Source organism: Diaphorina citri, unplaced genomic scaffold (assembly GCF_000475195.1).
Source record: "Diaphorina citri unplaced genomic scaffold, Diaci psyllid genome assembly version 1.1 scaffold478, whole genome shotgun sequence".
In the NCBI taxonomy this organism is placed as follows: domain Eukaryota; kingdom Metazoa; phylum Arthropoda; class Insecta; order Hemiptera; family Psyllidae; genus Diaphorina; species Diaphorina citri.
In genome coordinates this window covers 7,991-80,079 of record NW_007377913.1, presented here as the reverse complement: position 1 = coordinate 80,079, position 72,089 = coordinate 7,991, and the positions used below count along the sequence as shown (strand labels likewise).

The 72,089-nt window shown below is 36.5% G+C and overlaps 1 protein-coding gene, 1 long non-coding RNA gene and 4 other non-coding genes across 9 annotated transcripts; 1 reads left to right on the top strand and 5 right to left on the bottom strand.

Moving 5' to 3' along the window:
- Positions 1 to 38,870: 38,870 nt before the first annotated feature.
- Positions 38,871 to 40,207, top strand: LOC103509254. The gene is made up of 2 exons (XR_541362.3): positions 38,871 to 39,140; positions 39,966 to 40,207. It is a non-coding gene; the product is annotated as an uncharacterized LOC103509254 (long non-coding RNA).
- Positions 40,208 to 46,106: 5,899 nt separating this feature from the next.
- On the bottom strand, positions 46,107 to 51,905 carry LOC103509255 (translationally-controlled tumor protein homolog). 4 transcript variants are annotated; one of them, XM_026823642.1, is made up of 4 exons: positions 51,788 to 51,905; positions 49,173 to 49,238; positions 47,194 to 47,381; positions 46,107 to 46,275 (listed from the first exon to the last, which is right to left on the bottom strand). In XM_026823642.1, exons 2-4 carry the CDS (start codon positions 49,182 to 49,184, stop codon positions 46,122 to 46,124), a joined length of 354 nt encoding a protein of 117 aa, XP_026679443.1. In that variant the 5' UTR covers positions 49,185 to 49,238; positions 51,788 to 51,905; the 3' UTR covers positions 46,107 to 46,121. The 4 variants fall into 4 exon arrangements, with proteins under 4 accessions (XP_026679443.1, XP_026679442.1, XP_008472073.1 ...); XM_026823641.1 differs by lacking the exon at positions 49,173 to 49,238 and adding an exon at positions 50,287 to 50,352 and having other exon boundaries at positions 51,788 to 51,903; XM_008473851.2 differs by lacking the exon at positions 49,173 to 49,238 and adding an exon at positions 50,282 to 50,352 and having other exon boundaries at positions 51,788 to 51,900.
- On the bottom strand, positions 46,834 to 46,922 carry LOC113467452. The gene has a single exon (XR_003391523.1). It is a non-coding gene; the product is annotated as a small nucleolar RNA R38 (small nucleolar RNA).
- Positions 50,754 to 50,843, bottom strand: LOC113467451. Its single transcript, XR_003391522.1, has one exon. It is a non-coding gene; the product is annotated as a small nucleolar RNA R38 (small nucleolar RNA).
- LOC113467454 lies at positions 50,963 to 51,053 on the bottom strand. Its single transcript, XR_003391525.1, has one exon. It is a non-coding gene; the product is annotated as a small nucleolar RNA R38 (small nucleolar RNA).
- LOC113467453 lies at positions 51,170 to 51,265 on the bottom strand. Its single transcript, XR_003391524.1, has one exon. It is a non-coding gene; the product is annotated as a small nucleolar RNA R38 (small nucleolar RNA).
- Positions 51,906 to 72,089: the final 20,184 nt, after the last annotated feature.

The window sequence follows — 72,089 nt, the reverse complement described above, 5'->3', positions numbered from 1 at the left end:
TTCTTCTTCTTCTTCTTCTTCTTCTTCAACTCATTCTTCTTTCTACTATAAACCTTACGTAGTAAACCAACTATTAGGTAACCAACGGTTTTTAATATTTTAACCCATATTTTTATGTTTCAATTCTCAGCGAGGCAGGACCTCTGTTTCCTTTAAATCTCATCTATGGACCTAGTACTCTGTTGTAAAGTGGTCATAAGGAGATAAGAGATTTGAACAGAATGATAAAAGCTTCAGTCAATCCAGTGCAGGATTTATCGACATATTCGATTAGTGTAGCTGTAGACAATTTGAGCAAATTGTGAAGCTGTGTTCACACATAGTCGACGGCCGTCGCTTGATAAGTGATCCATGTGGATCAAAGTCGATCGATAGGTCGACGGTCGTCCACTATGTGTGAACACCAGCTTGAGAATGTTTAATCCACATACCTAGTTAAATACTTCCAAGCCGGCTCTGGTCCGCGGTCCATGCTTGTTGATTTTTGTAGTTAGGACACCCAAGATGTCTGTAGCGGAATATGGGATCACATTGCTTAGTGACTATTATTTTATGTGCGCTTTTTTTTGTAAATTATAATCGTAGTCAGTAATTATCAGTGTTATCTCACGTTGCTTATCAAATTGCTTGTAGAAAGCATTTAAAAATTACTTTTTTAATGGCCTTTATGACCAAGCGAACGTTACTGGAAACTGATTACTGTTTGGGCTACAAAAAAAGGTAATGTGCAAAAAATAAAACGACAGGAGGAATCGCCTTATGACCAAGCGAACGTTACTGGAAACTGATTACTGTTTGGGCTACAAAAAAAGGTAATGTGCAAAAAATAAAACGACAGGAGGAATATCTCGAGCACTAAATCTCGCTCTCAAGGATAATAAAATCCGATGTTTAATTTAGAATAAATAGTGCCTTATCAGAATAATGCTCAATATTAATTAAAGAAGACTTTTTGTAGATTTTTTTCGTCCGACAGTGTTTTATTTTATTTTATTGGTTCTTTACTTTTATTCTATCAATATCTAATATCTATACTTATAACAAGGAGGTACCTGTATTTATGTTTATCCTATTTTCGGTCTAACTTATAGGTGAGTCTACACCATAAAGAGTTAACTACGTGTTTTCTTTGAGAGCAGATGATTCCTCACATTGACATGACTGATGATTATTTTCCACAGAAGCTTTCATTTTCAAGTCACCGCGGAAGTTCTGAGAACATGAGTAAGTTCTATTCCTACGATACATTGCATGCAATAGTAGTGACAAGTCTTTGTTGGAATTACATGTGAAGAACAAGTGCCTTATCAGAATAATGCTCAATATTAATTAAAGAAGACTTTTTGTAGATTTTTTTCGTCCGACAGTGTTTTATTTTATTTTATTTTATTGGTTCTATCTTCTATACTTATATTCTACCAATATCTAATATCTATACTTATAACAAGGAGGTACCTGTATTCATGTTTATCCTATTTTCGGTCTAACTTATAGGCGAGTCTACACCATAAAGAGTTAACTACGTGTGTTCTTTGAGAGCGGATGATTCCTCACATTGACATGACTGATGATTATTTTCCACAGGAGCTTTCATTTTCAAGTCACCGCGGAAGTTCTGAGAACATGAGTAGGTTCTATTCCTACGATACATTGCATGCAATAGTAGTGACAAGTCTTTGTTGGAATTACATGTGAAGAACCATTTCACTCGGGCGAGAGGAGGTATGGGAGAATCATTGGCATAACATAGTTGTTAATGGTTTTCACTCTACGGAGCACGGAGCGAAGAGATGATTGCACAATATCGAGATCATGTCGACCACGACCTGGGACCTGGCTATGATACACATTACACATGATATTGATGCTCCATGTAGTTTTCTCACAACAGAATTAACTCTTAAAAAAAGAGAAGAAGAAAAAGAAAGAAAGAAACATGACATGCTTGCACTTTGACTTTGTTCTCTAACCCCAGCCGTGTATCTGTTACAGTGTCTACTATATCGGAGAAGCACAGAGTATTACACAAAGCACATGTCAAGTCTTCCGATATGTGGAACTCTTGCGACAATTGCAGGAATTTGCTGATTTGAACTCGACACCTTCAGACCTAGACCTAGGCCGCATTGTATGAACAATGGACACCGAGGCATTTACTTCATTAGTGAGACTCGTTGGCAGAGCTATAACCGTATATACCTATTATACGTAACATTACAAATATTTGATTTGCACCTACTAATTGCCCTAAGGAATGTAGGGTGTTTCAACTGGCATAAAAGGTGAGAACTCAAAACAACAATCAGTCAGACCTTATCAGACAATGAGAGTTTGTCAGAAACTGGCTCAATAGAAAAATAGTTCCACTTTTGTTGTGCCTTTGTTTTTATACCCTCAATACCGCACATATCCTGAGTGACGTGACGAACTGATGATGTCCTCATAATGTTCTGTAATGTAATAATTTAATTGTTTGTTTGTTATGGGTAATGTACGATTATTTTCTCTATGATTACCTCTTTGCTGAGACATTCCTTGTTAACCTCATTATCACAGCAACCCTCGTATCAAACAGCTTAGGTGTTAGCACGAGGTGGACGACTCTTGGTTAAAGGACATACCTCAAATTTCTCAGGAACATATTAGACATCATTAACATTAATTATTATTGATCTCGTCTTTGTCAACTACCAATAATTTTATTATAATAATCCTCTGGTTTTTGATTTCTGAAGAGTTACCTATTCTTTATTATCTTTGAAGCGCAACATGTTCCAAGAGCCAAGATGTCATGTTCGTATTATGCTCACCCTGTAGACGGGTAGTTTATTTTGTGTTTACATAGTAATTATGTTCAATCATGTCATAATTCAAAGCAGCTCGGGATCCTGGCCAGGAACAGAGAGTCATAGAACCATATTATAGTCATGAGTGCAAGATAGATTTGATGAGCATGACCATTTCATAAAACATATTGGTGTGAGGTCGGCCATTATATCTTCATGCTGCACTCTATGGAAACTTTGTAGTCCCCACCAGTGTACACCAATTTGTGACAAAATGAGAATCGTGCCAAGAACAAGGGCTTACAAGAGTTGCAAAGTATTACCCACATAACACATAACGACATAACTATAATAATATGATCATGCTTGGCGGTTCACAGTGATATCTTGATGACGTCATTTCCCTCCAAACATCATGCTATTAGTAGTTATACACTGACGAAAAAAACAACTGCGTAAAGTCTGACGTCACACATATTTGAACTCTTTCATTACATCGGAAAATAAAAATTCAATTTTCGAACTTTTACAGTTATTTTTTCGGAGTTTCGACCTCAGATTTGGATTTTTCCTAACTTTTTACATAAGAATCGACCATTTATTTATAATTTTTACCCATTTGCAACTGCTCCATTCTTTGTTATTATCTTCTTGTCTAGCTAATATTGGGATTGTTTTAGGTCCTATTGGTCCTTTATGTTCCTCTTGTAGGTAATTCCAAATTCTAGTAAAAAGTTGGCCATTTCATGGGGAATCAGGGATCAAATTTCTGCATACATTAAAGTAATCTACTTATAGAACAAAAATAACAGGATCTTATGGTAACTATGATCTCACTCTAATTTCTAATCTTAGGTAAACCTTTCTACTTGGCGAGGTGAAGTCCTACCGCTGTTCTGACAAACAACAGGATTCTAATTTATGAGATTCACTTATTCATCGTATTATTTTGTAGTTAAAAATGTGAAATACATTTTTATTCTGTGTATAATCTGGTTGATCTCCCCTTGACAGGGAACAAAATGCGTTACGTTAACATAAAGCCCTGCACAATATCGCATAACATCTCTATCTCTATAATATTTATAGTCCCATACAAGACGAGAGTCTCGATTGTTTGGTCCCGAGTTATGCAAAATAAGATCTCTGTAAGCTCACTTGGGTGTGTTGAAAAGATAACAGCTCAGTAAACACTATAACTTAATAAAAAATGCTCTTCAAGAGTAACATCTCTTCTATGGTAAATGTGTACATGCACATGGTTAAGATCTCTGTAAGCTCACTTGGGTGTGTTGAAAAGATAACAGCTCAGTAAACACTATAACTTAATAAAAAATGCTCTTCAAGAGTATAACATCTCTTCTATGGTAAATGTGTGTACATGTAGGTATGCCCCATGCACATGGGTAAAATTTATGAAAATGATCTTATACACACAGTAAAACCAATAAACGCAGCACCAAAACTACAACCACTATAATAGCCTAGCAATACATGCAATACAAAATCTAATCCCCCATTCATTAGCTAGGAACTACGCTAGTGCCAGTACTAAATAATATTGTCTACATGTCTACTGTTGAACATGACATGGGTTATGTTTATCTCATGTATGACACCTTGGTGTGACATGCTACTCGTACCTACATATACATCATGCTCATTGCTCATGCTAACATGTTTATTATGGGTAACAATCCTGTTCTAAACTAAGATGTGTTTAATAAAGTCTCTGGCAATATAAACACACTGTACAAGAGAGATCTGAGTTGCATTCATGAAAATTTTGTAAAATTTGTTTTCCCTTGACTTTATTGTTTATAATTTTAGTCCATAGTTGATGGGAAAACACACTGTGAGTGCTATACGCTACCTTGATCAGAAAATAAATAAATAGGTTCTGATCAATGGAACTGATTATATTTTTTACTATGGCCGATGAGTTTGTTTTTTATGTAACATCAATCACCAATATCGATAATAATATGGCAATATTTATGACGAAGATGATGTTATTTATTGTTTTTTATTAATAGAATCAGTAGTAGTGCTTCTTGTCAAAAAAAAAAGTCTACACTGCCCAAGGACGTTTCGTTCAAGCAGCACTTCCCTTCCTCGCTAAATCCTGATTGTGGATCAACAACATTGTACATGGACACACAACTGAACACAAAAAAAAAACCAAGAGCACGTTTCAGAATATTTCATATGGATGGCCAAGCCCAGAATGTTCGTCCCGTTCCATAAGCAACTACAATAATCCAAGAGCTGACGCTCAAACTTTAAATGCCTCTAACTCTAACAGACCTGACCAATAACTACATTGCTCCATCTATTCACGATATGAGGAATCAAAAGCCAAGACACATTACAATTTTATGTAAAACTAAACCAGATCTTTGACTAAATTCTATATTAAACTGGAAACCTGCTCGGTCCTTATGGTCTTATAAAAGATCTAAACAATGTCCAGATAGGAGAGAAGTGTGAGGGGTAAAAGGACCACTAAAGAGTACCTGCTTACAATATAACAGAAAATTCACCATTATACATATCAAGGTAGGTATGGTCTTATAAAAGATCTAAACAATGTCCAGATAGGAGAGAAGTGTGAGGGGTAAAAGGACCACTAAAGAGTACCTGCTTACAATATACATAACAGAAAATTCACCATTATACATATCAAGGTAGGAAGGTTCAAATACCCAGGTATAACTTTGTTAAATCAGACACTTTTGTTGAAATGAGCAAAAACACGGAACACTCTGACACGGAAGAGTCTGAACAAATACCCAGGTATAACTTTGTTAAATCAGACACTTTTGTTGAAATGAGCAAAAACACGGAACACTCTGACACGGAAGAGTCTGAACTTTAATTCTGTAACTTTTGTTTAATTTTGTATTTTTTTTTTTAATTCTGTAACTTTTGTTTAATTTTGTATTTTTTTTTTTAATTCTGTAACTTTTGTTTAATTTTGTATTTTTTTTTTTAATTCTGTAACTTTTGTTTAATTTTGTATTTTTTTTTTTAATTCTGTAACTTTTGTTTAATTTTGTATTTTTTTTTTTAATTCTGTAACTTTTGTTTAATTTTGTATTTTTTTTTTTAATTCTGTAACTTTTGTTTAATTTTGTATTTTTTTTTTTAATTCTGTAACTTTTGTTTAATTTTGTATTTTTTTTTTTAATTCTGTAACTTTTGTTTAATTTTGTATTTTTTTTTTTAATTCTGTAACTTTTGTTTAATTTTGTATTTTTTTTTTTTTTAATTCTGTAACTTTTGTTTAATTTTGTATTTTTTTTTTTTTTAATTCTGTAACTTTTGTTTAATTTTGTATTTTTTTTTTTTTTTAATTCTGTAACTTTTGTTTAATTTTGTATTTTTTTTTTTTTTTAATTCTGTAACTTTTGTTTAATTTTGTATTTTTTTTTTTTTTTAATTCTGTAACTTTTGTTTAATTTTGTATTTTTTTTTTTTTTTAATTCTGTAACTTTTGTTTAATTTTGTATTTTTTTTTTTTTTTAATTCTGTAACTTTTGTTTAATTTTGTATTTTTTTTTTTTTTTAATTCTGTAACTTTTGTTTAATTTTGTCACTGTTGATAATACCTAGATGTAGACTAGAATATACCCTGTCTACATATACTGCCAAAATGAGACTGAAAAGTCCCTTTCCCTTTACTTGCGCAGTCCAAACAAAGTCTTTGTTCAAAAAATGAAATAAAATAATATAATAAACAATTTATTATTATTCAATTCTAGTAAGAAATCATCTTTTCGTTACTTTTTTTAGGAATACATAAATCATTACGAATACTGAATACCATCGGCATAAAAAAAAAGTATCATTGTGGGAGGAAGCACTGTGCAATGTACCTTCCTCCTTTAAAGATATTCTACCGTTGAACCTTTGACACGTTTGGCAACGTAGCCTACTTTTTAGATGAATCCTTGCTGCCATATTCAAATGGATGAACCATAGTTATGTGTATACGTGATCATCGCACAATGCATATTGATACATTGATAGTAGTGGAGTGATACAGTAAAATCCATATTGTTACCACTGTCACCGATAATGATCAGCCAATTTTGTCAAGGTTATCATCAAGTAATCAAGTAGCTTTGGTTTCATCTATTTTACTCTTGTCCTTGAGCAAAAAGATGATGTGCATGTAGGGTAAATGCTTTAATGGAGACAAAATCCTGAAAGGGATGGTTTTGGAGATTTCCTTCAAAAGCAACTTGAGCCCGCCACTCACGATGACTTTTATCGCATGCGATGGTCGGCGCATCAGTCCATCGCATACGATAGAACTCATCTTGTGTGGCGGGCTTTAGCCATTTCATTAAACCTTTCGACGAACTTTCCTATTTGTCCCATAGGTTTTTTCTCGGTTGAGCCATTGGTGGTGTCAGGGTAAAAGCACTACAAAGGTATACGAGTATGAAAGCATTAGTACAAATATAATTATGTAGGTCGGTTTAGCGCAGTTGCTGACTACTGTTTTAATTTTGAATGAATATTATGCTCAAGTATACTATCAAAAGCAAATGTGCTCCAGGGCCCCCCAGGAGAACACCCTGTATATTATGAATTCTCAGCAATCTGTAAAGTTTTGTTAATTACCTCGTGTCCCATTTCACTATCAAATCATTAATATTGAAGGAAAAAAATCACAAAACAAAGTAGGTACTAATCCGACAAGTAAATCAAAAGCAAATGTGCTCCAGGGCCCCCCAGGAGAACACCCTGTATATTATGAATTCTCAGCAATCTGTAAAGTTTTGTTAATTACCTTGTGTCCCATTTCACTATCAAATCATTAATATTGAGGGAAAAAAATCACGAAACAAAGTAGGTACTAATCCGACAAGTAATGGTGATTCTCCGAATAATTCAAATAGTGTACCAATCTGTTATCTGTTACTCTGAAGATGCCGCCATATATTTACATGTGTTGTTATGTTACTCTCTAAAAAAAAACATTATCAATATCAACATACATACTTCTCTCCGGTGACATTGATGTATTTTTATTGATGTTAACTGCATCAAAGCCCGGCAGAATGATGATTCTTCAATATCATCATGTTCTTCAGTGCTTACCTTATCTAAATCTACATTATGTTTACCTCGAAAAATATTTGCAAGTCAAAACGTTGTTCTAAAATTAGGACTTTAGCAAAGAAGAACCCAATAATCTTCATAACGAGCGTGAGAATTATGAAGAAGAAAAAAATTGAAACTATGGCCGGTAAAATATTTCTAGCCATTCCAATCCGCACAGGGGACCTGAAATTATTCCAAAGAGTGAAAACGTAGAACGTACATTATTTTCTTTTGTTCTGCAAATAACGAGATGGTGTTAATGCGTCATGAAACTGGAGGGAGGTTCAACAACAATGCGTCTTCTGTAGAAGATCCAGGTCTTTGACACTAGGAATATCTGCAATAATTTATTTGTTCACTAATTTAGAGAGACTGCCAACCTACCCGTATAAGATCAGAGTGCAACCTAGTTTTGTTATTGATGTGTATGAAAGCCAGACTTGAATTTTAAATAACGTCCGTCGATCTTCTTTCATAATATACATATACATATTATGTTGGACTTAGATTGTTATTTTTACCGGGTCCATGTGACTTGTACTTATTACAGGTAATTCTATTATAAAATATTTCCAATAGCAATACCACCACTATACGAGTAGATATCATAAAATTATTATCACTGTGAGAAAAATAAATAAGATCAGAGTGCAACCTAGTTTTGTTATTGATGTGTATGAAAGCCAGACTTGAATTTTAAATAACGTCCGTCGATCTTCTTTCATATGTTGGACTTGGATTGTTATTTTTACCGGGTCCATGTGACTTGTACTCATTACAGGTTATTCTATTATAAAACATTTCCAATAGCAATACCACCACTATACGAGTAGATATCATAAAATTATTATCACTGTGAGAAAAATAAGGGGAAATTTCACCAATACCTAGGTAGAAAACTAGAAAAACAATGCAGATATCTATTAGCGGCAAGTAGGTACTTACAAGCTCAATGAATCATTGGTCATTAGCTCACAGAGGAATTCACTTTAGATCCCGAGGAATCAGATAACTCATGAGAAAAATGTCGGAATTCAGCGAGAAGGAAAAAACCGTGGACCACTGAACAAATTTAAGACTTGTGGAAGTTCTGAAGGAATTTCGCTGAGTGATCTAATTGAGTTTGACATCCCATTACTTGGACTGATATGAGGCGGGAATGAAGTAAATGATTTACACTCGTATGCTATGTACACAATAACATGATCTACGTATTGTTATGATGTGGGAATTAACCTCGGGCCGTGACATGAAGAATTTCGCTGAATGATCTAATTGAGTTTGACATCCCATTACTTGGACTGATATGAGGCGGGAATGAAGTAAATGATTTACACTCGTAATCTATGTACAATTGTACACAATGACATGATGTATTGTTATGATGTGGGAATTAACCTCGGGCCGTGACATGAATCATTCCATTCATTCCCAGATTCCAGGCTCTTGTAACCAGGTAATTCTTCTCTTCATACTGATTCCCATATTACAAGTACATACAAGATTTTATCCTGTTTCCGTCATGGTCATGACAGTGGAAATTCAAATGCACCCCCGGAATACCAAACACATAAGGAGGAAGGCACTATTTTTACTCCTGGAAAAGAAAACTACGTAGAGGTCTGCACCAATATTACAAAATTGCTTGCAAAAGGAGACAAACATTTTGGAAAAATGACCGTCCCTCCATGGTAATCCTATTTTCATTTGAGAACAAGATCCTAATCCTCGCAGCTCGACTATTCAACGTAAGTATGTATTCAGCAATTCTAGCAATCCCATATAGTTCGAGAATGAAACCATAAAACGTTTGTTTATTACTGAATCGTTCCAAATATTTGGAATCCTCGGCGCGGTCATTTTCAACCCAATATTAGTGCTTATAGTTCCAGGCACATAACCATAAGCAATAAATTGTCCAATAAAATTGATAAAAACTGGAAATTGTTTTCTTTGTCTTTAGTTAAAAGTGTCTTCTTCACACCTTTAGATAGGTATCTTGAATGTCTTTTTGTACACTTTTTTTTTGCAAATCAATTTTTTGCATTCAAGAGACGGAAAAAATAGGTATCAAGTGTCCAATTTATTTCAGGGTTGCCAAAAACCTGTTGCCCTCAAGTGTCACATTATTCCGCACGTGCCAATTGGGCGGGAGAAGGTTAGACGTTTGGACCAATAGTGGAAAGTGCTGGCAAGGACCGCAATACACCACTGGATGTTATCAGCAAATAATTTATTGGGATTGGAGTGAAATTGGAAACTATGTACATGTACCGAACAAAAGGAACCTTAACCAGAAATCGGTACCTACCTAGTTGTTTGACAAACAAACGATAATTTCACTCCCCGTTCGACGCTTGATGGAAAAGATTTCAATGGTTTTTTAGGGTGAATGTTTACCACCACAGTGAGAATAGGTTAAAGGACATTTTTTTTTGAAAAATTAGCATGTTGTTTTTGTAACAGGTAGCATCAGCACTTATGAAGCTACTTACCGTGTTTACTAACGTTGTTCATGATGCATCGATATAGCATCCAATACAGGTAATACAGGCACATCACTGAATCTCCCGCGCATACCTACAACAAATTTAATCTCATATTGCATTCTGAGCTATGAAAATGCACACGATTAAAAATAATGAAGACACTCTTGAACAATTTAAATAATGATCACAAGAATATTATTACGGTAATATCACCCGAAATATATAAACGCCAAACACGAAGGCAAAATCTATGATAGAACAATCAGACAATTGCCTTCAGCCAAACCCTTTCAGTACAGAACTCTATAAAAACAAAAAGAGAAAGACCATATCCATCTGTAGTATAACTTTTTACCTTCATCAGATGACAGGCGAGTCAAAATTGGGCTGATAGTCCTATTCCACGAAGAACTTGGAAATGCAAACTTCTTATTCTTTCCAAACTTCGTACTCCCAGTGCAGCAAAATTCGACAACCAGTTCCGTACGACATTAATTTAAAAGAAGTGCAAAAACAGGTGAGCAGCCCTCCATTAGAAAAGTATCTAATTATCAAAAATTATCAAAGATATTCAGTAGTTGCCTTTAGAAGATGATGATGAGAAAAACATTGATGAATCTGAAAGCACGGCATAGGTACCTTTCCTAATAGTGGGTTGCTTTTGGTTTTAAACGTTTAAGCTCTTTTTACTGTAATATCTTCTGTTGCAGACAAGTTGCTTTTGGTTTTAAATCTTTGTACTGAAATATGTAACTTCTATTGCAGGCAAAAGATAGACATCTCATAGGTATATTGGAGAAATAATAGGGAGGACGTGCTATAGAATGACATGTGCGGGCATACTATGAGTATGAGTGTAGGTATGCCGCACGATGGGTCAACTTCGGGACGTTATTAGATTTTATGTCGCTCTAAATTTCCAATATGGAAACATAGTCATAATCATTGGAGATTCTATTAGGTCACTTTCACTACCACTCCACTCTGAGTACCAGACACAGGACGAGGTGACAGGGGATTATAAACTTTGGAATTTTGGTTCTACGAGATGTCTCAGAAAGTGATGGTTCTATTAAGGTGAAATCTAAGAAAATCAGCTAATCAGCAACATGTCTTCACAAGGGTTTTTGTCAGGATGAACGTTGCAAAATGATTCGTTCCACTCAACCTTCGTGTGTTGATTTTGCCACTTATAGAACCTACGACCACGAATATAAGAAGTTACCGGAAGATAGATAACTACCTATCAACATTATCAATGACTACCTATCTAGATATCTGATAGAAAATTACATAAGTAATTCGAACTTTTAATTCACATTTGAAAAAATTAAATATTGTAGGTTAAATGATTCGTTCCACTCAACCTTCGTGTGTTGATTTTGCCACTTATAGAACCTACGACCACGAATATAAGAAGTTACCGGAAGATAGATATCTACCGGAAGATAGAAGAAGAAGAAGAAGAAGAAGAAGAAGAAGAAGAAGAAGAAGAAGAAGAAGAAGAAGAAAGAACTACCTATCAACATTATCAATGACTACCTATCTATGTATCTGATAGAAAATTACATTAAGAATTCGAACTTTTAATTCATATTTGAAAAAATTAAATATTGTAGGTTAACCGGGAGACAAACTATTCCAATTTTAATGTCATGTTGGTACATGTATTTGTCAAATGGTGAGGCTGATATAACTTCTGTATGGCCATTGACGCCAGATTGATATGAAAGGGGCTCTCGGGGTTATGGCAGTATAATTGCATTAATTCAATCCGTAATAAAAACAATGTATAGTATTGATTATTGCTACTTGTTTCTACCAATGTATACTTACTTGTTTATGTTCCTAGCTATTGTGCATTATTTAGAGAAGTAGTGCCCAAACTTTGAATACAACTTCTCAGTGATGTGAAGGAAAGTTTTCATACTTGGTTGTCAATCAGTGATTGAAAAAAAAATCAAAGTTTCAAAGTTACGAGAATAAGAAGTAGGTAATCACGTCGAAATTGAACATGAGGGTGCATCAATTGGAATCGACCACTTGTAACACACCACTCAATTTTGTACCTTATTGTACTTGTAACCACTGTAACTAGTTAAAATTTCCAATTCTTAGCATTTCTACTTGTAAATTTTACTTCTTCGCATTTGCTCCTTATAGGAAGAATTAATAAGGTGTTAAATAAAAGTACAATCAATGGAGTTACGAGAATCTCGTACGTATCATTTGTAGAATAAGATCCTCATTTCACCGCCGAGTTTGGCCCGTGCAAAGGATTGGTCACCACTCGGACCATTTTATTGCAAGTATTTGTAATTGCACAATGGTAGATATATCGCACAATGATGATGAGTTATCTGCCGTCTATGAAAACCTATTATTAGGGTTATTAGCGATTTCATGCATGCACCCTGAGTGCCTATAACTACTAGACGCTAGAGTATCATATACTCACATCTGATTTGGCCCACATAGTATGGAATATGAATATTGATAGCTTGAACTGCTTTTATTGTCCCATTCTGCATAAAATCCAGGTATCGTGAAGTGAATTCCCTTAATCTTGTACTTGAGCAAAATATTCATTCAAAATGAAAACAGTAGTCAGCAACTGCGCTTAACCGACCTACATAATTATATTTGTACTGATGCTTTCATACTCGTATACCTTTGTAGTGCTTTTACCACCACCACCAATGGCTCAACCGAGAAAAACGTAAACCTATGGGACAAATAGGAAAGTTCGTTGAAAGGTTTAATGAAATGGCCAAAGCCCGCCACTTAAGATGAGTTCTATCGTATGCGATGGACTGATGCGCCGACCATCGCATGCGATAAAACTCATCGTGAGTGGCGGGCTCAAGATAGAAGTATCTATACGTATATTATATACTCGGTCGAAAATAGCGGAACAATTCTGAAGAAACTAAAACGAAGGTTGAGTGGAACGAATCATTTTGCAACGTTCATCCTGACAAAAACCCTTGTGAAGACATGTTGCTGATTAGCTGATTTTCTTAAATTTCATCTTAATAGAACCATCACTTTCTGAGACATCTCGTAGAATCAAAATTCCAAAGTTTATAATCCCCTGTCACCTCGTCCTATGTCTGGTACTCAGAGTGGAGTGGTAGTGAAAGTGACCTAATAGAATCTCCAATGATTATGACTACCTATCTTTCCATATTGGAAATTTAGAGCGACATAAAATCTAATAACGTCCCGAAGTTGACCCATCGTGCGGCATGTACTCATACTCATAGTATGCCCGCACATGTCATTCTATAGCACGTCCTCCCTATTATTTCTCCAATATACCTAAGAGATGTCTATCTTTTGCCTGCAATAAAAGTTACATATTTCAGTACAAAGATTTAAAACCAAAAGCAACTTGTCTGCAATAGAAGATATTACAGTAAAAAGAGCTTAAACCCTTAAACCATAAGCAACCCACTATTAGGAAAGGTAAACCCGTCAATCGCTTTACCTTTTAGATTTGAGAGTTTTGATGTGGGTTTGTTTTTGGTTGGGGAATTTGTTTTCTCTTCGCAAGACTTTCATTTTCCATAGATTTCGCCCTGTCCGTTAGGTAAAGATACCTACCATAATATTGAAACATCATTGCCTACTTAATACATAATTATGTCAGAAGTACATATCTAGGTGTTCATAAAGTTCTTTGAATTCCTAGAAATCACAATTTATTCTAAGAAAGAAGCAAGAACCCATCATACTTGAGTTATAGGAAGAAAATAAGATGAATTGAAGGACGATGAAGCTGGTGCTAAATACGCTGTAGTGGCCGTGTGTAACAATAATGAGGTACCTAATAGTGATAGTAATAGAGAACCAGACGAAATGATGATGTTGATTGATAACACGAAAACATACAGACCATACATCACCAAAAGTGTACGGATCCTCATCAGAGGCGGATGGTAAATAGAGTTACGATTGTACCGATCTTGAATTTTATTGAACTCGTTTTTATAAAGCCAGACTGGTGGAGACTAACGAGAACAATGTCCTCAACATACTTGAATGAAGAAAACAACAAATTTATGTAAGAAGAAATAGAAAGAGAAGAAGAGGCTCCTCTTTTTTCACTCTCCAAAAGATTGGACCTCAGTTTACGTATCTTTTTTCCCCCAATACTACATCCCAACATTTTCACAGGCTCACAAATTGTGTAGTTTTTGTAGATCATATAAGATGGCAAGAATATTCGTAACGTTCCCCCAAACATACTCCTCTCTTCCAATATCAATTTGGGCTTCCCTCTTCTCGCCTTCTCCACTGGTTGATACGTGGGAACTTTTGTGAATCTAATGAGAATAATTCGGGAATCTTTGAAACAGGGCCGAAGAAAACAAGATCTGGAAAAAAAAAAGTGACCAAAAACAATCAGCAAAGATGCATACAAGAAAATGCTTCTAAAAAGGGGAGTCTATTGTAGGGTAATCCGTAGTTCTTAATTAGATACCTTTCTTACTTCATTTATATCACATTTTTATAACGTTATCATTATGCACCTGGATATAGACCCATTGGGCCTTCCTGAAAACGATGCCTGTTCTTAATCAAGTACCAAATTAAATAGCATCCGATGCTAATTACGACAGATGAAACTTAGTGCCTACCTATATACTACATCCCAACATTTTCACAGGCTCACAAATTGTGTAGTTTTTGTAGATCATATAAGATGGCAAGAATATTCGTAACGTTCCCCAAAACATACTCCTCTCTTCCAATATCAATTTGGGCTTCCCTCTTCTCGCCTTCTCCACTGATTGATACGTGGGAACTTTTGTGAATCTAATGAGAATAATTCGGGAATCGTTGAAACAGGGCCGAAGAAAACAAGATCTGGAAAAAAAACGTGACCAAAAACATTCAGCAAAGATGCATACAAGAAAATGCTTCTAAAAAGGGGAGTCTATTGTAGGTAATCCATAGCTCTTAATTAGATAGGTACATATTTAATTCATTTATATCACATTTTTATAACATTATCATTATGCACCTGGATATAGACCCATTGGGCCTTCCTGAAAACGATGCCTGTTCTTAATCAAGTACCAAATTAAATAGCATCCGATGCTAATTACAACAGATGAAACTTAGTGCCTACCTAGTCTATTTCTGAAAGTTTAAAATTAAAAAGTCCAGTCTCACAGTTTCATTTATTCCAGTTACTTGCAACTTGGATACGACCTAATTTTAATCCCATAAATAAACGTTCTTATGTTCTTCAAATCAGAAGAATTATGTATACGTAGGTACGAATTTGTTGTAGAAAATTAGGTAGGTAGATTATGTTACTAGAAGAAGAAATGCATTTATTTATAAATGCTGGAGTAAAGGGACTTTTCAGTCCTAGGCGAGCAGTATAAATAAGCACTATTATTATTATTATTATTATTATTATTATTATTATTTCGATCCCGGGAGCGAAATTGTAATGATCTTGTTTTTTGTCAACCAACTACCTACCTCTTTCTGTTTATGGTTCCTCTCTGTCTGTTTCCATGTAGGTAGTTTCCAATTAATTTCTCTTTAATGACAATAAATTTTATTATTGCAGATCTAGTGGTCTATTGCGGTCCTTGCTAACATGGTCCACTATTAGTCCAAACGTCTAACCTTCTCCCGCCCCATTCGCACGTGCGGAATAATGTGAAACTTGAGGGCAACAGGTTTTTGGCAACCCTGAAATAAATTGGACACTTGATAGGTACCTATTTTTTCCGTCTCTTGAATGCAAAAAATTGATTTGCAAAAAAAAAGTGTACAAAAAGACATTCAAGATATCTAAAGGTGTGAAGAAGACACTTTTAACTAAAGACGAAGAAAACAATTTCCAGTTTTTATCAATTTTATTGGACAATATTTATTGCTTATGGTTATGTGCCTGGAACTATAAGCACTAATATTGGGTACTTTTACTGCACATCTATGCATCCATTAGAGATTAGGATGTGTATGTCTTCATTCTAAGATTTTGCCTGATTTGTAGGGGAAAAACGGCTCTTTTAACTTTTCTAGATGTTTCTGCAAATCTGCACACCACCAAAAGTCCCTTTTCATTACTCAAACAATCAAAGGTTTATCCATCAATGAATAAATTTGCCATAAAGAGACTAACGGACTAGTTCCTTTACTTCGCCAGTAAAGTCTACTATAATTTACCGAATCATTGAGGATAAATCAATGAATAAATTTGCCATAAAGAGACTAACGGACTAGTTCCTTTACTTCGCCAGTAAAGTCTACTATAATTTACCGAATCATTGACGACAAACTTACATGTTAGTTTGAGGCCTGATTGCCCTCCCGACAGACGAGTACCACTACGCTTCTCAAACAGGTGTACACACCAATAGGTGACTAATGATTATTGGTTGCCATTAGTTTTATTTCCCACAGCTATTTCATTACCAAGGCGTACTGACTGACTGGTTAATTTTGTTACTAAAATTTGGACTGAGCTGAAGCAAGATTACCGTTTGGTTACTACACAGTTCATTCCAATGATTGATTGGGTACACCGCCTTGTTATATTTAGTACAAATATTTAAGTAAGCTCATAATTGTAAGCATGTATGTGTTTTGCATGATAGGCAGAGCTTCTTTCTGCTCGATTTTACAGTCTTTTTAAACGCAAGGGTTTTAAGTTTGAGGACTTCGAAGAGCTGAAAGAAATAAAGAAATAGAAGGAGCTTTTCAGTACCTAGTCAGTAGTTATGAGGTTTGAAAGATCTTAATTTGCATAACCTAAATAGTAGCACTACCTCTTGGCCCCCAGGGCGTTGTACCTTGAACCCTAAGGATGTTGTACCGTTTTGAATGAGGAAATTCTGGTACGAAAGTATACCAGGGGGCCAAGGTACGACGTGTTGAATTTGGGGACCAAGGTGCAAAGGGTTCATTGAGGCCAAGGTACAAAGGAGTGACTTTTTCCGGACTTCTGGGAAATTCTACTATAAAAAATTGGGCAATCAAATTGCAATACCAAGAAAACCAAACCTTACAAAATTTGCTACCGATTGGTAGCGGTTTCAGTTAGATAAAGTAATAATAACTTACCTTCCAATCAAAACAATTTTTTTTAAAAAATGTTCGAAACACAGACCAAAACACGACTTTCCTAATTAACTTCTCAACGACAACTGATTACTGATTTGTTTACAAATCAAATTGCTATGAGCTCGTTGTGAAATTACGCATCAGATACATATTTTTCGGACCCGATAGGTGGCGCCAGTTACCAGAAAAGTCCAGAAGACCAAGGTACAACGGGGGCCAAGGTACGACTAGACACCCTACATGTTAGTTTGAGGCCTGATTGCCCTCCCGACAGACGAGTACCACCAAGCTTCTCAAACAGGTGTACACACCAATAGGTGACTAATGATTATTGGTTGCCATTAATTTTATTTCCCACAGCTATTTCATTACCAAGGCGTCCTGGTTAATTGTGTTACTAAAATTTGGACTGAGCTGAAGCAAGATTACCGTTTGGTTACTACACAGTTCATTCCAATGATTGATTGGGTACACCGCCTTGTTATGTTTAGTAAAAATATTTAAGTAAGCTCATAATTGTACGCATGTATGTGTTTTGCATGATAGGCAGAGCTTCATTCTGCTCAATTTTACAGTCTTTTTAAACGCAAGAGTTTTAAGTTTGAGGACTTCGAAGAGCTGAAAGAAATAGAAGGCGCTTTTCAGTACCTAGTCAGTAGTTATGATGTTTGAAAGATCTTAATTTGCATAACCTAAATAGTAGCACTATATGACTGTACCCACAGTGGGTGGGTTAGGGTAGGTAGGTATATGTTTTTTTTTCTCTCTCTCTCTCTTCTTCTTCTGACTTCAAAAACAAAGAAGTTTTTTCCGGGACTACTGTATGGCTTCTACATTAGACGACTGCTGCTCCTCCGTTCAGACTACGACCGTAAAATTTATAGATATGTATCTAGATATCTACCGAGGACATCTTTTTGGGAGATCTTTTTGGTGTGTATGAATTTTAATCATTTAATTAATTAACCAAAAAACGACTGTTTGGTTGTTTCCAACACCCACTCAAATTACGTCCAACAACTCTCAGACATACGAGTCTACATTCGAAACCGTTCGTAAGTTTCACTACGAAATACATTGTGTCTTGTAGTGACTAAAACAAACACAACTCACACAGTGTTTTATCGTCTTGTATAATTTTGTATACAAGTGGTGTGCGATCAGTAACATGGATTTTATTTTGTATCAATGGAAAGGTAAAATTATAGGGTGGTTTGTTTGATACATCCACCAAAATGTTATTATCAGCTTATGTAGGTATATCACTTATCAATATAGGTAAAATTATAGAGTGGTGAGAGAGACACATCCACCAATATGTTATCAATTTAGTTAATATTACAGAGGGGTGAGATTGACACATCCACCAATTTGTTATCAATGTAGGTGAAGTTATTAGGTGGTTCCAATTAGACATCCACCAAAATGTCTTTCATTGAATTCGAAAATTTAGTATTAAACTCTTTTTGTCCAAACACCTTCATTTAGGAAGAGAGAGAGAGAAATGGTAAAATTATGCTTTTCGTAAGAATATTTGGCAAACATGGTTACATTGGTTAGATTTTTTTCTCGATTCATACTCGAGAGTCGAAATTAATGGAGAGAGGTACCTACTTTTGAGTTTTTTTGCTGCTTATTTATGAGAGTTGTGTATTGTGTCAAGAAATTGTTCGTGAAATTTATTTTAATGTCTTCTTCACTTTTTTTTTACATTGGAAGGTCTTTTTGTGCACTTTTTTGGTTGAATTGCCATGGGCTTAAAATAGTTCCCTAGTATTGAATGAATCTCCATATGAGTTTTTTGCTGCTTATTTATGAGAGTTGTGTATTGTGTCAAGAAATTGTTCGTGAAATTTATTTTAATGTCTTCTTCACTTTTTTTTACATTGGAAGGTCTTTTTGTGCACTTTTTTGGTTGAATTGCCATGGGCTTAAAATAGTTCCCTAGTATTGAATGAATTTCATTATGCGTTTATCCGTTTATATGCAATCTGTTGAAATTGGTAATGTTTTCTAATAAAATTTCTTTAGCTGTGTGACAAAAGGGACTAAATGTACTGCATCATGCATGCGCTAAAACTAAGTGTGCAGGTACCTAATTAAGCAGATGTTTATAGCCTTTTTCCTTATTGAATTTATTTTAACACTGCTAGTGCCTATTGTTTTCTATCACACCGAGCTTCATTGAGGACAATAAATATTGCGACAATTGCCAGTACCTAAGCTCAGGTGCTCAGTGTTTATAAACGCTAAATTACTTACACAGGATTTTAACTTTCTGAGTCTTGAAGAAGCTCTTGACTAAATTGGAAGTGAGTATAATATGTGGAGACAATTATCCGTTCGTTAGTTAAATTAAATACCTACCTGCCTATTATAGTTGATAATCATGCCATGTACAATTGTACATACCTGTTTGTTTTCGTCAGTGTATCTGTGAAGGTATATGTGTTGTATCACTAGTTTATCTTACAAGAAGATGGAAGAATCGTGATACGGTGCATATTATTGGTACATAAGTGAACAAGTTGTTATGGGTTCATGCTGTATTAGCCTTCTTGAAGCCTTGTTGTCCATATTCGCCCAGTGTAGATATCCGAGAGGTTGAGTTTCAATGATAGTATTAGCAATATTGTACGAGATAAACCATACACGAGCTTAGTACTTCGAGTTCAAGGCACATACTTGGGCTTCAATCACTACAAAATATTGCTGAAAATATTGCTGATGCCCACTCCTATGCTGTAGAATGAAGATGGTGCTGTACTTTGCAGTGATATTATTCACATGATTGTGACCAAAATCCGAAAGTGCTGCATCCCTTCCAGGCACTTTCAGAAGCCATTTACGTAAATGGAGCTAAGGTTTAATACGAATACATTTCAATTTGATCAAAATCTCTCTGAAGTCTCTGAGCACTCTACCCATTGCTTCCTGGTCTTGAAGAAATGTTGAAAAAATGGTGTAAAGTTGTGAACTTATGGAAAAGAAACACACTCTCATAAACACAAACCCGTTTTAAATTTCCGTTGTTTTCTTTACTAAACACTACAATAGTTGTGGTAGCTCGGATCTTGCACACAAGAGACCCGCAGCCTCCCAGATCTTGTCCTGCGTGCATGTGGAATATTAATTCGAATTCTATTATTTACATGCTGTGCTGCTGAGATTGCGGGGTACTTTGTCTCCAGGCAGTGTGGTACCGCTGAAAGGTCCAATAGGCGGGAACTTGGACCTTGTGGCTGACCTCTTGACTACAATCCTAGGGTCATCGAGCTCTGAACCAGGGGGTCACTTTGGCTACCTGTATTGACTCGGCAGGATCCTTATCTTCAATTAGTACATTGTAGATACCTGATAAACTTGTAGTTATTATGATATCAAACAATTTTAATCAAACTTTATTTACAAGTCTTGTTAATTGAGTGAGTTAGAACACAAACTTTAACTTGGACTTTTTAAAACTTTATCAGTACGAATATTTATTTTATAAGTACTGCTTGATTCCTTTGGCTTAATCGGATAGGCACATACGAGTCTCACTCGATATTGTGGTGGTGTGTAAAAGTGTCTTTTTTATCATTACTTTTCACTCCTCAATATCTAAGCTTTAGACTATCACTCGGTAAGAGAAATTGTCACTATCCCTCTAGTAGTCTAGTCTATAATAATAAAGATCGAGAGAGATCCTCCTGGTCCTAAATCACACTGAACATAAATACTAGTTTGCCACCATCCCATCTGAGGAATCGACCACCAAGGCTGCACATGGGCATATATTGATGTGTGCCGCGGCACCGAACTTTATGCCCAAAGAAAGCTTTACACTAATCGCTATCATTAACGTCATACGCAACATATGAACAACTTCTAGCCCCGACCGATCCATACCGATCCATTATTGAAATCGGAATTCTCGAACCCGATTTCTTTCAAATATGTTTTGACCCTCCTGACCCGGACATTTTCGGCATCGTCACACGCGTCATATTTCAAAAACCGCGGGGGATTATGAAAATGACCGCGCCGAGGATTCCAAATATTTGGAACGATTCAGTAATAAACAAACGTTTTATGGTTTCATTCTTGAACTATATGGGATTGCTAGAATTGCTGAATACATACTTACGTTGAATAGTCGAGCTGCGAGGATTAGGATCTTGTTCTCAAATGAAAATAGGATTACCATGGAGGGACGGTCATTTTTCCAAAAAGTTTGTCTCCTTTTGCAAGCAATTTTGTAATATTGGTGCAGTTTTCTTTTCCAGGAGTAAAAATAGTGCCTTCCTCCTTATGTGTTTGGTATTCCGGGGGTGCATTTGAATTTCCACTGTCATGACCATGACGGAAACAGGATAAAATCTTGTATGTACTTGTAATATGGGAATCAGTATGAAGAGAAGAATTACCTGGTTACAAGAGCCTGGAATCTGGGAATGAATGGAATGATTCATGTCACGGCCCGAGGTTAATTCCCACATCATAACAATACATCATGTCATTGTGTACAATTGTACATAGATTACGAGTGTAAATCATTTACTTCATTCCCGCCTCATATCAGTCCAAGTAATGGGATGTCAAACTCAATTAGATCATTCAGCGAAATTCCTTCAGAACTTCAAGTCTTAAAATTGTTCAGTGGTCCACGGTTTTTTCCTTCTCGCTGAATTCCGACATTTTTCTCATGAGTTATCTGATTCCTCGGGATCTAAAGTGAATTCCTCTGTGAGCTAATGACCAATGATTCATTGAGCTTGTAAGTACCTACTTGCCGCTAATAGATATCTGCATTGTTTTTCTAGTTTTCTACCTAGGTATTGGTGAAATTTCCCCTTATTTTTCTCACAGTGATAATAATTTTATGATATCTACTCGTATAGTGGTGGTATTGCTATTGGAAATGTTTTATAATAGAATAACCTGTAATGAGTACAAGTCACATGGACCCGGTAAAAATAACAATCCAAGTCCAACATATGAAAGAAGATCGACGGACGTTATTTAAAATTCAAGTCTGGCTTTCATACACATCAATAACAAAACTAGGTTGCACTCTGATCTTATGTTTATACCTGTGTAATATCTCAATTAGTTCAACAAGACTGCAACCATTCAATACTCGGATAATGCCAATACGTCACAGTGTCTAATGAAAGCACTGGCCAATAGACACAAGGAGATGGACTCATTAGTCAAGTTAATTATGCCTCCCACATGCCCTAACGCCAATGCCTCTTGCACTGAGATATAAGGTGACCCGTCGATTCCGCCATTCATTTAAAACATGGACCTTTAAGAAGCCTTCAACTTCTAAACTTCACCAGTTAGAAAACGATTTTCAACGCGATTACACAAAATCACTTAAAGTAAAAGATTTGTCAGAGGATCAGAGCATAGAAAATTCAATGAAATGTTCATAATCATTAGACTAATATTCTCATCGCTGAATGGGTTAGTTTGACGAATTACGATCTTTATTCTTGGGATTGTCTTATCAAAAGAAATTCATATGTTCCAAAAGAATTTCATCTGAACCAGCTTTTCCTATGATGACTCTTGCTATTACAAGGTCTGCCCATTCCCCCTCTCTTGGAACTCAGCAATCGCTGACATCAGATTTTCTCAGACAGCAACTTCTGCCGGCTTCATTGTTTTCTGATCAACCTGTAGGTGCTCATTCACAGCGTGCATTATTATACACATGTACCAATATAATGCACTAGCCAATATCATGTTTCAATACATAATAAGATTTCATACTTAGTTGAAGAATAGTAAATGGGATACTTGAACTCGATTTTCCGGTCATACCTACACATTCAGCCCATTCCATATTTCGCCATGCAATCTGCAACAATTAGGTCCACAATGAGCCTATGAGAAACAGAATGAAGGGAAGAAGAGTCAACTGGGATACCGGAACTGTATACGGGTATTTCATAGTCCATTCCGAAACCCCGAAAGTCAACAATCTGCTGAATTAGTGTCGCCAATCCTTCAACAGTTCTGACGTATACTTTTAACAATATTAAAATGGCTACATCAATCACATGGTTAGATAATACCTACCTACATATGGATGCATTAAAGGCACATAACAAAACCTCCTACCTATATCTCACGAACATGAAAATGTAAAAATGTTCTTGAAAAGATCTCAGGTGGCGAACGTCTCACGGACAACATTGTAAAAAAAACAAGGACAATGACAATGAGGGTATAAAAAGTAATGATAATGACGACAATAAAGCAATTAGAAAAGGAAGTAAGAAAGACATTCCTCAAATATTGATGCGAAATTATTTTCCTTTCTTAATTGTCGCGCTAAGTACCCTAATAAAAGTAATGGTGCACATTGCTTTTGAGATATTCAATGCTGTGATCAAACAAATAGAAGTGCATACCAGATACCAAACAAAATTGAATGCAGCCAACTTTTCTCGTGACATCTTCTTTGCTGTATCGAGTGATAAATCTCATGAAGATGTTCAGAAGATGTCATCAATTTTGAAGAACTGTCGTAAAAATTAACTTTTTTTTTCAGATTGATTGGTTCAAATTTTAGGAATCTAATATAAGACAAATTGTCATGTAACAAGTGATACAAGCAAAATTAATCGAATAAAAAATGAGTAGGTCTTCAACTTTTATTATTTTGTATGGACATGGGCTATTGTATGGACATAATATTTGTAATGTTTTCATTACTTTTATGACCATCTTCTTACAAAACAAGAACTGTTTCATCAACTAACTGATGTACCAGTCATCAAAAATGTGAATTATTTAATTGATATTGGGATTCAAAAAGATTCTACCTGTAACTCTCACGCTGATTTGAGAAAAATACCACCTTTAACTCTAGAATTGAGGGAAATATCAAGCACAGCACTATTTATATCCTATGCTTTTACTCCAGACTGTTTTACCCCACCACTGGTGCCTATCCGCCTATCCTTAATGGTTAATTGGTACCTATGCTTGATATTTCCCTCAATTCTAGAGTTAAAGGTGGTATTTTTCTGAAATCAGCGTGAGAGTTACAGGTAGAATCTTCTTGAATCCCAATATCAATTAAATAATTCACATTTTTGATGAGTGGTACATCAGTTAGTTGATAAAACAATTCTTGTTTTGTATACATAAGTGAAACTGTATTCGACCCAAGATTGCCAATATGTTGTAAGAAGGTGATTATAATGCACATTGGCATTCCTTTGAATAAGTACATGGGATGAGAAAAAATCTTTCGCTTGTGGAAGACATCACTCTGAAATGTTGTTATTTGGAGAGTATTCTTTTACTCTCGAAAATACAAGAGTGTGCCAAGCTGCCAAGTTTCAATATGACTGGAAAATAAGGTCGAAAATCGGTTACCTACAAACCCTAAAATAAATCGAACAAACCTCTAATACTATGGGGTGCGGAAAAAATACAAAGATAATTGTAACAATGCCCTTTAAACACACTCTCATAAACACAAACCCGTTTTAAATTTCCGTTGTTTTCTTTACTAAACACTACAATAGTTGTGGTAGCTCGGATCTTGCACACAAGAGACCCGCAGCCTCCCAGATCTTGTCCTGCGTGCATGTGGAATATTAATTCGAATTCTATTATTTACATGCTGTGCTGCTGAGATTGCGGGGTACTTTGTCTCCAGGCAGTGTGGTACCGCTGAAAGGTCCAATAGGCGGGAACTTGGACCTTGTGGCTGACCTCTTGACTACAATCCTAGGGTCATCGAGCTCTGAACCAGGGGGTCACTTTGGCTACCTGTATTGACTCGGCAGGATCCTTATCTTCAATTAGTACATTGTAGATACCTGATAAACTTGTAGTTATTATGATATCAAACAATTTTAATCAAACTTTATTTACAAGTCTTGTTAATTGAGTGAGTTAGAACACAAACTTTAACTTGGACTTTTTAAAACTTTATCAGTACGAATATTTATTTTATAAGTACTGCTTGATTCCTTTGGCTTAATCGGATAGGCACATACGAGTCTCACTCGATATTGTGGTGGTGTGTAAAACTGTATTTTTTATCATTACTTTTCACTCTTCAATATCTAATCTTTAGACTATCACTCGGTAAGAGAAATTGTCACTATCCCTCTAGTAGTCTAGTCTATAATAATAAAGATCGAGAGAGATCCTCCTGGTCCTAAATCACACTGAACATAAATACTAGTTTGCCACCATCCCATCTGAGGAATCGACCACCAAGGCTGCACATGGGCATATATTGATGTGTGCCGCGGCACCGAACTTTATGCCCAAAGAAAGCTTTACACTAATCGCTATCATTAACGTCATACGCAACATATGAACAACTTCTAGCCCCGACCGATCCATACCGATCCATTATTGAAATCGGAATTCTCGAACCCGATTTCTTTTATGGAAAAATGACGTAAAATTTCCTACAATATAGGTTCCTTACTTGATTACTAATTACTTGGCTACTGATTAGTAAGTTCTACGATTATCCCTTAATCTGGTTAGTGAGTAACTAATATGTAGATAGATATAATCGATTAACAGGTTTACAGGTAGCATGGCGGTAATATACTTTGCCTGCGAATCTAAATAGAGTGATTTAAGATTACAATCGCATTTCAATTTCCAATCATTTTAAGTATGATTAAGTATTTTAATTTATTTAAAGTGAATTAGGTATAAAACAGGTAGTTGGCATTTAAACGTTCTGTTAACACCCAAGTATTACAAGTTGTTATGGGTTCATGCTGTATTAGCCTTCTTGAAGCCTTGTTGTCCATATTCGCCCAGTGTAGATATCCGAGAGGTTGAGTTTTAATGATAGTATTAGCAATATTGTACGAGATAAACCATGCACGAGCTTAGTACTTCGAGTTCAAGGCACATACTTGGGCTTCAATCACTACAAAATATTGCTGATGCCCACTAGCCCACTCCTATGCTGCAGAATGAAGATGGTGCTGTACTTTGCAGTGACATTATTCACATGATTGTGACCAAAATCCGAAAGTGCTGCATCCCTTCCAGGCACTTCAGAAGCCATTTACGTAAATGGAGCTAAGGTTTTATAACGAATACATTTCCATTTGATCAAAATCTCTCTGATGTCTCTGAGCACTCTACCCATTGCTTCCTGGTCTTGAAGAAAATAATGTTGAAAAAATGGTGTAAAGTTGTGAACTTATGGAAAAATAAAATGCCGCCAACCGTTGCACCGGTCTTAACCAAAAGTTTCGTGTCGCATCCTTGTCACATTTGACAGCTACATACCAAATTTCAAGTCTCTAGCTCTTACCGTTCTCGAGATATTTTGTTTACAGACAGACAGACACACACACAGACAGACACACAGACAGACACACACACGGACCAATGGCTGAAACTTTGCATTTAGGCTCTAGGGACCTCAAAACGTGTTTTGGCACTAAAAACTGACCATCGAAAATTTGACCCGATTACATTACTTTCCTTCCTATAGGATAAGGAAAGTAAAAATGAGAGGTAATTAAACAATATAAAATATGTAACAAAAATAGTAGAAATACCTATTACCTTGGTTTTTATGGAAAATCTAGTTGCATACATAATTCAATATCTATACAAACTTAGTACTTATCTACCTACATACATACCTACGAGTAATTAAAGGACAATTTTAGATTGACGCGGATACAATTGGTTCGAAAATTCTCAAGATGAACTTTACTTCCCCCCAATATTGCAAATTCTACTAATCAAGAGAACTTATAGTCTGTCATATACCTACATTATAGACATTATTATACATAGAGTAGGACTGTAGGAATAGGCGCTGCTAGCACAATGCCAGTAGGTAGCAGTAGGCAGTCTCATGGAGGGCGGTGATTTCTCATAAACCAAAGCATAACAAGCACTGATAACAATGGCCTTGCGTAACATATTTGGTGTAGTAGCCACACGTTTGTTTGCGTCAGGTACTTCACACTATTATCAGGACTGGACTCCTTCTGGTAAGGTGTGTCCAAACATAGTCGACCGATTGATCGATGTCGACTAAAAGCTCGTCGATTGACGACCGCTCGACTATGTTTGGATACGCCTGTACGTCTACTCTATGTCGATCGACATCGAATATGATCAATTGGAAATCCATAGAAAGTAGGTAAGATCAAAATATTTTGATGGAATGGAAGAAAAAGTTTCCATTGTGGACGAGTATTTGTCGAAGGAATTAAAGGTTGTTTGGTTCTTATTTATGAACTTACTCGTACTGAGACATTATACGCCACTCAGGAGATATCCCTTGAAAAAAAAAAAGTTACAAAATGTTGCAAAAATCAATGCAAAATGTTGAGAATGCCAAGATAAAACTCAAGTTTCACTTCGTTCGTTCATAAAGGTAGTAGTTCCTGTCCAACCCTGGACAGCTGAACACTCTGATGACCGATAAGTTAGGTAGGTATCCAGTTGTTAACTTTTACACAGTAGACTACCGCAGACGCAAGATCCCATTGTGTCTGATCTGAAACTTTTCAACTGATTTAAATGAGTGATTTTCACAATTCAAGATTTTGATTTCGAAAATTTAATTTGTGAATTATTACTGTGGGAACCGAGATCCGAATCATCACGCTTTGGTTCTAATAACTCGATACCGCCCTATAGTAGATTCAGAATGTTACCAAGTTACAAAACCAAATTATCTGACACTTTTTTTACGGGTAGGTTGGCAGTCTCTCTAATTTAGTGAACAAATAAATTATTGCAGATATTCCTAGTGTCAAAGACCTGGATCTTCTACAGAAGACGCATTGTTGTGGAACCTCCCTCCAGTTTCATGACGCATTACCAATTTTATTTAACACCATCTCGTTATTTGCAGAACAAAAGAAAATAATGTACGTTCTACGTTTTCACTCTTTGGAATAATTTCAGGTCCCCTGTGCCTATGCATTAACTTCCTGATTAATAATCAGAATAAGCTCTCATCTGCTTATGCAGCAGATTTACCGCCAATAACCAAAGCTATCTTCAATCTTAAAATACACTTGATTAGCTCACACAAGCTGAGTAAGATTATAAGTACAATAAATAAAGTTAATAAATTATTCAAACTGCATCGCAAAATGCGAATGATAAAGAGCGATATTTGAATAATAAATTAATTATGTGGAATAATTATTAGCTTATTCTGTGTGTATTGAATGGGTCGGTTGAATCATGTCACTGTTTCCCATAACTTATTCTATTAGCGAGCACCACCTACGTTACAGCCCCCCAGCATGCGGTCACAGACCAAAAAAATATCGCCAGATGTACCTATAAAATTATTAGTGGAGACGCCTGATCCCTCATTCTGATTCCTACTGTATTAATTTTTGTGAGGACTTCTAAGTTTTTACACTTTTTACTCATCTTAAGATTCTGTGAAAGAAAAATGCCCTAGATGTTTTATTAGTGGAGATGCCTATGTTACAATACTTTTCCTTGTTAGTGGAGATGCCCATTTACAATACTCTTTATTAGTAGAGATGCATCTATCACCAATCTTTTTCATAATAGTGGAGATTGGGGATGCCTCTGTTCTTTATTAGTGGAGATGCCTGTGTTACAAATGTTACAATGCTATTCATTTTTAGTGGAGATGACTCTTTCGCTCCTCTGTTCTCATGTCCAATCACAGCGTACACCCTGTTTGATCACGCATCTCACTGTTTCCCATAACTTATTCTATTAGCGAGCACCACCTACGTTACAGCCCCCCAGCATGCGGTCACAGACCAAAAAAATATCGCCCAATGTATAAAATTATTAGTGGAGACGCCTGATCCCTCATTCTGATTCCTACTGTATTAATTTTTGTGAGGACTTCTAAATTTTTACTCTTTTTACTCATGTTAAGATTCTGTGAAAGAAAAATGCCCTAGATGTTTTATTAGTGGAGATGCCTATGTTACAATTTACAATACTTTTCCTTGTTAGTGGAGATGCCCATTTACAATACTCCTCTTTATTAGTAGAGATGCATCTATCACCAATCTTTTTCATAATAGTGGAGACTGGAGATGCCTCAGTTACAATACTTTTCTTTTTTAGAGGAGATGCCTGTGTTACAAATGTTACAATACTTTTCTTTATCAGTGGAGATGACTGTTTCGCTCCTCTGTTCTCATGTCCAATCACAGCGTACACCCTGTTTGATCACGCATAGGACACGACTCCGCGTGTCTTCACGTCTGATGATGTGTGACCAGAGCTTTACTTTTACTTTCCTTATCATCCCGGAAGATCTGGTACCTCCCTCGTATTGTAGACCTACTAGGATCAGAGTGTGGGAGACTGTGGGTATATTGTACTCAGGATATGTTAAGTGGCGTAGCTATTGACAAGATTGATGTCCTTTGAAAATTTCAAAAGATAAAAGAGTATTGTCACACAAACACAAGAGGTTTCAAGATAAAAGTTATGTATAATCCATGGAATATTCGAAGGTAAACAATAACAATGTAAAATTTACCTTGTGAATATTTGTATCCTTTTGGTCACAATTTGTGTACGTACCTACCTATCTACTTATGTAAATTTCTTGTACTATTTTCAAGATAGACGTATTACACAGATTTATATTGGAAAATTTACACATAAATTTCATCTTGGGCATTTAGATCGCTGCATTGATCGTTCTATGTAGGTACATTTGTACAAGCACAACAACATTATAGATTGTAAATATTAATAAATTGAGATCACTTAATACGCCTACACAGTACACACTATGTTAAATATTCTCATCGAAAGATCCTCGAAAACAAATATGAAGATAACAACTGATCATCAGCAGTAATGATAAACCGCATCACTCTTGCAGCCTAATCCCTAATCCTAGGTAAATAAATATCCATGGTAACGGACACTGGGGATAATTTCCCATGATAAGAAGATCATGTGAGCACATATCATACAAATAGCCGGCGATAATGATTGAAGAAATACAGTAGCATACTGTTCACTATTAGGGGAACATTGGTCGAAATGGTACCCCCTCCTTACTTTCTTGAAATAAATTGTCTCTTCCGCGAAGCCGGCGATAATGATTGAAGAAATACAGTAGCATACTGTTCACTATTAGGGGAACATTGGTCGAAATGGTACCCCCTCCTTACTTTCTGGAAATAAATTGTCTCTTCCGCGAGCTTGCGATTTTGAAAACGTCCCTTTTTTAGACCTTGAGGAAAAGATCTTGTTCAATTTTGTGACAATTACCTTACCATCGTGTGTTGGATTGGATCAAAATAATAATAATAAACTTCCTATGTTTACCTATTTATTTTATTAATAAATACTTTTACGACATAAAATGGCAATATAGGAAGATATTTCTTTCTAAATACTAGACAGAAAATGATAAGACGTCTAACAATATCCTTTTCACATGATTCGGGTTGGGCGATGTTCCCCTATGAAGAATTTAATCTTAACGTGAGACCTCACTACAGGAAATTAGTTATTAAAACAGTAGGCAAAGAAGAAATTATCCAATGATATTAAACCGAAGTAAATGAGACGTTCTGATTGGTTAGCAGTTAATCCAACATAATTAGAATAACATAGAGGTCATATGATTGTTATAATGAGAGAAATTCAGTTAGCATAGTAGCTGTGTTTAGTTCAGTTAGCATGGTAGGTACGTAGGTAGGTATACTTTATAATATTATATGAGACTTCTACCCTCAAAAACCACGAATAAACTACCATTTGGGAGAATTTAAGAATCTAGTGATTACTTTATACCTACTTCTCTAGCTAATAGGTCGCGGCTTTAGTTTTTTTTTTTTTTTTTTTTAAGGAGATAGGTACTATTCCAATGAGAGATTGGTTACAAGATTTTTTGTTGTCAAGATTTTTTCGTCTGAATATCGAAGAACGTTAAGTCAAAACTAGACACAACCATACAATGAGGAAGGTAATGATTTCTTTTTTTCAACACCCATAAACCTTTCTCGAATGAAACACCCTGTAAAAATTTAAAATTCATACATACGTATGTATGTAGAGATTGTAGAGGTTCATGTACATACTTACCTATTGACCTACCTTGTCTACTCTTAGTATAATAATTATGGAAGTACCTAATAGTCTGTGAGCAAATTTTCCTCTACATCACAGCCACCTTTTGACATCCGATTCCAATATTAAAACTAAAAAGAAAAACATTTAGTTTTATTAGTCTTATTACCCTGATATTTCACACCAGGTATGATTTCTATTAAAATAAATTCAGTCCAGTGGTGTAACTGGTAAAGGAAGAAAAGGGTATGTCCCAATTTCCAATCCATAACGCGTCCAGGAGCAAGGGAAAAATATAAAGAAGAGGTATTGAAATGAAATGATGGACTTTTCCGCGAAATTCCTGTGTGCAGACTCCAGTGTGTAAGACTATGGTACCCAAAGGAGAGGTATACAAAATAATGGCAAAAGAAAATTATATAATGCAGATAGAAAGGTGGAACTTACGAGGAGAGGACTGTGTTTCACTTAGGTCTTTATTAATCTACAAAATTTGCAAGCAGCTGAAGGACCTTTACTCTGAAGACGGTTTTTTGGGGGTATAGAGTGGATTCATTTGGTCCAGTTAGGTTGGTAGGTTCCCATTCATGAGCAATAGTCTGCATCCCCATTAAAACTTAGTAGGTTCGCGTCTGACTAAGGGTCTATTACATAATGATTATGTCATACACATGCTGTATTATGTTCCTTTTAGATTATTAGCCTCATGTACTCTAATGTACACCTAACGACATGAGCACATATGCATACATAGATATAGACATAACTTAGTAGGTTCGCGTCTGACTAAGGGTCTATTACATAATGATTATGTCATACACATGCTGTATTATGTTCCTTTTAGATTATTAGTCTCATGTACTCTAATGTACACCTAACGACATGAGCACATATGCATACATAGATATAGACACGTGATTTTTAAAAATTTGGAGTGGAGACCCTGTTTTCTACTGGGAGTTTAGGGCCAAATCATGAATTTTTTTTTCAAAAAAGCATTTTTAAAAAAAGCATTTTAGCTCAAATGTAAAATGGGTCAAAAAAAGCATTTAAAATGTAAAATGCAAAATGCTTTTTCAAAACCAATTTGAAATGTAAAATGTAAATGTACATTTTACATTTTGCATTTTACATTTTCCATTTTGCATTTTGCGGTTCGCACATCTCTGCTCATGGTCGATGGCTCGTCTTTTCTTTCTCTTACCCAAATTTGCTTGTCAGGTAAAAAAAAAACACAAAAAAAAAAAAATGTTTGCACACTATAATAAATGTTAAAAAAAAATACATAGTAGTTGACTAAACTGAAGGACCCACTCAGACAAAGGGATAATACAGGATCCCCAAAGGCCCCACTAAGTTCAAAACCTGACGAGCAATGTCCTATAAGGTGTGAAAGATCATAGTCAACTAGGGTGAAAAGAGCAAAACTGAGAACTAATAAGTACATCATTCTATGCTATTATTAGTGGAGATGACAAGTGCACACAACTCGAATATTAAATACAAACGTCAAATACAAATACAAACGTCACCTGCCTAAAGGTGTGTCCAAACATAGTGCGGCCGGTCGACGTCAATTCACATCGATCGACGGCCGTCGACTATGTGTGGACTCACCCCAATGGTTACCGAAGTGGACTTCCAATCTGGAGGTTGGCACTTTGGCGGTTCGACTCCTAGTCATCAAGTATACATTTGTGATAAGGTGACAAGCACATTTTTAACACAATTAAAATTCCTTATTTTCCTATTTCGATGTTAAATACCTACTTATTTCCATCTCTTCGTTTTCAGATCAAACTTTCATCCAGATCCTCTCAACACTTTGAACCATTAAACTGTGGTAAGTTATTCTATTTATTTGACTCTGGGTAATTATATTTTCATCCACATTAAAATAGGTATGTACTGGTTGAATACCATAAACCCGAGACCTTATAGGGTGTTTCAGTAAATGTGCCAGGTACAGGCAGGTCGGTAAATCTTTAACCAACACTTTCTAGAGCACGATGCGTTTCGTTTTTGTTGGAGCCTATCAGCTAGATATAGCTTTAAGCTGTCTAAAAAGGTAGTATATCTACGTCCCTAAAACGGTCTTCTTCAGTTCCGACTAGGTTGTTTCATAAAAGCACGTTTAATATCCACCCTGAGGCTTAGTTGTAGGGAGAACAGCCCCTAAAGAATGGGTTAAGCTTCTACGAATGTGCATTGTGCACACTTTGCACATTTTTATAAACTAATCTATAGCCAGTACAGAGACGAACCGTATTCGGGACGTGTGTGCGCTGCTTTATTGAAAAATTAGTACAAATGGGGACTTTGAAGGAAAAGGGACACAATGATCTCACGTCTCAGGCCAGCGTGCTCATAGTATGTGTGCTCATCAGTGGCTGGCCTCAGAATGAAAATATCTTGGAAAATCTGAGATTACAACAGGTTATACTCCAGTGACCTAGTGAACTTCAGAATATTTCAGATAGCAGCATTCTGGGGAACAAAAGTTCACGTGTGAGCAGATTGAGTAAGCTTGTCAGCATCCTTTGAAGTGTTATCTTCTTCGTGTAAAATCTTCATGTCGAAATCGAAAAGACATTAGAGTTAGAGCTTCACTCGGGACAATGAAGACTGATTGATTATTTTGAGGTAAGGCACCTGTAAAAAAATATACCGGGTATGCATTACAGAAAAATGCTGCAGGGAAAATTGATCAAATAAGGCGGGAGAATATGTAACCAAAGAGAAGCAAAAAATTAAGAAGATCCGTTAATCCGTTGAGAGAGATTTTGTAGCACATTAGCTACTACTAAATTTAGAGTAAGTACTAGAACTGTAAGGTGCTTAGGTGTATGTACGCGGGTTAATACGGATTGAAACTGTAAACAATCAAAGGCAACTCAAACTCTTTTCAAATGGACAGGAACAGATAGTTTCTTCGAGCATACCTAGAATTTCAAATCCATCTCCCCTAAGCTAATTGATTAGGAACAATGGGATGGCGCATACAATACAGGTCCGATGTCATCACGAGGGGAGGTTCCTCAGACCACCCAGTATAAATGGTATTATCATATAATAGAAAAGCAATAAATAATGGACGTTTATTGAATATATTCAGCGAGAGATAAGCTGTTAACAAGAAAGTTCAGCAAGGTGCTGAAACTGGTGATGAACCCTTGCCTCTCGCCGCTCTAAAGACGTGATGGTGGGTATTAGCCCCTTGTTGTGATCTTTACTAAATCTTGTGGTCATTGTCAAATAGCTTTTCTTCTTCATCATAATTATTCTTCTTCTCTTGTTTCCCATCCTCCTCTTCCTCCTCCTCCTTCTCCCCCTCCTCTTCCTCCTCCTCTTCCTCCTCCTTCTCCTCCTCTTCTTCCTCCTCTTCCTCCTTCCTCCTCCTTTTCTCCCTCCTCTTTTTTCTTCTTCCTCAATCTCTTTCCCTCCTGATCCCTCTTATTCTTCATGTTCTTCTTCTCCTCCTTCTTATTTTCTTCTTTTTTCTTTTCCTTCTCCTCCCCCTTGATCTAGGAAAAAAAGTAAGGCTATTTGTAACACATCTATGCTGTAATTTAACTCCGTCATACGAGTATAAACTATATGATTTTGTCTTGCGTTTAAAGTAACGAAGAGGCTGTTCCACGTGGGAGCAAATTCACTCTGCTATAAACAGTCACCCGGACCATACCGGGTTAAGGTAATATAAGTGGTTAACATTCAGTGTTCAAGTATATTTACAGTCAATATTGAACAACTAATTCGAAGCATAGATAAATTTATTGCCAATATAAATGATACCATCTTTGTAGGTTTTAGCAATGAGGTTCCCGAACCAAAACCATCGGAGGAAACGTGGCTGTTGAAATTTATGCTTTAAAATAAAGGAAAGTTGAACATAATGAGCTATTAAATGAAACCTATTGGAAGAACTCGTCATGTAGATTAGGTATATTGAACAATCTGGAAGGTTTCATCTTGCCGATATTGTTTGAAATTTATGCTTTAAAATAAAGGAAAGTTGAACATAATGAGCTATTAAATGAAACCTATTGGAAGAACTCGTCATGTAGATTAGGTATTGAACAATCTGGAAGGTTTCATCTTGCCGATATTGTTTGAGAAAAAAATGGAAATTGTGATAAAACAATATTCACTAAGTATTAGGTATTCATATTTTCATAATGTTGAATGCACTGTTTCAGAATGCATCAGTTATTAAGTTCATATTCGCACCTCATAATCATAACTAACACCTGGCTAAATTTTTAGAATTACGACCCCCTGTGATTCAAGCAGGGGGCCCCAATTAATCTGATGTGCAACAAACCACTGGATTTAATTTATCATCTAATTTTTCTCAATGAGAGCTTTAGGGAGTTTTTTGTCTGCATGATATTCATACGTATAGGAGATCCAAACAGCATTATTAGGTAGGTACCTACATAAGTATAAGTTTTCGTACATCCTATTCAACAGAGGGCCCCCAATTAATAATCTGATGTGCAACCAACCACTGGTTTTTGATTTATCGTCTGCTTTTTTTCAATGATGTCTTTAGGAAAGATTTCTTTGAGTGCATAAATACTTAGATCCAAACATAGAGGTAAACTTAACTGTTCAATAACATGTTGCTTACTTTATGGATCTTGGACGTTGTTATAATTATAATTTTGGCAACAGTATTGGGTCTTGTTTATTTAGCTTGAAAACAAAACCGGTTTTTGCCAATAATTTGTGTCATCTTCAAAAAAAAAAAAAAAAAAAAACTATGTTGATACTCAATATGGCCAGAAAGTCACATTAGGTATCTGTTTTTTCCTCACTTGACCGTCTCGTCCGCTAAATTACTTCTTTATAATGAGAGTAGATTTTTTTTTTTTTTTTACTTACCTAAGTACTATAATTTAATAGAAGAAGTCACAGGTGTCAGTACATCACCAAATGAAACCTGCCTGTAACCATTTGGTCAGATAAACAGCCAAGACTAACTGAATTAGAGAATACTGTAAGTATTAGCACCTACTGTGTCTATTTTCTCTCATCCTCACTCAAAAAGCCCCGCTAGATTGTTTATGAGATTTAGTACTTCTCTTAGTTCTCTTCTTCTCTACTTCTCACTCCCTCTATAAGTCTATACCCATCCTTTCTTTTTCTCCCTTCTTGTTTCTTCCTCTCCCTTCTCTTCTTCGCATCCACTATGACACCTACCTTGGTGCTTTTCATTTTTCTTTTATTTTACATCAATCAGCGTCGTGTGGCACTTAACGAGTTATAAGACATTTACCTACATAGGTACATGCTTCCTGATAGCTATTTATTACTTTCTATTTTTCTTACCCAAATAAAACCTCTAATCAACACAAGTACACCAGCACCTATTGTTTCTGATGATTCTTTCTTGTACCCAAGTTTTCCTTTATCCACTACCTAATACGTATGTGTGTTTGCCTGTCCATTGTCATCTGGGATTTTCTTTTGTGTCTGTTTTTTGTGTGGTTACAGGTGGTGTTACATAGGTGTTGTACAAATTTAGTAATGCATATTATTTTATTTATTTGTCATTTCATTATGAATTAGAATTGCCTTGTACCTATGTAGCTCATTAAATAATATTTTTTTCTTCTTTTATTTTATTACTTTTATTACTTTCTTCAAAATAATAGGTAAAACTATTGAAGGATACATGAAGAACATGGTAGGTAGTTGGTAGTTGTAGTCAGTAACAGTCTAAGTACTTACTTACCTCCATATTTTCATTTATCATGTAAGTAAGTATCATTTAAAATGGCTTACCTAGCCAAGTGACAGTAAAATTTGTCCACTTTATGCAGTGTTCACACTAGTAAAAAAGTGAGTGTATGAATTCAAGCATAAAAGGGCTTGTGGCAAAAAATAAATACTACTTACAGTACCTACTTGTCATCTTGTCAAGAGTCACATATGTACAATGTACATAGTGTCAAACAAACATTGTGTGGACACACCAATTCCACCTATGTTGAGATAAGACAGTCCCCTTTTCCAAGACAAGTTAACATTCCTTTTTGTTGAAATTACATTGAACTAAAAGTTTTCAGGCAATGAGATTGCTTATTCCAAGAGTTAAAACAAAATTTGAATTCTGATTGTGGTTCTGGATCCGGTCTTGGCCATTAAAATTTAAATAGGAACAAAAGAGATTTAAGATGTACCAAATGCATATCTCTAAGCTAAGCTGATGAGTTGATAGAACCTGCTGATAACTGATAACGAGATGAACTCAGAACTCACCATCAGATCTATGTATTCTTGGTTGACTATTCCTTTTTTTTCTGAGAAGGCACTTGATTTTAACTGTAATCCATTTTACAGTGCTTATTCTTCCACAGGACTTCCACTGACTTGGGAAACTCGGGTTCTACGTTATTGTAAATCCTTAATCCTTATCTTGTTGACTTGTTCCCAAATCCTGTTTCCGTACTTTCCGTTTCCGTTTCCCAATTTTACGAAAATTTCAAAAATTCAAATTTCCGAAATTCGCGCGCAGGTTCCACAAATTTTTTCACATTCCAAAGAGGTTTCGGTAACAAAATCTAGCACATTGCATATCCAAAAAGAAAGCAGGCGTAACCAAACGATGGTGAACGAACAGTAGCAGGACCAAAATCAAGACAGTTAAACCCATCAAGCTGAACACATGGTAGATTTACTAATACATAGCAGTGTCAGAAGACATAGTGTTATCCCCATGAATGGTAACTTGCCTATCTAATGTAAATGTTGTAGTGGTTACGAGTGTGATTAAAACCGACCAATATTTTACTTACATTCTTGATCAAAATTTTAAAATTAAAGTTTGAACTTTGATTGTGCCAGCTCATAGCTTGGCATGGAGGCCATCTGTCTTGTAAGTGCTAAGTCGTGTATTCGATTACCGCCTGGGGCGGATTTTTCTCCAAACGGATAAGATTCGTTCTCGGAATGGCTGGCTTTAGTCAATTTTCTCTCCTCGCTTTCGGGGCGATGCGCGATGAGACCTTCATATTTCTTAAAAAACGCCTTCAAATTAGTGCATTGCATTTTGTATCTTTATTCATAAAACGCCTTCAATATCTTTCAAACATTCCAAAGAGAAAAGATGCATCGGTTGAAAAATGTTGTTGATCAACAACTTACTTTCTTTTCTTCCGCTGATGTCGGTGTTGTGAGACGTACTACGAGTGTATGGGTTCAATCCTTGGAATTTCAACAATTTTAAAAATCATCATTTACTGGACTAGACTAGTGGTTACATTGCACTTGAAGGTTTAAAAACCTCTGATGGTACATTCTTGCTGTTTTCCTTTATACTAATGCAAATGTAACGGTGTTTTCCTCAGGTGAATCAATGGACTGTGATGGTATGGTAGCCCTCCTCGAATACAGAGAAATCGAAGGCGCCTCCGTGCCTGTTCTCATGTTCTTCAAGCATGGACTAGAGGAGGAGAAGTTCTAGGCCGTGCCTGGCTTTCTCTCTTCCCTACCACCTGTACATTGGCCCTTCCCCTACTATTATTATAATTTGTTTTTAATGTACTCATCCATAACTCAACGTGTTCTCTGCTGTTCTACTTACTACCCGAATATGGTGAGTTTTCCAAATCCGAGGTACAATTACGATTAAAAAGGATTTCAAATTGGTGAGCTTTCAATGTCACTCAGGACATCATCCTCAGACCAAGATAGATGTTGACTCTATCGCAGCAGGAATAGAAGTGTAGGTACAATGATTACATGTGACAATAGTTTAGATACCATACTAGTAATTGAGATGAGACACTTCATTTATGATATGAATTAGTGAGAGTTTTTGGACATTGAAATTTGCACAAGGTCTGGGACATTTATTTCTCTTTGCAATACACGAGTTTTCGACATGTATGATGATGATTAATGATAAAGGTAATACATTCTACACTGACATGTTCTATAGTGATGATATTCAGAATGAAACAGTTATCCCTGTCAGACGTGGTAACAAATCCCGTGGTGAATTCACTTTGATATCTGAATGGACACTCAGTGTACAATGTAAAATAGCCTCAGAAAGAGCCTCTAAAACAGGAATCTGCCTTGTTTTGCAAACTGGGATACTCTCTGGTAAGAAGGAAGACCTAAAGACTCAATCTCTGTTGGGCTATGGAGTTTTTCTTAGTGATGGAGAGTGTCTAGGGATTAGTTGCCAGCCTAGTTAGCTTAGAAGTCTGGCTTGTAAGCGCTAGGTCGCGGGTTCAATTCCGCCCAGGGCGATTTTTTTTTTTTTTTTTTTTTTTTTTGGGGGGAAAAAAAACCCCTGGGGCCCCCGGGGGGTTTTTTTTTTTTTTTTTTTTTTTTTTTTGAGGGGAAAAAAGTTCAATGTCTTCATATTTATTGTCCAACGTCTTTATTTTATTGTGTTATTTCGTGATTTCAGAACCATCTGTGTGTATTGATTGTCGTCTCCAGCCTTCGAAGAGATCGCATGATGAAGCTACGGACTATGTCTCACAACACCCCCAGCCGGCAAGACCTTTATCATCAGTATTGTTTGCTCTCTCCAATGCAAGTGACGAAGCAAGATCCTTGCATTTGATGAAGATGAAACGCGGATGATGAACTTTTTATTTTATTTTTAAGTAAATATAAACACCAAAAAAGAAAAAAAAAAAATCGGAACTTTGTAAGTTGTTTTTATTTTCGTTGTAGTTCTGTTTGTGGTATAAGTAGTAGATAGCAGCCGCCTAGGCCATGTCGGTATCACACTAGACTTGCACAGCGAGGTCCCGGGTTCGATCCCCGGCAGAGACGAAGTTGATTCTACTTTTGGAATACGGAACGGCCTCACCTTTGTGAGGAGAAAAATTATGTGGTAAAATTCACAAAGCTTAGATTCCTGAAGTGTGTCTGTAGTTATAACACTGGGGCAGCGGACCAGCATACTTTATGATGTGGATACTCGGATTAGTGATGAAGAGAGAAAGATGGGCACATTGTCTAGTCAAAAAATAATAAGGCGCGATATAAGTATCTAAAATCTAGTCGAATCGCTGATAATTCAATCTGACACTAAAGTTGTGCAAAATTGCAAATTGCGTGAAGCTAACTTTTCCCGGCCCCACTCTGGATAATGAAGTGAATTTGAGGGGCAGGTACTGCAGGTAGCTTTTTTCCGAAAGGCGAGGCGCTGAGACCTCTCACCAAGGCAGCTTTGTTAAGCTACGCCACTTGAGGTAGGTAAATAATCACATCAAATTTAGGTAGTACAGTGAACTTGACATAGGTTGATGCATCTCTCCAGACTTCAGTCTAGTCTGCCAACATTTTGATCGCATTCCTGACTAAATTCCACCAATGTTTACCTACGACATGAACATCTGATAATGAAAACGGGAACCTCTTCTGAGAGTAGTGTCCTATTTCTACCATGTGTAGTTGTGAACTCTCTGATTAAAGAGTTGTTAGTTGTCGGCGGTTTTTCGCGACGGAGGATCCGGGTTTGATTTCCGGCAGAGTCGAAATTTTATCCCGGTTAGTATGGAAGGTGGCTCGCCTGCCTTGTAACCTACGTCGTAGGTTTGATTCCCGCCTAAACAAATAAGGTTCGTTCTCTGAATGGCTGGCTTTCTCCTAGCCCAATTTTTTCTTCTTAGTTTTCAGTTTCAGTACGATAGAACCTCTGTTGTTACAACTCCACATTCCCCCGCTTTCTCTTTTCAAGTCGTACTGTTTTGTCAGTTTTATTTTTGCTAATACGTAACGGTTCAGAATTCAGAAGTCCCCTTTGAATAGACTCCTATATTCCTTCATAGGGTATCGAAGAGTCTCAAGTCATACATTACGGGGCACCGAACGACACACCAAAACATGACGGTTTCCGAAATTCCTCGCTATGTTTCCAAACGGACTCAAACTGTCGACAATTGAGTAAGGTTATTGATCGAGATGGAAGGTGGCTCGCCTGCCTTGTAACCTACGTCGTAGGTTTGATTCCCGCCTAAACAAATAAGGTTCGTTCTCTGAATGGCTGGCTCCTAGCCCAATTTTTTCTTCTTAGTTTTCAGATTCAGTACGATAGAACCTCTGTTGTTACAACTACACATTCCCCCGCTTTCTTTTTTCAAGTCGTACTGTTTTGTCAGTTTTATTTTTGCTAATACGTAACGGTTCAGAATTCAGAAGTCCCCTTTGAATAGACGTGTCCTCCTAAATTCCTTCATAGGGTATCGAAGAGTTTCAAGTCATACATTACGGGGCACCGAACGACAACAAAACGAATAGCTCGAACCTTTCTCTAATTCTTATCTTTCACAAAATGAAATTCATTAATGTTAAGTTGACCCAATTTTCACAGCTAAAAAAAACGAATAAGATTTTGTACTCTTCGCAGTTGCTCACTCAGACATGATGGAGCTGAGATAACCGTCCTGTTTCAACAATGCTATTCCAACCAAATACGTCAAACCACTATCCATATGGGACCATAAATAGGTAGTTACTTATCTACATTGTTTTTACAATGTACATATTGGGCAATAATACAAAATATGCCCAATATGTACTGGGTAGATATTGTTACCCAATTGGGTATTTATTACCAGGGGAGTGCGGGGTAACACATCAAGTTCACTGTCATGGAGAAATATATGAGAAAATCGACCTGTTTTAGGGAACGAGCGAAATTTCGAAGTGATACATGCTTTCATTTCAGCAGACTGCGTGGCCAAGTGGGTATCATACTAGGCTTGCACGCCGAAGGTCCCGGGTTCGATTCCCGGCGGTTTCGAAGTTTTTTTCGGCTCCGTGCTTGGAGTTCGGGGTGCACTCAGCGTCGTGAGGACAATTGAGTGACTACTTTAATCGAGTAGCGACCAGTGGCGGCATTACCAGTGTAAAAAGATTATTGAAATTGATTGCAAAGGAGGCACTTAGTATTGCTGTGATATAGGTAGGTACGGGTGTTACCGCTCCGCGCCACTTATTAGGGCTCTTGGCGTTTGTCACTTGTTGGTAGTTTATACATTGTGTCAATGTTGTTGTGCGACGAACTTCTCTATAGACGCAATGTTATGTCAACAAACGAAAATCTAAATAAATTACATACCTATATTTTGACACTCAAGATAGGTACACAAACTGAATTGACTCAGTATTGATGTTACACAAGAAAATAGCTCAAGTTCATCAGCTGACCTCCCTTAGGGTGAACAACACAGGCGGAATGTCGACAATGTCGCCAGTGCACATTTCGACTGACACATCGTGTCTGGGATGCATCCGAGACTCGAACGGGTGACCTTTGAACTGGAATTGGCGAAAAAAAAAGAAACATGCAATTTGCCACATTTAATTCGCATATTATATTACATCAAGTCTTCTGCCCCATCACCCGAGTTTGTTCTGGTCCATCTTTTCAATGGTTAACCCTGCCCCGTGACAATCATGGCCCGATAAATCATTCCATTGATACGGGCTATTCTGTGGGGCCAGGGCCAAGAGTGACACAATGTTCTCGGATTAGATTTGGCCAAAGATGTCGCACCCTGATTTATGTTGGAAATAATTGTGCACTCTTTCACTCTTGAATCTACCATTGGGAGTCAGTGTTCACCAAATTTACCGGTCGTAAGAGGTCCATAATTCCACTTCCACAAAAGACTTAATCCGAACCTGGCACTTCTAAAATTTCTAGCGCCGAGAAGAAAATGTCGCACCTACTGTTGTCAATTTTTGCTGTGTGAAGAAAGTCGATCGACATCAATTGTCGACTGGAAATCATCGGCAAATAAAGAAGTGCAGACGCTGCTTTAGACCATAATTATTATGAGATAATTCATGTATAGGAGGGTACAAGGTAGATATACCTACCTTCAGTTTCAAGTTAGATTTAGCTCCCTGAGTAGATAGGTAAAACCTATCTGATCTCCTGATATTATTTTCAAGCTCAATGCTTAATCTTGAGCATAACTTTAATCCAAACATTGTAGTTGAGACAATAAATTTTAATATTCATAAAATATAAAATAATTTACTATACCTTCCTATCTCCGGTATAAATGCTTTTAAGTACATATAAGGTACTTGTACCATAAATAAGAAGTAGGTAATAGGTCCTTAGAGTTGAGTAAGTAATCATTTATAGGACGGACGTAATGGACGTTTGGAAAAGGAAATACCTATTTACTCATATCCTTTAGATCAGCTTTAATGTAAAATGCTAGAAGAATATTAAATTTATTAAAGTTAGGTCAGTTAAGGTATCTTACCTTCAAAACGAATGTACATTCATAGGTAGGTATGTACCATATCATATTAGTACTTACTTATTTCAGACTTAAAAAAGTTGGGATTATCAAAAAGCGTTCCCAAAATAATTCCAATTATTTCGACCCTCTGAAAATTCCATCTAAAAGGCTGAGCTAGTATTTTGAACGGACCGCGGTGTAGACTTTTACTTTCCTTTGAAATGATGACTGATGGTAAGTTTCTGAGTAAAAATGATCGAGAATCAAGATGCTGTGGGCAATCACCTTGGTCTTCAATTAGATCATGAATAATCGTTTCGTGAATCCAATGCCAAAGCCTGGAATTTGAAATTTCCGATAACTTCATTATACGCAGAATGGAAAATAGATTATTTGGTGTTAATACCTGTTACGGAATAAGACCAGAGATCGGGTAAACCTAGGATTTCTTGGTAAAATCGTATTCTCGAATTGACTCAGTATTGATGTTACACAAGAAAATAGCTCAAGTTCATCAGCTGACCTCCCTTAGGGTGAACAACACAGGCGGAATGTCGCCAGTGCACATTTCGACTGACACATCGTGTCTGGGATGCATCCGAGACTCGAACGGGTGACCTTTGAACTACTGAGACACATCGAGCGTCAGTTCATTGACAGGGTAGCTGTAGTGGTGTGGTGAACAAAATACAAGGAATGAGTTATTAGATTCATAAGCCTCCAGCAATTGAATCATCTGTGTTAGGTCTGGCTAGGGCTAGGGGACACTCCTAAAGTTTTTGTAGCCAATATACTCGACTTAACTCGACGCCGTCGATCAATTTCGACTGAAACCGTACACTGCTTCGACAACATGAGTTCATCTCGTCGATCAACGGCGTCAACTATGTGTGGACACAGCTTATAAGCAAAGTCCCTTCATGTGCTGAACATTTTGCCAAATTTCATAAAAATCGGACCAAAGTGCATTGGAGAGCTATGGTGAAACATTTGGAAATAACTAAGCTCACAAACCAAATGAAACTGAAAACTTGGAACCTAGGTATTTCGTTTCAATAAACCTATTTTGAAATAGGGGTGGAGTTTATGAAATTAGAAGGAATAGCATAGGTTCAGATTGTTAACACATGAGGTGGAGGGGTTAGACTATGAATAGTATTGGGCCATGCGAGAGGGTTCTATGTTCTATCCCCATTTTGAATAGTCGAAATTCAAGTAATGCATGGGAGGCTTGGGTTTAGGGTAACCTAATAGGTGCTCAATGTCCATTACTTAATTGACTGAAACACAAAATAAGCCCAATAATTTTTCAAAAAAAAAAAAAAAATCAATTTTATTTATTTATTTTACCTTAATGCCGTCATATTTCCCTCCCAAAGCTTAATGCGCTCCAAAATGAACGCTCCAAGCCGAAAAAATTCCGCCCCCTTCGGGAATCGAACCCAGGAACTCCAGCGAGCACAGTGTGGTGCACACTTGGCCACGGAGGTTGCTGGGTCCCCTGAAGTGTTTTGACGTTACCTACCTTCGGGAAGGGGACTTATTAACCGTCACCCATACATATCTCATTTTAATATGTACTACCGACCGTGACCCGTAATCGCATCATAACCACATCCTTTGCAATGCCTTGCCGATTCTGAACCCTCAGCCTATAGATCAGGGGTTTCCAACTTCCATGTGTATGCGGGCCACATGCTACATTGGGAGGTACTTTGCGGGCCATATATGTACATAGGGGAGCACCGCCCCCCCCCCAAATTTTCACAAAAGCAGTCCGATCGAATTTTGAGCGCCGCAGGCGAAATTTTTCAAAAAGTATTCTCCTAATTGTAGCTGAACACCATAGGGGGACCGGGGACAGTTTCCATGATTCAATGATAACTACATTGGTAAGTTTGTACAAATCCAAAAAAGCTTCGCGGGCCACAAAAATGGCGGGCCGCTAGTTGGAAACCCCTGGCCTAGAATCCTAGATCCTTAGCGCGGCCTAGAACCCAAGCCGTACCTATTAGCTCGATTAGCTCAACTAGGTACTGAACGGAAAATAAAAATATAAATCAATTAGGTACCTAACCACTATTATAATTCCTTCCCTTTTATTAGTCGTTTTAAACCTTCAAGTGCAATGTAACCACTAGTCTAGTCCAGTAAATGATGATTTTTAAAATTGTTGAAATTCCAAGGATTGAACCCATACACTCGTAACCACTACAACATCTACAATAGATAGGCAAGTTACCATTCATGGGGATAACACTATGTCTTCTGACACTGCTATGTATTAGTAAATCTACCATGTGTTCAGCTTGATATTCTTTGAAATTAACTGTGAATGGGACCAAAGCTCAAGTCGACTTGAAAGACAGCAGCCTAGTGAACTTACCAGTGAAGAACTGGAGGTCCTTAAACCTTCCCAACAGCTCCTTCATGACTTTGTTCATGTTGGTTTTGAAGGTTTCAATTTGGTCGGGAGCTTTCTCTTCTAGTTTGGCAACAAGTCTGCAAACAAACGAACGCTGGTGTTGGTGTTTACTAATACAAAGGAATTGATCATTTGGCCACCTTCCTAACAATATGAACAATAACAATATAAGGTACAAATTGCATACAAGCATCAATGGAATCTGAATACTGGTAATAAAATGCTATTTGAGAACATTTTCCAACATTGATTCTGAGAGGTAAATCTCTCACGTTTCCGTTACATATTACAAATGGACTAAATTTGTAGGAACACATCCAAAAGAGCCATTACATTGGAAAGAAAATGTCTCCTTGGTAAAGTGTTCACAATACTATAGCATAGCTTTGCTACCTGAATATGCAAGCTAACAAAAGCACATCCAGGCTATTAGTGTATGCTTAATTTTATTTATTAGAAAATCAATAATTATTCAATTTTAGAGATGTGACTTAAAACTCTCAATATGAGTAAAATCTAAGGTGTCAATGATTTCATCAATAAAATACTAGGTAATGACTATAATGATTTCAAGTAAGAATTAGTTGTAAATCACCAGAATAGGTGCCATTGGACTTCATTTAATTGCTTCCATGTTTTCTTTCAGATAAGTTTTTACACCATGGAATTGTTACCATGTCTGACAGGGATAACTGTTATAAAATGTTGTATCATCATTAGAAAATATTAGAAGCATTACAGCAGATTTGACTTTGTTAATCTTCAATCACAGTGATCTAGTCCACCTGAGGAGTCGGTGCAAACGACCTACTGCTTGCAGCTAGAGATGTTAAAAAAAAAGTTCTGAAAAAGTTGGGCTTTCGTGTCACTAGGTGTCTCTTGATCCAATTAGGGCACATTACAAACAGGGATCACATTACACAAGAACACAGCTACTTAATGTTTTACTTTGATTTTTCCTAATTAAATTTGTTTTTTTTTTTTTTCTGACTTACTTCTTCATGTAGTCTTTGAGGTAGGCAGTGTAGCCTTTCTTGTCACCGAAGGCAAAGGTCTCACAGAGTCTATGGTTGAGGACAATATCTACTCCACTCTCCACAGCTTCATCTGTACCTTCATCAGCCTCCTCAGCAGAAGGGTTGAATCCATCGATGTTCACATCACCCACTTTACGTACCACGGTCTGGGAAAAAAAAATAAATAATAATAATTGAACATGTATTACTAACTTCATTTAACTAAAATAACCTATTTTGACTTCTGAAGATCAATAGATTCCTTCAAGACTCAGTTTGAACTTTCATGTATCACTTCGAAATTTCGCTCGTTCCCTAAAACAGGTCGATTTTCTCATATATTTCTCCATGACAGTGAACTTGATGTGTTACCCCGCACTCCCCTCCAGGCTAGGAGCAACAGTTTGGCGCCGTTGAACTTTCCAAAAAGGTAATAACTGCAATGAGGTGAGTGCAGCATTAAACAATACCCACTTCAGTGCTCAAGAGAGCAAAAGTACCTACCACCTGTAACCACACAAAAAACAGACACAAAAGAAAATCCCAGATGACAATGGACAGGCAAACACACATACATATTAGGTAGTGGATAAAGGAAAACTTGGGTACAAGAAAGAATCATCAGAAACAATAGGTGTACTTGTGTTGATTAGAGGTTTTATTTGGGTAAGAAAAATAGAAAGTAATAAATAGCTATCAGGAAGCATGTACCTATGTAGGTACTTTTATAAATTTACATGTGGAAGAGCATGAGCAGAGTAGATGTTTATTTTCAAATAAATAACGTCATGTGGCATAACAAATATCATGTGTATGCCACATGAACATACAGACAAGCATCAGTGCATCACTCCCGTATGAAATTATTTCAAATCTAGAAATACATGTGTACCTACATAATAGGTAAGAGTATACTTATCAATTATTATTGATATATTAATGGCAAAAATATATCAAAATACCAATCAACATGAAAATAATGTATGAGAATAGAAAGCTGTGAATAAAATAAACACTATCCTCATTTTAGTGCAATATAAAATCTTGCAAAAGTTAGAGAAGAAAAGAGGAGATACAACATGGGAGGGAAAAGAGAGGGGACAAAGTACCAGTTAAGTATTAACATTTTTTTTTTTTTTTACTTTATATTACTACAGTATAGCAAGCTACCTATACTAGTAATGAAACTATTGCAATCAGTCCAAATTTTCAATTGGGAAATGGTTGGAAATATCTGTTTTGCAATCCCCTGATGTCAAAAAAGTGGTTTTTAGCCCATGGTCTATAAGTACGTACTACAGGTTTAAATGGGAAAAAGTAGAAAGTTGTGAACAAAATATCACAAGAACAGTTTGTCGTAGAGAGATAAAATTTGGTATGCTATCCCAATAGGGTCCAAGGATGTGACTAACAATTTGGTAAAAATCAGACAGTCACTCATCCAGATATCAATAAAAGTCAATGTTGCTTCAAACTTAAAAAGAAAATCAATTTTTTTCATACTTTGTATGATTCCTTATTACACAGGAGTACTTTAAGATGTGAAATTTCCGACCGATTTTTGGACTTAAAAAAAAAGTTCAATTTTTGGACACGATCCCTTATTACATGGGGAGTATTTTAAGACAGGAAATTTTGACCAAAAATTGGCCACTGCAAGCGGCTCAGGCTCAAGACTTCAAAAAATTTTCATTTTTTTTTTATTTCAAATACTTATGTAATAGAAAGTTTTGTGATGTTCACAACAGATTTTTTTTTATATATAAACAATTTTACAAAATACATTCATCTTATTTTATGCTGCCAAAGCCTGATAAAAAAAAGAGAAGTTATCTAAAACAAAGTACCTTTATTACCAAAATGTCTCCGTGATCACAAACAATAGATCACATGAGGTACATACCCAATACCACATGAACTACAAGGACTACACAATCAAAACACGAATCTTACCTTACCGTACACTTCATAGATGACCTCGTCCACAAGTTTCATCTTGTAAGAGTCTGAGAACATCTCATCTCCTAAAACAAAACAAAAGACCATCTTGGATGAAAAATAGGTACTGACCTACAAAACAAAAACAATTTACATGAGTTTTAATCACTTTTTCCTGGATACATAAAATAAACTCTAACCAAAAGGTCTATGAACTATTAATACCTAGGTAGGTACCTACGTGAAAAGTTTCAAATACTTACCCAAAGAGAGGGGACAAAGTACCAGTTAAGTATTAACATTTTTTTTTTTTTTTACTTTATATTACTACAGTATAGCAAGCTACCTATACTAGTAATGAAACTATTGCAATCAGTCCAAATTTTCAATTGGGAAATGGTTGGAAATATCTGTTTTGCAATCCCCTGATGTCAAAAAAGTGGTTTTTAGCCCATGGTCTATAAGTACGTACTACAGGTTTAAATGGGAAAAAGTAGAAAGTTGTGAACAAAATATCACAAGAACAGTTTGTCGTAGAGAGATAAAATTTGGTATGCTATCCCAATAGGGTCCAAGGATGTGACTAACAATTTGGTAAAAATCAGACAGTCACTCATCCAGATATCAATAAAAGTCAATGTTGCTTCAAACTTAAAAAGAAAATCAATTTTTTTCATACTTTGTATGATTCCTTATTACACAGGAGTACTTTAAGATGTGAAATTTCCGACCGATTTTTGGACTTAAAAAAAAAGTTCAATTTTTGGACACGATCCCTTATTACATGGGGAGTATTTTAAGACAGGAAATTTTGACCAAAAATTGGCCACTGCAAGCGGCTCAGGCTCAAGACTTCAAAAAATTTTCATTTTTTTTTTATTTCAAATACTTATGTAATAGAAAGTTTTGTGATGTTCACAACAGATTTTTTTTTATATATAAACAATTTTACAAAATACATTCATCTTATTTTATGCTGCCAAAGCCTGATAAAAAAAAGAGAAGTTATCTAAAACAAAGTACCTTTATTACCAAAATGTCTCCGTGATCACAAACAATAGATCACATGAGGTACATACCCAATACCACATGAACTACAAGGACTACACAATCAAAACACGAATCTTACCTTACCGTACACTTCATAGATGACCTCGTCCACAAGTTTCATCTTGTAAGAGTCTGAGAACATCTCGTCTCCTAAAACAAAACAAAAGACCATCTTGGATGAAAAATACTGACCTACAAAACAATTTACATGAGTTTTATTCACTTTTTCCTGGATAGGTAGGTACATAAAAGAAACTCTAACCAAGGTCTATGAACTATTAATACCTAGGTAGGTACATAAAAAGTTTCAAATACTTACCCCTGTAAATACACAATGAAATGTATGAACACATCCAAAAGAAATCATTTTATTGATGGAAAAATGTTCCCTTGGTAAAGTGTTCTAATTGCTGTAGCATGGCTTTGCTACCTGAATATGCAAAGAGTAAGAGCATATCTAGGAGATTAGTGCATGCTGAAATTACCTATCTACAACCTACCCCATTTAACTTAGGTATACAACACAACTATCTCACTAAAAAATATAAAAATGTTCTATCAGATAATTTTCTTACACCATGGAATTGTTACCATGTCTGACAGGGATAACTGTAATAATATGTTGTATCATCATTAGAACATTTCCACATAAGTCATTAAGTACATCAAGGGGAATTTTGCTATTGGGCTGTAGCCCTTTTAGCATGAAGAAATGTCAATAGCTCTTAGATTGAAGAATAAAGGAATGTCACAAGTGAAGTTTTCTTTCAGATAGTTTAGGTAACACCATAGAACTGTTACCATGTCTGACAGGGATAACTGTAATGCATTGTTGAATCATCATTAGAAAACATACAAGTTTGACATAGGGAGTGAATGACCAAATTTAAAGTCTCTACAGCAACAAAGTAAGTAGGTAGGTACTTAAATTTCTTATGGTAGCAATCAATGCTTCCAAACTTAACCTAAGTTCATCAGATACATTAGTTTTTTTCACCACTGAATTGTTACCATGTCTGACAGGGATAACTGTTTGGTAAAATTTGTATCATCATTTGAATAAAGCCCAGAGTTTATTGGAAGCATCCATTTTCTAGTGATATTGTGGAATTATTGAATTCGCATAATATTAGGAAAGTTTCGCAGGTAGGTACAAAACTTGCAAGTAATTGTTGGGATGAGTCACAAATGTTGAGAAGATGCATCTTAATATGGAGTTTGGCTTGATGCCCTAGCCTAGTAGAATGACAAGACAAACTAGAGGAAAGAGTTCTGAACTGATTCCCAAGTGTTTAGAATTATAGATTTACAATGAAATGCTAGCTGACCGTTGGCAATTTAGAATTAAACTTTAATTAAAGACAATTTAATGGAATGAAACACCGTTGAAATGGATCAAAGAGCTATGCTAAATGCTAACATACCTTTACTTACGTAGGTATTAGGGGTGAATAACCCCGATAACCCGTAACGTCTGGAATGTTAGGACACAAAATTTTTGAACTAGAAAATGTCAACTTTGACTAAACATACGGGGATGATTTTTGTGTCATTCGAAAGAAAAGAGTTCAAATTTTAAAATTACCTGTAATAATATCCTTGTAGATTCTCATTTTGGAAGATGAATTTGGATTAATACAACTGAGAAATATTTATACGTCTCACAACACCGACATCAGCGGAAGAAAAGAAATAGCTCGAACCTTTCTCTAATTCTTATCTTTCACAAAATGAAATTCATTAATGTTAAGTTGACCCAATTTTCACAGCTAAAAAAAAAACGAATAAGATTTTGTACTCTTCGCAGTTGCTCACTCAGACATGATGGAGCTGAGACAACCGTCCTGTTTCAACAATGCTATTCCAACCAAATACGTCGAACCACTATCCATATGGGACCTTAAATAGTTACTTATCTACATTGTTTTTACAATGTACATACATATTGGGCAATAATACAAAATATGCCCAATATGTACTGGGTAGATATTGTTACCCAATTGGGTATTTATTACCAACCTTTTTTAAAAATATCGATAGGTAGGTACATCTACAATACTGAATGCTATCTGCATAAGTGCATACCGAATTATCAGTTCCAAACGAGTCAAAGCCTTGTGCTGTGCCAGTTGAAACTGACTTGAATTGGCGAGGCCTCCATGCCAAGCTATGAGCTGGCACAATCAAAGTTCAAACTTTAATTTTAAAATTTTGATCAAGAATGTAAGTAAAATATTGGTCGGTTTTAATCTTTTTTGTCAATCAGATCAAAGTTTACACTTAGATTTTGGTCCTGCTACTGTTCGTAGTGTTCGTTCAACATCGTTTGGTTACACGCCTGCTTTCTTTTTGGATATGCAATGTGCTAGATTTTGTTACCGAAACCTCTTTGGAATGTGAAAAATTTTGTGGAACCTGCGCGCGAATTTCGAAAATTTGAATTTTAGAAATTTTCGTAAAATTGGGCAGTTCACATAAATTTTAAAACTAGGTACCAACCAGACCTTTCACTCTGAGCGGGATTATTTCATCCAGAGAAGAAGAGACCATCTTTAGATGATGCATCAAAACTACCAAATTCCCCTTTCGCAATATTATAGGAGGACTTAATGAACCTAATCTTTCTGGTACACCTAATACCTATACTAGTGGATGGTGGATGTGTCAAAATTACCAAACTGCTTAATACTCGTAGAGGATGATGAGAGAAGAAGAGAAGGCTCAACTAGATATTATTTTTAGTGGATGTGCCGAAACTACCAAATTCTTGAATTCAAGATGAGTTAAAAGAGAGGATTTGTCTACATATTAATTTTAGTGGATGTGCCAAAACTATCGAAGCCCAATACAGGATGAGTATTTGAGTCAGAAGAAGATTTATCTATTAATTTAGTGGATGTGCCAAAACTACCAAAGTTTCCCCCGTCTCTTTCAGTTCCTTCTTCACTCGTCAGAGTCGCTGGTTCTCTCTGGTTCTAGGTAGAGGCAACGGGTCTTGCAATATTAATGATACTCTAGCTTTGTACTTAACTATCTTTCCTCTAATTACCTAATAAACCGTTTAAGTACCACATTGTTGCTCGCTCTCTCTCTCTCTCTCTCTCTCTCTTTCTTCATCATCATATATCTTTATTTTTTGGTCCATTGCGGTATCATCGTGACCATTGTACTTTCTCACGCTAGATGTACCTACTAGCATCGGATACCAGTATATCTATCTACGTATATATCTGTGTATCTACTCATCCCAGTTATATTGGTGTAGATTCTGTGCTGTTTTTTAGATCATCTTTTTTTTTTAAAGCTTGGAGGTTTTAACCTCTTTTTTGGTAGTGTTCCACTAAAGTATCTTTCTATTGTAGGAAGTAAGAAAGAGAGGGAATGTGTTGTGTGATACGTGATTACTATTAGGTACTATTTCTTTTTGAAATCAATATCAAAATTATTAATGGCGTGTTTTTCCATGCCTTCGTTGGGATTCGAACCTGAGTCTTCCATATTATCAGGCATTCGAAATCTTAAAATTGATAAGTACCTATATATCCTGAAAGTAAATACTCGTATTATGTAAGATGACGACAAATCTGCCCAACACCTTCAAAACCTACAAATTCTACAATGGCTCTTAGGAAACCATCAGCAGACAACCCAGTAGGATTCATAGTCCATGGTTGCTATTAATTTATAACTCTGTTAGTTATATCCGATAGTAATGCCCAGAGATTTATAGGTCCTAAAGTTTAAAGAAGACCAAGACAAGAGATCTGCAGATTCAGACCTAATTGTTACCTATATTAAAATATTCAGAGTCTATAAATTTCATTGAAGGACTCTTCGGAGATCATCTTGTGTTTCTGATAGAGGTATCTACCAATAGCTCGACTATTTCTTTTTGAAATCAATATCAAAATTATTAATGGCGTGTTTTTCCATGCCTTCGTTGGGATTCGAACCTGAGTCTTCCATATTACCAGGCATTCGAAGTCTTAAAATTGATAAGTATATCCTGAAGGTAAATACTCGTATTATGTAAGGTGACGACAAATCTGCCTAACACCTTCAAAACCTACAAATTCTACAATGGCTCTTAGGAAACCATCAGCAGAGGCAGCCCAGTAGGATTCATAGTCCATAGTCGCTATTAATTTATAACTCTGTTAGTTATATCCGATGGTAATGCCCAGAGATTTATAGGTCCTAAAGTTTAAAGAAGATCATACCTTCTCCAATACAATGTATGACATGGTATGTAGTATGTACCTACCTAGCACTCTGACAAATTTATCGAGACAAAATATTTTCGGGCAGAACCATAAATTTCAAGTGTAAATCCCAGATGAACTTTTTTTAAATATTCCTTTTTGGCGGCCGCCGGCCGGTGGGATTATGTGCTTTTACTTTCTATTGCAGATCCTCGAAAGAGAGTGTTGTGTGTTGTTTAAATTAAAATTTGCTATGAGAAGTGGATAATGCGGTCGAAAAAAACCCTCTGCTTTGTCCAGAGAACTTTGGAAGGAAATCTTGACCTAATATTCCAAGAGGAAGCAATTCTCGAAGGAAAAAAACTACCAAATAACGGAAATCAGTCAATATTTGTTGACTATAGGTATTCTTGAACCTTTAGTACTAAGCCGACTAAGGTAAGTAGGTAACTAATACCAGGAGCAGGGTACCTACTAAATGCTTAAGCTGGCCACATGACTTGAATTTGGCTCATAAGTAGACCCTTTGTCTTCTGCTGTGATTATGATACCATTCTTATACCTACAGGGTGATCATGTTATTGTGTTAGGTACTGTATGTATACTCTATCCCCTCTGAAGGTAGTGGGTCTCGTATGTGGTATTGTTAAGTGTTTCTGGTTGAGGCAGTGATATGTTATCCTCTGGTCGCGAGAAGTAGTGCTTTTGTTTCTTTGTTTTTATGAATTTGCCAAGTTTTTTTTGCTCAATTTTATTGGTTGGGCTAGATTGGTAAAAGCTGAGCCTTGTCATGATTAAGATTTACACTTGAAGTTCTCAGAAAAGACAGAGTGGTTTGAAACTTTCTGGATATGCCATGATTGATGTATCGGCACGGCACCGGCCATAGCGTACCTGACTTCTGGATAACGAATTACACCAACCTACGTATTAAAATATTAGCCAGATCAAGTGAGATATGTCGAATACCTGTTCGGATAGATCACAAATCACCAGGATATCTTACGGTCTCGGTTCAATGAGAACCGATATGTGTTCGCAATCAAGACGTGTTTGAAAGCAAGTTGAGAACACGTGAGAACGCTCCCGGTTCTGTCCTGAGGGACAATCATGTGTGACACTTCATAAATCATAACCTGCAGCATTTGTGCCTTTTGGCATCCGTCATGAGTCATACATTAGTTTGAGAGTTTGAGGGATCAGCCTACCTACAAATACATAATGGGAAAAGCGATTATAAAGATTTGAACAAAGTTTGATAGAGGGTTAACTTTATAGCTGCTAAGGTATTTAGTGACGGGAGTTTGACTCTCATTTTGGCGACAATCTACCCGTTTACTTACATAAACCTCAGCCTGAATGGGGTCGGGAAAAGCCAGCAGCATCCGATTGCCCAGATGGTCACCCATCCAGATATTAGTTTCGTTGGTGATAGTAAGATTAGAAAAGGTAGAAAGGACCAAGACGAGGGAAGAAAAACGGAAATCTTGTTGATCCGAAGAGGCCCCAAGTCATCAAGACTCTAAAGTCTGCACCTCGCATCGGATTCAGTACACAATAATTTAATCCGCGTGGGTTTTCATAAATACCTTCGTTTTATACACAGCTGAGAAGACCTGGCTAATATGATTGCTATTGGTTTACGAGTATATGTTTACAATAATTTTACTAAACTATAAACGCTTGTTGTGAGTATGTTTCTATATCTGGTTCATTCATCTGATAATCCCTCGGTAAACAGAAATCTATTCTGCATAACTTGATTATGATTATGATGTGAGATCAAACACAGTGGTGTAGTTTCAAGGATCAGAGGCAAAGAAAAACAGTTTCTTCCTTTCTTTGGCCTGTGAGGATATGCTTTATGCCACCTTACCTTTTTCGCTCTCTAAATAGCCGAAAGTTATTTACATTCAAGTAAAACTCATGTGTCCATCATGGAACGTACTTAAATTATTTATGAGTATTTCCAATAATGTACAACATAACTTTATCAAAGCCTTCTGCAGGTAACCATATGTATACCTATATTCCTGCACTGATCATGAGGTACTCTCAGTAGATAGTCATCATCTTCTATCTGGTTCATTCATCTGATAATCCCTCGGTAAACAGAAATCTATTCTGCATAACTTGATTATGATTATGATGTGAGATCAAACGCAGTGGTGTAGTTTCAAGGATCAGAGGCAAAGAAAATCAGTTTCTTCCTTTCTTTGGCCTATGAGGATATGCTTTATACCACCTTACCTTTTTCGCTCTCTAAATAGGCGAAAGTTATTTACATTCAAGTAAAACTCATGTGTCCATCATGGAACGTACTTAAATTTATGAGTATTTCCAATAATGTACAACATAACTTTATCAAAGCCTTCTGCAGGTAACCATATGTATACCAGTATAGGTACCTATATTCCTGCACTGATCATGAGGTACTCTCAGTAGATAGTCATCATACTCCTATCTGCCATCTCACCAACCTGCCACTTCCAACCAATGTCACACACGTATGCCACTTAAAACAGATTAAACGCCAAATAAGGCAAATCGGCAATTTAGCACCCATGTCTTTCCCGGAGAGATTTCAAGACTTGGAACTCGCTAGATCGATAAAATCGTAGCGATATTAGCTCATATACATTTGAATTAGAAACCAGTTGTGAAAATAGACTGCACTTAGCGATCCGATTTGCCGATTATATCCGTCTCATAAACGAACTACAAGGCAAATCGTGAAGATCTATCAAATCGCTTTTCTACTTACATCATTAATTCATTATGCAATAACTAGTCAATATTGTTTTCGCAGGATTGCATCCCAAAATTGCTTCAATTCCAGGTATTCTAGAGAAACTTCCGGAAACTACTCGTATTTTAGGATTAACATTGCTATTAAATTATTAAACGAACAACGTTGGTAATCTGGAAGCTCTACAGATTTCTATACCAACATTACTAACGTGTTATCGAACACATATTTCTCACGTATCGATCTATCATTCTTTATATCTTCCATCACTTCTCTCATCTATCTTCGCTCCAGTAGCTCTTAATTAGTTCTTTGTTTGCCCAACTTACTAGAGATCGTCTTGCAGTAAGTTTAATTAAGTTAGTAAAATGTGCATGGTGCTTGATGACTTGGGGCCTCTTCGGATCACCAAGATTTCCGTTTTTCTTCCCTCGCCTTGGTCCTTTCTACCTTTTCTAATCTTACTATCACCAACGAGACTAATATCTGGATGGGTGACCATCTGGGCAATCGGATGCTGCTGGCTTTTCCCGACCCCATTCAGGCTGAGGTTTATGTAAGTAAACGGGTAGATTGTCGCCAAAATGAGAGTCAAACTCCCGTCACTAAATACCTTAGCAGCTATAAAGTTAACCCTCTATCAAACTTTGTTCAAATCTTTATAATCGCTTTTCCCATTATGTATTTGTAGGTAGGCTGACCCCTCAAACTCTCAAACTAATGTATGACTCATGACGGATGCCAAAAGGCATAAATGCTGCAGGTTATGATTTATGAAGTGTCACACATGATTGTCCCTCAGGACAGAACCGGGAGCGTTCTCACGTGTTCTCAACTTGCTTTCAAACACGTCTTGATTGCGAACACATATCGGTTCTCATTGAACCGAGACCGTAAGATATCCTGGTGATTTGTGATCTATCCGAACAGGTATTCGACATATCTCACTTGATCTGGCTAATATTTTAATACGTAGGTAGGTGTAATTCGTTATCCAGAAGTCAGGTACGCTATGGCCGGTGCCGTGCCGATAGATCAATCATGGCATATCCAGAAAGTTTCAAACCACTCTGTCTTTTCTGAGAACTTCAAGAGTAAATCTTAATCATGACAAGGCTCAGCTTTTACCAATCTGGCCCAACCAATAAAATTGAGCAAAAAAACTTGGCAAAATCATAAAAACAAAGAAACAAAAGCACTACTTCTCGCGACCAGAGGATAACATATCACTGCCTCAACCAGAAACACTTAACAATACCACCACACCAGTCCACTAGCACTAGCAACATTTGACAAATTGGTGGTCTCGGGCGGGATAGACCTCTGTCTCGGTATGTCTGACACCTTGACAGTCCCACCAGTGGGTCTCGTGGCTGTCACATTATTAAAACAATTGAATCAAAACCCCTCCTAACGTCCCGAGGGCCTCACATAGTCAGGCTGGTGCTACTACTAGGTCAACCGTATTTATAATTTGCTCAAGGGATCAACCGGTGCTTCCTCAAACGCGAGTTCCGAGTTTTAGTGCGGTTCTTACTCCACCATTCATCGCGAACCAACCTCGATGGCGTATTGGTCAAGACGTTTGCCTGATAAAACAACACACAACACTCTCTTTCGAGGATCTGCAATAGAAAGTAAAAGCACATAATCCCACCGGCCGGCGGCCGCCAAAAAGGAATATTAAAAAAAAGTTCATCTGGGATTTACACTTGAAATTTATGGTTCTGCCCGCGCGAAAATATTTTGTCTCGATAAATTTGTCAGAGTGCTAGGTAGGTACATACTACATACCATGTCATACATTGTATTGGAGAAGGTATGTAGGTGACCTTTTGTCTCGATAAATTTGTCAGAGTGCTAGGTAGGTACATACTACATACCATGTCATACATTGTATTGGAGAAGGTATGTAGGTGACTAAAAGCTTCGGGCCACATGTGGCCCGCGGGCCGCTAGTTGGAAACCCCTGGCCTAGATCCTTAGCGCGGCCTAGAACCCAAGCCGTACCTATTAGCTCGATTAGCTCAACTACTGAACGGAAAATAAAAATATAAATCAATTACCTATGTAGGTACCTAACCACTATTATAATTCATTCCCTTTTGTTAGTCATTCGTCTCTACTAATCGTAAGTAAACAGGCGGACATGTCAGTCACATTTTGTGGTTACAGTTACACGCCAGTAAGTACATGAAAGGGATACAAAGTCACCCCTTAACTAAGTATTTCCATTCTATTGCTCCAGTAAAAACTGTAATGAATTTATTTTTAGAATGAGGTAGTCCTCCTTCCTGAGTATAGTCAGTATAGTGTACCAACGTGCAGAATTTATTTAAACATTTAACTGATATCTTATAAGGTAAAATTTACAGCTCTAGATCTCGTACTAGTAGACCTTTACTTCGTTCGGTCAAAAATTAGTTAAATTTATTGACAAGTTGAGAATCGAACCTGTAACTCCTTAACTGTTGGTCGTATAGAGCTATAAGTTAAACCATCAGATTCCTCGTGAAAAAATACACAAGAATGACTATTCGTATGTTCATTTACCTATTTATTTGCACAATATAATAAAATCAGTCCTTGGCAGGAATCGAACCCGCGACCTAGCGCTTACAAGGCAAACGTCGATCAACGTCTTATCTGGATGATATTAACATCGAAGAAACTATTGTTTGGTCAGCAATAGTTACTCCAGATATTGTTCACTAAGAGCAGTATCTATACTTTGGAGTGCCGAATTCATGACCCAAGGATTTTGTTGAACGAATTTTATTTCACATAAATTTTAAAACTAGGTACCAACCAGACCTTTCACTCTGAGCGGGATTATTTCATCCAGAGAAGAAGAGACCATCTTTAGAGGATGCACCAAAACTACCAAATTTCCCTTTCGCAATATTATGGGAGGAACCTAATCTTTCTGGTACACCTAAATACCTACCTATACTAGTGGATGGTGGATGTGTCAAAATTACCAAATTGCTTAATACTCGTAGAGGATGATGAGAGAAGAAGAGAAGGCTTTTTATTTTTTTATTACTTCGTAATTAGACAAGAAGTACTCAATTCTTAGGGTTTGGGGTCACTCTAGTGACGGTGGACGTTCCCAAAATAATTTACTATACCTTCCTATCTCCGGCATAAATGCTTTTAAGTATAAGGTACTTGTAACATAAATAAGAAGTAGGTAATAGGTCCTTAGAGTTGAGTAAGTAACCATTTATAGGACGGACGTAATGGACGTTTGGAAAAGGAAATACCTATTTACTCATATCCTTTAGATCAGCTTTAATGTAAAATGCTAGAAGAATATTTATTAAAGTTAGGTCAGTTAAGGTATCTTACCTTCAAAACGAATGTACATTCATAGGTAATAGGTATGTACCATAATATCATAATAATACTTACTTATTGCAGACTTACCTAAAAAAGTTGGAATTATCAAAAAGCGTTCCCAAAATAATTCCAATTAGTTCGACCCTCTGAAAATTCCATCTAAAAGGCTGAGCTAGTATTTTGAACGGACCGCGGTGTAGACTTTTACTTTCCTTTGAAATGATGACTGATGGTAAGTTTCTGAGTAAAAATGATCGAGAATCAAGATGCTGTGGGCAATCACCTTGGTCTTCAATTAGATCATGAATAATCGTTTCGTGAATCCAATGCCAAAGCCTGGAATTTGAAATTTCCGATAACTTCATTATACGCAGAATGGAAAATAGATTATTTGGTGTTAATACCTGTTACGGAATAAGACCAGAGATCGGGTAAACCTAGGATTTCTTGGTAAAATCGTATTCTCGATATCAATATTGAAATTTATCTTTTGAAACTATCTGCTCTGCGTTCAAATTCGTTTGTGGATCCTTCATAATGCTATTAAGCTCGGTTAAAGTAAACACGGGACAATTGAAACTATCTGCTCTGCGTTCAAATTCGTTTGTGGATCCTTCATAATGCTATTAAGCTCGGTTAAAGTAAACACGGGACAATTTTTTTTTTTTTGCATTTTGTAAGTATATCCGGTTCGGCCCAACCCATCCGAATTTCTAATTCAGACTTTCAAGAAAAAAGAAGAAGATTTTTAGTTTCTGATATGCAAATTTTCTGTCGCATTAGAATTTAGCAGGTCCTGTCTGGTTTCAGAAGACTCGAAATTCTTTAATTCATTCACAGTTTAGCTCAAGACGAAAAAATTGAAAAATAATATTAGGCAATTCAGACTTTCAAGAAAAAAGAAGAAGATTTTTAGTTTCTGATATGCAAATTTTCTGTCGCATTAGAATTTAGCAGGTCCTGTCTGTTTTCAGAAGACATGAAATTCTTTAATTCATTCACAGTTTAGCTCAAGACGAAAAAATTGAAAAATAATATTAGGTAGGTAGATGGTTTTAAGGGAAGAAAAGCCATACTTTAAAAAGGGAGGCTTGAAAAACCGTTCTAAGAACTAACATACTGAGGAACACGAGAAGATTACGGTCCTTACCTAATACCTACTTTAAAAAGGGAGGCTTGAAAAACCGTTCTAAGAACTAACATACTGAGGAACACGAGAAGATTACGGTCCTTACCTAATACCTACTTATTAGAAGTTAGGTTTAAAAAAAAGCTTCGATAATGACAGGATGTTTGATATTCTTTTCTTTTTTTTACCTACAAGTAACTGACATACCTGTTGGCAAGAATATGGTAAGAGCCAAAACTAGTGGCGAAGCGAGGGGATAAGGAACCGCAGTTCCTGAGGGTTAATAAGAAAATGGAAAGAGAATAAAGTAATCGATAAAGCTAAATTTAAGGAAACAAGGAGAGAACTTTTCTTTGGTGAGATGCCTACTACCTACCTATAAAGTTTTTTTCCTATAAGCTCAACCTATCCTTAAGGGCTCTTTGCAGTGTTTGCCCCTAACTTCAGCCTCAAAGGGGGCTTTTTGTGTACGGCCTATTCATCTATAGTACACTATATTTTCAAGAAGTCCTCAGCAGTAGCGATTTGAACAACCCCCACCCCATGCAAGCCCCACACCACTACTTATAAACAAATTTACATTTGCCACTCTGAAGATTTCGGATGACGTGGGTCAGAGATCACCTCATCTTTCAGTTGAAACGAACAACCTAATACACGTACCGTAAGCTCTTTGATCCAGGTACCTAGTTGTCAAGGATTTGATACTTTTTTGATGAAACTAATGTATTCATTTATACAAAGCTTGTACCTTACTCAGTTGGCACAGAGTTGGGGATTTTGGAAATACACACAGAAAAAATATCTTTTAATTTCACTCAATTGACTTGCAGATTGGCACACAAAATACACATATTGGTAATTAGCCGCAATACGACGAGGTATCAGATAACACTCTTTTTTTTCAGCAGAAAAGACATTAAAATACCTACTTCCATGTAAAATAATTTTGGAGTGAACTTTTAGTTAGAAAGTTTGTGACTTCCTACGTACATTGCAGTGTTTTCTCTCGTCCCAAAAAACGCTTCCTCTCTCGTTTTTATAAGGCAGATACCAAATCTACAATGTTCCTAAATTTTCTATACACTGTAGGTCTCAATTGTATCATGTGCCTACCTATGATACAAGTAGACAGGTAGACACATCTATGGGGAAAGCTCCGTTGCTGTGCTTACTAATGAAGGCTCAAAGTTCATATTCATCACAATGGGAAAGTGTAAACCTTTTCACAAAAGCCTATAGGGGTCATTCTTATCCTCCTCCAAGAATTGAACTCAAGACCAAATGTCAACTCCACAAGAACAAGAACTTCTTTTCCAATATTGAATTTTCTGATTGAAAATGAACATTCTTATCATTTCCAACCCATCTGAAACAACACAAGACAAGTACTTTCAGAACGTTTACAACATAAGATAAGAGTTCTAGGGGGGTAAACGTCATTGAAATTCGTAGATAAATCAGTGAAAACGCCATCAGTTGCCTCTCTCCAGCAGCATGAGAGGACCATTAAGACCAAGGAATTTCCTTGTTATTCTCTCTAGAAATCTTATTGATTGAGAAAACAAGACACATTAATTTTTATTGATTATAATAACCTGAATGCTGTGAGTTTTATAATATTTCTGTGTAAAGATAAATCATATTATGCATGTGAGCTATCTAGGTTCTAGGAATTTCAACGTTAATAATGTTGTGTATTGACCCCCTTTGTAATCATGTACATTATAATGCCCCGTGCTCCTTGAAGTCCGTACGTCTTTCATCAGTAAGACTCGGGTAATCTTAACCTTAACATAGATAGAGGTGTTGGGATGAGGCACATTGCTTACTGACTGGGATCTGTGGGGGTGACGAAACCTACACCAATGGGTATTTTCATTAAAATTTCTAGAAAATAATAAAATTCCATAGTATGTAGATACCTATCTATCGACGTTATACCTTTAGGTATAGGCTGTTAGGTAGGTATATCTACTACATAGTAACATTTAATTAATGATCTTTAATATCTCAATCTTGATCTGGAAAAAGAGGCAGTCCAAACGAATCAATTTTTTCGATATCTTCATGATTTGATGGACATGATACATAGACCTTTCCAAGAAGCTACCAAGCTTCCGAGTTAGATTCAGGGAAAACACACGTACCACAATAAGATGACATTTCCATCCAGATCCGAGATTAGAAACACGAGACCTCAACTTGTAAGCCGGGAATCTTCTCGTCTCACGTACTTACGTCTGATCATTATGACCATAGAGGTTACGGGGTTCAGTCAAATCTTCTAGGACCCTAAGATAGTATGATTTAGGTACCGTTCCTTCTAACCGAGTGACCAAGAGTCATTGAAACGCGAAACCTTAAGATCAAGAGTCTTGATCCTAAGGTTCTAAGGTTGCGGGATCGAATCTTGGACAAAATGGACTTTTCCGAAAAAAGCCGCTGCTGAAAAAAAAAAAAAGTGTAGTAGGCCTCATTAAAAATAGCGCAGGATCATGCAGAATTGATCTACTCTATATATACGAGACCCACTACCTTCAGAGGGGATAGAGTATATGTACATACAGTACCTAACACAATAACATGATCACCCTGTAGGTATAAGAATGGTATCATAATCACAGCAGAAGACAAAGGGTCTACTTATGAGCCAAATTCAAGTCATGTGGCCAGCTTAAGCATTTAGTAGGTACCCTGCTCCTGGTATTAGTTACCTACTTACCTTAGTCGGCTTAGTACTAAAGGTTCAAGAATACCTATAGTCAACAAATATTGACTGATTTCCGTTATTTGGTAGTTTTTTTCCTTCGAGAATTGCTTCCTCTTGGAATATTAGGTCAAGATTTCCTTCCAAAGTTCTCTGGACAAAGCAGAGGGTTTTTTTCGACCGCATTATCCACTTCTCATAGCAAATTTTAATTTAAACAACACACAACACTCTCTTTCGAGGATCTGCAATAGAAAGTAAAAGCACATAATCCCACCGGCCGGCGGCCGCCAAAAAGGAATATTTAAAAAAAGTTCATCTGGGATTTACACTTGAAATTTATGGTTCTGCCCGAAAATATTTTGTCTCGATAAATTTGTCAGAGTGCTAGGTAGGTACATACTACATACCATGTCATACATTGTATTGGAGAAGGTATGTAGGTGACTATCGAATATAGGGAGGTAGGTATTTACTTTGGTAATTTATTTGAAACCAGTGTCTTCTTTACCATGTGTAATACCCGGAGTAATACGGAGTGTAATCTGTAATGTTTATAAATGGCTACATTATGATGTAAAAAAAAGAGAACATCACTACTTGTCACTTTCATTTCTGATTCTGATCCAAAATAAATCTCGGTTCAATTTTAAAATTTAAAGAGAAAGTCGCCAAGAAGATGCGTTCGCATTGTTATGAAACAAATTTGAATTTTATATTAACCCTTTTCGATGAGGAGCACAAAGTTTCATCTCTTAGGAACCTTAGCCAGTGGAAGCCTGGATAGAAACTGTAGAAAATAATAATATTACTTTAATCGCCAAGTAAAATTAAAAGTAGGTAAAATTCATACATGCAAATTAGTGGATGTGCCAATTATCCGCACTGCATACACAACGATAATGCTTTTAATGTTTGAATCTGTCAGTTAAGCACTCGTTAAAGAAAAGAGGGTTAATAAATTGGTAACCCGAATATTATGGTCCGGTACAGATTTTATTTTAGATCGAAAATCAAGCCATTATTATTTGTAAGTATTATTATTCATTGTATCAAAGTAGAGCCATTGTTAGACCGAGGTTGTAATTTTATCCATTTTAAACGAGGAATTATTTTTGTGAATTCAATTAAGCCATCAAATTTATCGAAGCAAATTATTGTTTCTATGGGTCTGGTGAAGCCAGCCATTATTGTATTGTTTGTAAATATGTTCAGGTATGTTGCACATCTCCTAATATGAACAAAGTGCGCTCTTCCTTTCGGGAGTTTTGTGACGGGCTCATAAACTATTGGGTTCTCTGACAGGATTGCATAGCAGCCTGCGTCTTGCGTCATTTTGGTTTCAGGACCACAAACCAAAAACTAACCTACCTACCTCTAGACAACATCATTGAACTGAGAAACTTGTATGGTGTATACTGGACACCATCTATGTAGTTGCAATTCCAGGATTCGCAAGACAAGTAGAGAGGACCAGGACACTACTGTAAATTAACATGTTGGAAGCGGGTATCAGGTATCTTCTAGCGCTATTATTTGGCAACTTTATGATCCCATTATAAATTAAAAGCATCATAAGAAAGTTCTGATTGGTGCCTGATGGAGGCAACTCTAGGTATGCTTATTAGTTTTTTCTTCATTAAAACTTTTATTATCGCTATTAGTTTTCGTCTCTACGTGAGGTTTTGACAATGTCAGTTTCATCTTCCATTTCTAGACGTTCGTTAAGATCACTATGAATCCCGTTCACTCTGAAATTTGATAGTTTTTAAAAAGTTATTCACTCAGATTATATCATTATTGATCAGTTCCAAGTTTCAAGGTCGAGGATTGATCCGCCTGAGCGATGTTTCTGGTGCTGAGTTACCAGGATGACCTTTACCCCTATTCAGTACTTGATGCGTTTCCGATAGATGAGAGATGAACGAGTTAATATTAACATTGAGTAGTTCAATGCTGCCGGGTAGATACCAGGTACTTTGGGAAATTATTCTTTCAATCAATACGGTTTGGTCTTCTCTTTGCGTTCAGAAGGTCTTTTCTTGGAAAAAACGTGGATGACAGTTGACTTTCATCTCAAGTTCAACGTTGACTTTCAAACCAAGTTCCGGGATTAGTGACGGATAAGAGGACGGTGACGGTCTCTAATCATAAAGATAGAACGCTTAACCTCACGTCACCATTCATTCACTTGAACTTTGAACGAGCAATAGACTTTCCGAGTACCAATTTACCAAAGTGCCTATATTATCATCTCATAGGTACATTAAGATTATATCATTATTGATCAGTTCCAAGTTTCAAGGTCGAGGATTGATCCGCCTGAGCGATGTTTCTGGTGCTGAGTTACCAGGATGCCCTTTACCCCTATTCAGTACTTGATGCGTTTCCGATAGATGAAAGATGAACGAGTTAATATTAACATTGAGTAGTTCAATGCTGCCGGGTAGATACTAAGTACTTTGGGAAATTATTCTTTCAATCAATACGGTTTGGTCTTCTCTTTGCGTTCAGAAGGTCTTGTCTTGGAAAAACGTGGATGACAGTTGACTTTCAAACCAAGTTCCGGGATTAGTGACGGATAAGAGGACGGTGACGGTCTCTAATCATAGAGATAGAACGCTTAACCTCACGTCACCATTCATTCACTTGAACTTTGAACGAGCAATAGACTTTCCGAGTAGGTACCAATTTACCAAAGTGCCTATATTATCATCTCATAGGTACATTGTTTTACACATAATCTTTAGGTTGCAAAACCTATAGCCAAGTAAATATTTGCATTGTTATAAGTTACGACTCACAGATGTGTAGGCTTTTGAAACCACAAACAATAAAGTCGTCCAACTTCCGGAACAAGTATTAAAGAGAGGCCAATAAATTTGTCAAAGGTTTTAGCTTTACGAGGGCCATAAATAAAGTTCATAAAATTCTATTAACAAGCGAACTGAAAAAAACTCTCAGGTAGGTTACCTATCAAGTATTAAACTGGTTGGAATCAAAACAATGCCCTTATCTCTAATCAGAGCAAAAATGATGGATCTAACTTAGCTAGCCACTCTATCCAGAATACCTTGATGGAAGTTTTTTTTTTTTTTTCAAGAGGTTTGACAGAGGGAACTGTAACTGCTATGGTCTTATCGTCCCGAAATCGAAATTGATGGTGATGAAATCCCCCTGCTTCATTTGGTATAGTGCTTCCTACTTCCTATACCCTATCAAGCAACTTAACAGTTGATTAAGTTGGTGAGTTTGGCATAGTTTTCAAAACAATTTGTCGTTTCTTCCATCAAATAACTTCTATTCTTGTACAGGCATAATGTACTCGTAACTCGTAACTATGAATCTACCTTAGTTAGCCACTCTATCCAGAATACCTTGATGGAAAGTTTTATTAAAATAGAGGCATTTCCTACTGATGTTGATGAAATCACCCTGCTTCATTTGTAAGTGTGTCTGTCTGTAAACAACCTATACCCTATCCTACTTCCTATACCCCATCAAGCAACTTAACAGTTGATTAAGTTGGTGAATTTGGCATAGTTTTCAAAACAATTTGTCGTTCCTTCCATCAAATAACTTCTATTCTTGTACAGGCATAATGTACTCGTAACTACGTAACAAACGTAAATCCAAGAGAATATACGACGAACAATTAGGTGTTGGGAAGTTTGTTGAATCATTAAAAAGCATTACTTGAGTGAAATAAGCTGCGAGAGGCTCTGTGTACTATCAATATAATTATTTATTAGTACCCAATCTAATGATTCGGACTACCTAAACTTACTACTGTTCTGGAATCGGTTACGGTACTTTCCTTCATGTCAATTAAGATACTCTCTGTGTACTATCAATATAATTATTTATTAGTACCCAATCTAATGATTCGGACTACCTAAACTTACTACTGTTCTGGAATCGGTTACTGTACTTTCCTTCATGTCAATTAAGATACCTTACTGACTACTACTCCAGTTTTTGATGTCTAAATTACGACATATCCTAGTATTGTAGCTGGGTATGATTAATGTTCCCTGAGAGTGTTGGGTGGTCTACATTATGAGGTGTCCAGAGCTTTCATATTGGTGTCAAGATTTGACTAGGAGAGTTTTGTAGGTTGGATGACTGAGATAGTTGTTCATATCGACCAGAAACAAGGAGCAAGGGAATCTAAGAATTGGAGCTATATTCAGCTCTTTAATAATTTTAAGCTGTGTATAAAACGAAGGTATTTATGAAAACCCACGCGGATTAAATTATTGTGTACTGAATCCGATGCGAGGTGCAGACTTTAGAGAGATCATAATTATCTTGTTGCTTGTACGAGACAACTTGTACTACTCGTACTTACAGCATAACTGAGAATGTCCAAGTTTTTAGCAACACTTTAAGCTTATTATCATGACAGGTATAAATATGTTCACTGACAAGCTAACAACTGACAGGGTGGCCAAACTTGGAATTCCCTAATAACTTGAGGAAAGTTCCCTGTAAAATGAAGAAAACTAAATGATGCTGATATTGAACAGTACGAGTAGGTATGCCCTAGCAACACTTTAAGCTTATTATCATGACAGGTATAAATATGTTCACTGACAAGCTAACAACTGACAGGGTGGCCAAACTTGGAATTCGCTAATAGCTTGACGAAAGTTCCCTGTAAAATGTAAGAAAACAAAATGATGCTGATATTGAACAGTAGGTACGAGTAGGTATGCCAAAATATTCTTCGTGAGCGAAATAAAGATGTAATCTCTGTCTGATTAAGAATCAAATACATACCTACCTACTTCCCGAAATTACAATACATAGGTACATAGGTATAAGAATACCTAACGTGAACACTTGCAACTTGCAGAGATACCTGAACCTATTTCTTGAAATTTATAATCTAGTATTAAAAAAATCCCCAAAAAACGCCAAGACCATCCAAGTGAATAACGGAATATAGGTTAATTTTAATTATAATCTGATAAAATAAATAAAAAAAAAAAAAAACTCGAAGATTTTTATTCTCTTTCTTCTCCGCGCTTTATACTTTTCCTTTTCCCCTTTTAATTTATATAAAAAACCAATAAACCATTTCACAAGAATGGTTATTATTTTGATAACTGTTCTGGGACTCCGTGATTATCATAGTTCGTGCTGGTCTTAACCTTGCCGATGTTGGGATTTATAGACGGACTATTTTGCTGATTCTGGCCGTAGTTCCAGTGACTAGAGATAGAGAGGTCTATGACAAAGCAATGTTAATGATCAAGTGTAAACTATGAGATCTTAATATTAAATGACTTATGTGGATTAAGGATCGAGCATTAAGCAAAACCAGTGGTGGATTCTGAAAGTGGATATTGTTCCTCATCCTGTAGCATGGTTGCATTTTGTGGATGTTATTATACATACAACATACGAGTAGAATTAAGAATTAAGTGTAAAACAGTTCAACTTAATGATAAATAATAGATTTCATCTAAATGCTTAAATCCCCAACTAGATATGTTGTACCAGTAAAATCCAGATCACTGATCTTGTAAAAAATCTGCCTGATCATTTCCCTTTATTTACTCTTGTTCGAACAGCTTTCATCTTCGTCCGCATATCAGTCGTCCTTTTAAATTATTTCAAGAATCTGCCACCATCTTGACTGGTTCCTCCGTTGCTTCTCCTTCTCTTCCTATTCACCCTCACAATCCTCGTCTGACAAAGGCAATCATTATTTCACAAATAATAAGCGATAATTACACTTCATAATAATATCCCCTATGTACAAGTTAATGCTATTAAATGCATCCAGCCTGCACTAGGCACTACTAGTAAGGGGTTGCGGGTTGCGTACTGATTTATTCATTGATTGAAATAGAGCAAACACAATAATGATAATAATTTATTTAGAGGTCCGTATTAATATCGCTTGTACTCAATGAAATCGATTTCACATGTGTAAGTATATACGTGTTCGCGATGAATGGTGGAGTAAGAACCGCACTATGCTTGGGTTTATCCTTGGTAAATCATATCATGGGCGAAAGAGGTCCAGGAATCCATCAGGATGAAGAAGGATCTCTTGGCTGCAGAACCTGAAGGCGTGCTATGGGAAAACATCCACCTGTTTAGAGTAGCCACTATTAACGTCAAAATGGTATTTCTGATCGTAAACATTCGACGCAAATATGCATCATAAGATCATAACAAAGGGGAGTTCAATTATAAAAGAATGGCCAATGTCGAGCCCTATTCTGATCCTCTGGACCTAATTATTGGTTTATACTTACATGAAATGTCTAGCATATCATTGACAATGTTTTGATGAACTTGATAGAACAATCCTCTTCAAGGAAATCCATGTGAACAAAGTTGTAGTAGGTATCCACGCTAATTTTATTCAGCCCGCGCTCTCTCGCTCCTAATATTTATCAGGCAAACGTCTTGACCACTACGCCATCGAGGTTGGTTCGCGATGAATGGTGGAGTAAGAACCGCACTAAAACTCGGAACTCGCGTTTGAGGAAGCAATCGTAGCGATATTAGCTCATATACATTTGAATTAGAAACCAGTTGTGAAAATAGACTGCACTTAGTGATCCGATTTGCCGATTATATCCGTCTCATAAACGAACTACAAGGCAAATCTTGAAGATCTATCAAATCGCTTTTCTACATACATCAGTAATTCATTATGCAATAACTAATCAATATTGTTCTCGCAGGATTGCATCCCAAAATTGCTTCAATTCCAGGTATTCTAGAGAATCTTCCGGAAACTACTGGTATTTTAGGATTAACATTGCTATTAAATTATTAAACGAACAACGTTGGTAATCTGGAAGCTCTACAGATTTCTATACCAACATTACTAACGTGTTATCGAACACATATTTCTCACGTATCGATCTATCATTCTTTATATCTTCCATCACTTCTCTCATCTATCTTCGCTCCAGTAGCTCTTAATTAGTTCTTTGTTTGCCCAACTTACTAGAGATCGTCTTGCAGTAAGTTTAATTAAGTTAGTAAAATGTGCATGGTTCTTGATGACTTGGGGCCTCTTCGGATCAACAAGATTTCCGTTTTTCTTCCCTCGTCTTGGTCCTTTCTACCTTTTCTAATCTTACTATCACCAACGAGACTAATATCTGGATGGGTGACCATCTGGGCAATCGGATGCTGCTGGCTTTTCCCGACCCCATTCAGGCTGAGGTTTATGTAAGTAAACGGGTAGATTGTCGCCAAAATGAGAGTCAAACTCCCGTCACTAAATACCTTAGCAGCTATAAAGTTAACCCTCTATCAAACTTTGTTCAAATCTTTATAATCGCTTTTCCCATTATGTATTTGTAGGTAGGCTGACCCCTCAAACTCTCAAACTAATGTATGACTCATGACGGATGCCAAAAGGCATGGGTGGTCTACATTATGAGGTGTCCAGAGCTTTCATATTGGTGTCAAGATTTGACTAGGAGAGTTTTGTAGGTTGGATGACTGAGATACTTGTTCATATCGACCAGAAACAAGGAGCAAGGGAATCTAAGAATTGGAGCTATATTCAGCTCTTCAATAATTTTATTCATTTTTTACTACTGAAGATTCTGTACTGAAGATTTTCTTGTAGAGTTATTTATTAATATAGGCTGGGCGGCGCGGCTTTCGAACTCTTGACTTTCGTGCGCCTCCCGGCCGGCAGCAGGTATCGTAGTGCATGTAGCATGTAGGGTAGATATTCAGAATTAATATGTAGGGCTCTAGGGCAATACCACT

Bases quoted from the DNA above. Each gene is read 5' to 3' on its own strand.
- LOC103509255 (XM_008473851.2), bottom strand. From the start codon at position 51,815: ATGAGAATCTACAAGGATATTATTACAG. The intron at 47,382-50,281 runs GTAAGATTCGTG...TTTTTTTCCCAG, and splicing joins TCTATGAAGTGTACGGTAAG to ACCGTGGTACGTAAAGTGGG. The intron at 46,276-47,193 runs GTAAGTCAGAAA...GTTTGTTTGCAG, and splicing joins CTCAAAGACTACATGAAGAA to ACTTGTTGCCAAACTAGAAG.